The following is a 72,089-nucleotide window of genomic DNA, read 5'->3' on the forward strand; positions in this document are numbered from 1 at the left end:
CAAATTTTCCCTCTTTTCTTTGGCTTTGCAGTCAGCTTCAGATAGGTCCTGGTTTTACTGTTCTCACATGACCTGGGTTGAACCCTGCAGTTTTATGAAAGAACAAATTCTATTTTGCAAAAATCTGGAGAATGGCATGGCACTCTGAGTACAAAATGATTCGATTTTAAAATTGAGAGATGAGTTTTTGACCGGGTATTGAGCCTACAACTGACCACAGCCAAAACGACTCAAAAACAGAAAACAAAGGTAGAACAGTCTAAACTCAACTCATCAAAGGAAAAACAAGATAAAACAACCTAAACACATCTATTGACACTCAAATGACTCAAAACAAGAATTGAGACAAACGAAAACACACAAATACAACACTTAGCTGTGTTACAAAGGTAAGAGACCTCTCGGTGCACGAGGAGCCAGTTTCTCCGAGTATTGTTTCCCACCCTTTCTCATTTGTGATTCTCACATCACTCGGCCCTCAGGCTCTGTTTTTCTCACAAAACCCTTTTCCTCACTTTTTCTCTCAGCGCACATCTCTCTATTCTTTACTCTCTCATTTTTTATCCCTCCCCTGGGTGGTTGATGGATAAACAAGAAATTGCGGGCTCATGCCCCTAGCATTCTGCTAGATTCTTCCTTCTGCTTACAACAGTGAACTTTCCCACAGAGGGGTTACGCTACAACTGGGTGTGTAGCACATCTGCAGTTAACATCGGTTGACGATGCTCCGCGGGGGAGTTTGGATGTAATCAGATGTGTCCAAACAAAGGAGTGGAATATCTCGATCCATTCCCGTTTGTGCTTCGCACTTGGCTTGATACCTCATTGCTTGGAGGATGTGAGAGCTTTCTACCCTTTTTGCGGTTAGCTTCCGTTGTGCCCTTTTCTAGCAAGTATGGTGCCCTTTCTGGCAAATGCGTTGATAAAGGGGAAAAGACAGAACACCCGACTCAAACTGTGCCCCTAGTTCATCGTTTTGACCATTTTTTTTTGTTTTGGTTTTCTACTAAAACAATTTTAACCAAAATGAGAGTTAGATTAACACACTTGTTCGATTTTCTGATTCAAAATCATGCAAGTTAGGTTATGAGCACTGAAAATTTTCCTTTTTTTGGGTCCAAGAAAAAGGTCCAGCTTTGGAAAAATGGAATAGTTTTCAAGAAAAAATCAGTCAACCTTAGTAAAATTCTCAAAAACTGTTTTTGCAAACGGCCATTGCTTAACGAGCATAGAACCCACTCTCGAGATGCATAACCTCAGATTCGAAGGAAAATTGCCCCTTGCTTGAGGGGAGCTGCATGGCAACGGAAAGTTGCCCCTTGTTTGAACGGCATTGCAGCGCATTGAATGGCAATGGAAAGTTGCCCCTTGTTTGAACGGCACCGCAGTGCATTGTAGTCAGTCCTCAGAGTGACGAACACAACCAGATTCTTGGATACAGAGAAGGCAAAGATGATCAAAACCATTACATGGACACAATCGATTTGGAAGTGTTTATGGCTGGACTTCAGAATAAAGTTGCCTACGTATCCCAATGATGGAAATCAAGCCTTACGTAGTTCAGGGTGTAAGGTACACTCGGGTATTTTCGCTCTCCTTTTGCGCTCTAATTTTTGCCAAGGCCGCCCTTTCTGGGTTTTCAACCTTGCGAGCTATGCTTTTCTTTTCTTTTTCATTTCTTTTTTCATCTTTTTGTATTTTTTTCATTTTTCAGAATTTTTTCTTCTTTTCTTCTTTTTTTTTGCATTTTTTTTTTTTGCTCTAACTTTTGTTTGGGTCGCCCTTCCGGGTTTTCGACCCAGCGAGCCTCTCAAGGGTAAAAGTGTAGCTTTATCCATGCCAAATGGTTTTAGGATCCTAAAGTCATCTGAATCTAGGAGAATGGCTACTGTTCGCTAACGATGCAGGAGTCCATCCAACGGGGGGCTGATTTTGCCCCTAGTGTTGCGGATAGGAACTCAGTTGTTCTTCAGCAGAAACTGTCTTCTTTCCTTCCTTCTGGGATTTGGCATTTTTGCCGACCTTCTTTGATTTGTGGAGTGATCCATCTTCGGCTCTTTGAACACATTTGAAATTCTTTGCCCCTAGTTCCAGGGATGCTTCTGATCTAGCTTTGCAAACTTCTTTTGATGACAACTGATCTTCTTGATCTAACTTTGGTGCCTCTTGTTCGAGGGCTGCTTTAAATCTGGCCACACGGGCCTCACATTGTAGTTGGCCATTGAACATTCTGAATTTAGGTTCGAGGTTCGAAAGCAAGGGGTCGAGTCTCGAGGCTGAGAGCGATCGTAGGCTGCACAATCTCAAGAGCGATTCCACACAGGTCTTCGCAGGACGACGCAAAACATTTTTTTGAAAGTTTTTAAGAAAGCGACAAATCGCTCGCGCCGAAGACAGTGTAGAACCAATCTGGATCAAAGCCAGGGTCCTTCTTAGTACTCACATTAACAAGCATGATCTTAATCATTAAGGGCTTAGCACGCCTCTCTTTCTCTCAGTTGATCAAAATTTTTTACAAATCCCGAGGAATTCCTTCTTCTTTGTTTTCATCACAATGTTCAAAAAGATTTTGAAAAACTTAGGTCAATGCAATGAGTTCGAGGCACAGAAAAGTAGGTGAAAAGCATTGCCGTTTCATTCAATCTTTTGGCATAACTGGCGCAAGGCAGAAGCGAGTACAAGAGTGTGAAAAGACAACTATTGTTCCATTCAAATCTGATGGTGTAACTGGCTCCACTGCTGAAACAGACTCAAAAAGAAAGCAAAAAGACGAACACAAAACAAAATAGTGATATCTGAGACAACAACCCCGGAATCACCCGACCTCTGCACAACAGGACTTGACTCGATACAACAAGACAGACCTTAACAAAAAGACTGACTCAAAACAAAGAGAAAGACTTAAAACAAAACCACAGAACTGACTCGACACCTAAGTCAGAAACTACAAAACTAGCATTCGCAAATGCTCAAAACAGTGCGTGCCATTCCCATGTCTGGAGTAAATCGAGCGCCACCCGCAGCTGGTTCATCCCCCGATCACATGGTCACATTATCCCCCAAGTTCACCGATCCTGCGCCAATAGACTTTGCAGGACCTGACACGATGATGACCTTCTTATCAATCAGATCTTGTATTTCATGGTGATGGCGAAGACACATGTCAGTGTCATGGCCAGCTTGTTGATGAAAGACACAGTACTTCACCAGGTTGTGGGAGAGAGGAAGTTTATTCAGTAATGGCCGCAGCTCCAGGGGCTTCAGATGCCCCTTTTCGATCAGCACCCTTAGGGCCGTTGACAGAGACATGTCCAGTGGGGTGAACACCCTCTGGCCCCGAGGTGGGTATTTGGCAGGTTGTGAGCTGGTTGTGTTGGATGTACCGGCGAAAGGGTCGGTAGGTGCTGACTTTTGATGATCTCTTCCAAGTGTAGAATTGGAGTTGACAAGATCGTTTCTGGTACAACATCCCTTGTCTCGGCTTGCCCCTTGATTCAGACTGCCCCCAACTTGAGTGGCAAAAGTATCATCCACAGTTTTTGCAACCACTGCAAGCACTTGCTGTTTGTTTAGTCCTTCGGCCTTCAAAGCCTCAACAGCCCGTTGAAGGTGTTCATAGGGACCAATGCTTGCCCCTACCTTGTTCTTACCACCTGCTTCCCCTTTGCCAAGGGTTTGGCTTTCTTCAAATGCAGCCAGTCCCAAGATTAGGGAGCCTTTTGTCATGAAATTCTCGGTATGTGATATGGTTGATGATGGAGCCAAAACTCCAAAGGTTAAATCAACCACTGTTCCCTGAAGATCTTCAATCATGCTCCCCAGCTTAGAAGTAGTGGGTTCACGGGTTTGAGATGATTGGGATTCAAGTGCATCCATCGTGCTTAAGCCCATGTTTTCCGGGATAAACATCTCGGGCTTGAGTATATGGGTCGGGGTATATATATTGGGGTTGTAGGTGGGTGGCAGTGTATGGCTGAGGTTGAGATGTGGATGAGGTACTTGGTGCTTGGGGTTTTGAGGTAGAACTATTGTCCGGTTGTCAATAAGATTCTCATGACGAAAGCGGTAGCAACCATCGATGCCATGGCCGTGCTGCTGATGATATACACAGTATTTGCTGGGGTTATTTCTGGCAGGGAGTGGGTTTGGCAAAGGTTGAGGATTAAGGGGTTTGAGATGCCCTCTTTCCATCAGGACTTTTAATGCGCTGGTTAGGCTCATATGGAGGGGGGTGAAAAATCTACCCTGTGCTCGGGTTGGGCAGGCTATTTGTAGGCTGGCCTTGGCAAAAGGGTTGGCTATGGCAACTGTGTTGACTTTAGCGGGTTTGGAAACAGTGCTACCGCCAGCATTGGTACTCCCAACTGGGAGCCTTACGGCAACCTCGGTGGACCCATCCTCAATGTCATGAATGGAGTTAAGGTCCTGTGCCCTTTTGAATTGCTTCTCAAGGTTCGCAATTTTCACTGCAGTCGGATTAAATTCATTGACATCAGAGGGATGAAGCCTCTCAGTAGGCTGCACCAGGGGTGTGGAAACTCGAGCTTGAGTCAACCTTTCTCGAGGATCTGGACCCTGCAAATCTTCAGCTGGCAGAAGTGGGTCAAAGTTTGGCTGGGGTCCCGAAGCTGGATGCGAGGCAGATGCCCCAGATGGGCGCTGCGTTTTAGCACCGGTCTCGTCCTGCATTACAGTTCCCTGATTTAACGTTGCTATCATAGCCACAAATTCTTCCAAACCCTGTGCCATCACGGGTCTGCTGATGATGTGACTGGTGACTGTCGGATCAGATCAACAAATGAACGCTGTCTGGCCCTCCTTTGCCTTACCACTGGCGAAGGAAAACTGGTTGCCCTTGAACTAAATTTCTGACCTAGCAAAGTCTATCAGCACCAGTCCAATGTACCCGGGGCATATCGGAGCCTTCTGAAGCTATAGTTCCAGGACTACCCTAGCAAAAGAGAAAATAGAGAGCATCTCAGCCTTACTTCACTAGAACAGATACGAGCACAACTGAATGAGTGCACTCTTTGCTGAATTCTGCCCCAAAATGTTGCCTGTGAACTGATACCCTCAGGTAAAACTGATTCCCAAAATACTGAACTGGTGCCCGCAGGCCTGATACCCAAATTTCCAAACTGATGCATGCATTCCTGTAGAGGCATACTCTAAAAGCACATAGCAAGCAAATGAGAACCAAAACACCCCTATGGAGGGGTAGGGTTTCCCTGTCCTATTTTGTCAGGAGCTAGGGTTTCACTACGCACGCAGTGGTTTCAAACAACCTATGATCGGGTAAGCAACCTGTCCTAGCTTGGAATGGTCACTATGGATTCCGAATATGCACTAGGTCGAATGGTCAAAAAGGGTGCCCCAATAAAATCGGGGTTTATGTTCCCGTCGTGGCAGAGCCTGCAACCGGTTAGCCTTATGGCACGCTTCTCAAAGCGAGCCTCTGACAAACCGTTCAAGAATAGCATACGGCAAACACAGTGTCCTAGGCGCACCAATGCAAATGTAATGCAAAGAAACACATAAGTGTAATCAAAACAAGGTATCATGAGTTCGAGTCAAGTTCTCTAATTCCCCAGCGGAGTCGCCAGAAACTGTAGACGTCCTCGAACGTCCCGGGAGGAAATCCCCCCCGTTTTGTTCATTGGGCTCACTACAATTCAGGACTCAATGTCACGGTCCTGTATCTAATCTCACAAAGTGCAAATGCAAGACCGATGAAATCATCAAAGATTCTAAATTCGGTAAATTGTTTTTGAAAATAGATTTTTTGAAAGAAGTGCCAAACATGGACTGCTTTGCCAGATACAGAGTCGCCACCTAAATATTTTATTTTGGGAAATGTAGGAAACCCTGACTCGTTGCCTAAGGCCACGTGTCCGTCATCACCAAAGTTGCCTCGGCTCGGGAACTTGGGTACGATTGGGGAAGGTCACTTCGTGAGCACCCCCGCTCGCCCGATCAAAGATCGGCCTCTACTAACCATGATATCTAGTTTTGAAAACATTACGCGTTCTTATTCCGGTTATTAGCCTAGATTTACTATGTAATGCGCACAGCATACAAGTATAGACTGGATCGCTTGAATCGGAACGAAACATCTCATGTTTGTTTTTTAAAGCGGTTTGCTACTCGCAAGTAGGCTAAAATGTGGATTTGCCACCCTCAAGTGGGCTTAGAAAACATAATGATTTGCCACTATCTAGTGGGCCTAAAACTCACAATTGATGAATTGTTCCAATCCAAATAACCCAACCTTCACCCACAGGTATTCAGGCAGGTATATCACATAAGCAATTAGCCTCATGGTAAGTATGCTATCATGGCAGTCACTCACACGCATGCAAGAATGCTAAAGCATAAAACTTACCGAGTACTCCAAGCCAAAACAGAAGCTATGTTAGAAATCCATGCATGATCCTAACTATACAGAAATGCCTAATGCAACACATGCAAAAATGCAACTACAATAGGCTCGGCTATTCTAAAGATGGCATATGAAATGCTACAACTAACAAGTATTCGAATTGAAATACAAATGCAGTTAGTATGATGTGCCGAGCCTGGTGTATGCAAGACAGATGAATGATGCAAACACGCAAGCATAAGTATGCTAATTGAAATATGCCCTAACTAACCATCATAAGCAGGTAAATAAAAGGGAGAAAGACGTGGGGTTAGAAGACATACATCACACGCACGCACACTTATTACAACATTGCCCTCGCTCGGAGGGTCCAAAAGAATAATACCGTCCGAATGAATAATACAGTCCGAATAAGTAAAAAACCCTAATTAATTAACAAATTAATCTAGGAAAGCGAGTAAATTAGCATGCAAGCCTATGGACTGGCTCAGCTGTGTTCCAAATGATGGGAGATGCATGCTTGAGTTGCCTTGCATAGAAATCCATTACGATGCCCCGGTTTGCCTCTGTTTGCAATTGTTTTCGAAATATTGCGCAACGCTCTAGAAGGCCGCTGATTTTTTATTTACTGCAACAGAGAGCAACAAAGGGGCATGGCAAAGTATTTCACATATGTATGCATGACTACTCTTCAGAGAGTGTAGGTCTCGATCCTCGTGCCACCAATCACGCCTATCAATGCATGATGGCCGAGGAGCCGAATTGCACGACTTAATATGTGATGAATGCACATGAAAACACAACAAGACCTAAATTCCATCATGGGTAATCCAGAGTGTCAGCGATAGGGAATTAAGACACGTTCCGTCACTCGAAGTACGAAACGTCCCTCGTTTCCCGTGCTCGGGCTAACTCCTATCCCAAACACAATGCAAATGAGATGGCATACACAATGCGACTAACATACAACCTAGCATACGCAATGCTATGAAATGACATACACAATGCTCGATGTAACATGGCATACACAAAGCTCTAACAAGTAACCTAGCATACGTAATGCTATGAATTGAAAAGGGATGCACAATGCATAATGGACTTACACCAACATGAGTGGACCTCATCCATACTCACATCAGTGGCCATTAGATGAAAATAAGACAACCGAAATGCGTGCACACATGCACGCATACCGAGGACCGAACCTAAGGCATCAAATGCCACTCTACCAAAGCATGGCAAGGGATGAAAGATGGCCTATGAACATGTAATTTCCAGCACTAAAACATGATGCTAAATGATCCCGAAACATGGAAATATGGCACCCGATGCATGGAATAAGCCTCGAAACTCAAAACTAGGCGCATGTATTGAACCACAAGTATACAAAGCAAGCATTATTTGATCATGAAGTCTAAAGACAGACCCAAGGCAGTCCCAAAACATGCACATTTCTAGTTTAGAGCATGGCCAAAAGATGCTAACATGATGGACTAAAATAGCATGCAACATTGGCTAGCAAGCATGGTTTACATGGCATGTGAGAGGGGGATTTATGATCTGGAATTGGGCCGAGGTAACGGCCGAGCAGGTTGAGAGCCCAATGGTGCATGGGGCCAAGATGATCAATTATTCGCCCGGAGATGGGCTTCCAGAACTTGGGCCGGGCAGAAATTGGGCCAAGTGTGTGCCGCCCCAGACCGTAAAGAAGCTGATCGGCAGGAAGGCCGACCACAGAAGGTGCCCCGGGCTCGGCTTTGCCGAGATGCCGCCTAGCCTGGTCCTTCCTAGGCTTAGCCAGTGAAGTGCTTGGGTATGAAGCACAGCACGGCCGTGGATAGAGAAGCTCGGTTGCCGAGCTCCAACTGAGAGGGCAGGCAGTTGGGATTAGGTGATGTTCAGCAAGGTTTATGCTGACAGATGGGATAGCAGAGCCACGTGTCGGGAGATGACTGGGAGTGGATATGAGGCGCAGAGGGTATATAAGCATGTCTGCGCCCCCCCCCATAGGGGACAGACGAACACTTTGTAAGAAAACTCCTACACTCTAACATTCCTCTCTCTCTCTCTATCCTAAGGTATGTGCTAACTTGATCGTCGGAGGGTTTTTCCGGCCACACACCGCCGGGCAGCTCACCGTTATTTGCTCACAGGTGATCGGACATAAACGGAGCTTGGAAGAAAGGAGTACGGCCTTGCCAGAATATTTGCTCCCCGTACAATTGGCGCCGTCTGTGGGAACTTGACAGACAAAACCTTGTCTTCCAGGCTCATCTGATCACCGTCCATGGCGAACAACGACGAGTTTCCGTTGTCTGCCATAGATGGAGCCACCCCGGAGTTCACCCGAAGGAGAGAAGGTCCTCCCGCCATCCATCCAATGGCGGACTTGGGGACGCCCACCGGAGGACAGTCAGGAGACGCGCGGAAGAAGTCATGGTCATTCGCGGAGTCCAAACGGTCACCGGCGGAGGAGAGACTCACACGCCAGACGACTGGAAAGTAAGTTGAGGGACCAAGACGCTGTCATCCGGCGAATGGCGGCGGAGATGGAGGATCTGAAGCGGCATGTCAAAGGGAGAGGTGTAGCTGGAGTAGGAGACCACAGTGAGCACACCCCATCCCGTCGTTCAGGCGGTCAGAGTCAGTGACGTACCCAGTCCATATCTATTACCAGAAATTACCAGGTTGGTGAATCCGACGCGCATGCCGAAAAGTCTAGCGCGCAAGACAGCACCTACAAACCCTCACGTCCGGTGACGACGTCGAGGTACTCTTATTCCGCTCATTCAGAGGATTTACAGGCGGTCTTAAAGGAGCGGGCTCGCTGGCGCGAAGCTCAGAGAATACCGGCTTTCCAGCGGCTATCCTACGGGGTTCACACCAGCGAGGAGGTCGGAATGCCTCCACCCCGCCAAGCAGTGCCACTCTTTGAAGATACAGACTTGGCCAGGCTGAGCGCCACCCCTTTTTCTCTGGAAATAGAAACAACACCACTTCCGGCAGGCTTCCACCAGCCTAAGTTCACACTCTACGACGGAAAAATCGATCCTTACATGCATGTGAGCCACTTCCGACAGGTTATGGCTGGACATAGGCGAAATGACGGACTGATGTGCCTAATCTTCCCGTCAAGTTTAGGCGAGCTGGGCTTAAAGTGGTTCGAGAGGTTGCCAGAAGGGAGCATACAAAGGTGGCATCAGTTGGCCGAGGTGTTTGTTACACGCTTCAAAACCAACACAAAAACATCGAAGGAAGTCGATCACTTGCTGAGTGTCAAGATGGAACCGTGCGACACACTGAAGGCGGACAACTCAAGGTACTGGGAAACCTTCAACGAGATCTTGGATTGCCCGGTCAACCTCGCAATCACGCAATATAAGCGTGGTCTCCCAGTCGGCCATAGATTGCGGGACTCGCTGACCATGCACCAACCGACCTCCATGGGCCAACTCATGCAGCGCATCAATGAGCATATCCGAGTAGAGGATAATGCGTCAGCTTCTACCGTGAAGGCAATTCCGGTAGCAACAGACAAGAAGACAGCAGGCAAAGTGCATGCAGTTGGGCAAGAGTCCAACCGCACAAATGAACGAGCAGAGGAATCAGACCGTGGCTCGAATCGCAAAAACTGGGGTAGAGGACGTCGGAACGACCGGGATGACTACGCTCGAGATGATGTTGCGGATGCTAACAGAAGATTGAAGGCAAGGACTGGCATCACCACGGTCTTCAAGATTCCAATTTATCGCATACTTAGTGAAATCCGAGACGAGGAGTATGTCCGGTTTCCTGCTAAGTTGGGTGAAGGACAGAAGGGCTACAATCCGCGGTATCGTTGCACATTCCACCGGGAGAGGGGCCACCGAACAGAGGATTGTTTTCCTTTGCGGCAACACTTAGAAGAGCTGGTCGCGGCCAGGCATCTAGATCTTTACATTGATGGCGGCGTAAAGCCGAATCAGGCTCCGGTCGATCCCAGGGGACAGGATGACCGAGACGCACCACCACAGGGAGTTATTAATGTCATCCACGGCATCGTGGAACCAAAGCGTGTTTGCGAACTCCGGGGCATGATAAAAAAGGCAGAACATATGCGGGAAGTTTTGTCGGTACAGCCTGCCATCAAAAGGGAGAAGACTGAAGAAAGAGACGTGATTAGATTCACCTCAAAGGATCTAGAGCATATCCAGACGCCGCACAACGATGCCCTAGTAGTAACACTGCGCGTCAAGGAATTTGATGTTAAACGGATCTTGATCGATCAGGGAAGCTCGGTCGAGATCATGTATTGTGACGCGTTCAAGCAGCTCAAACTCTGGGAAACAGACTTGGCTCCGGCAACTTCGCCACTGGTTGGATTCAACTCACAACCGGAGTGGCCCTTGGGAAAGATTATTCTTCCGGTTAAAGCGGGATCCGTGGTCAAGCAAGTGGAGTTTTGGGTGCTACAAGTGCCTTCGACGTATAACCTTATCCTTGGAAGGGGATGGCTTCACGCTATGCAAGTTGTAGCGTCAACTTACCACCAGGTGATGAGATTCCCCTCGGCTATGGGGGCAATCGAGGAGATTTGGGGTGATCAAGTCATGTCCAAGCAGTGCTTTGTGGCAGTCAACGGAAGCCGGGCTGCCAAAGGATTCGTTCAAATGATTGAGGGACCGGAGGACCAGGGTGTCTTGGACGATGTGGGCACCAAGGCCGAAGACAAGGTTGTTGAGGAATTGTTTGAGGTGCGAATTGATACAGAACATCCGGACAAGTTCTTCTTGCTCGGCTCAAGTCTCACGGCCATAGAAAGGACCGAGATGGTTGAGTTTTTGATGGCCAACATCGAAGTCTTCGCGTGGTCGCCTTACGACATGCCTGGCCTCGATCCAAGTTTCATCTGCCATCACCTCAATGTCTTCCCTGGAGCAAAGCCAGTCATCCAGCGAACAAGGAGATCGGCACTGCATCACGCTGAGGTAGTTGCAGAGGAGGTGAAGAACCTGCTTGAGGCACGAGCAATTCAGGAAGTGCACTACCCTCGGTGGATTTCCAACACTGTAGTGGTGCCCAAGAAGAATGGAAAGTGGCGAGTTTGTGTCGACTATAAGACAGTCAACCAAGCTTGTCCCAAAGATAGCTTCCCCTTGCCGCGAATTGACCAGCTTGTGGACTTGACGGCTGGACATAATAGGCTCAGTTTCTTGGATGCCTATCGCGGCTACCATCAGATCGCCATGCATGGACCTGACCGAGAGATCACCTCTTTCACGACACCAAGGGGACACTTCTGCTACCGAGTCATGCCTTTTGGTTTGAAGAACGCCGAGGCAACCTTTCAGAGGATGGTGACCAAAATGTTTGATCCTTTGCTCGGCCGTACAATGGAGGCTTACATCGATGATATGGTGGTAAAGAGCCGACATGAGGCAAACCATTTGTCTGACTTAGCCGAGATGTTTTCCATTTTAAAGCAGCACCAGCTGCGCTTGAATGCATCAAAGTGTGCCTTTGGCGTGAGATCCGGAAAATTTTTGGGGTTCTTAGTCACGAACCGAGGCATCGAAGCAGACCCTACTCAGATCAGAGCCATGCAAGAATTGAAGCAGCCCAGCTCGGCTAAGGACGTGCAGCATCTGGCCGGGATGGCCGCCGCGCTTAATCGATTTATAAGCCGGTCATCGGATCGTTGCCGCCCTTTCTTTCAAGCGTTGAAGTCAAAGTTCTCGTGGGACGAAGAGTGTGACCGAGCTTTAGCCGAGCTCAAGGAATATCTGTCCTCTCCGCCACTGTTGGTTACACCAAAGCCGGGTGAGGAGCTCTACCTTTACCTCGCCGTCTCCCAGCACGCAGTCAGTGCGGTGCTAGTCCGCGCTGAAGGAATCAAGCACCTCCAAATTTTTTATGTCAGTAAGACCTTGCTGCCAGCTGAGACGAGGTACTTGCTGCTGGAAAAGCTTGCGTTGGCATTGATGATGGCTTCAAGGAAGTTGGCGCATTATTTTCACGCCCATACCATTGTCGTACTGACCGAGTTTCCCCTCAAGGCCTAGTTTGAACAGGCGGACTTTTCAGGCCGAATTCTCAAGTGGGCGGTCGAGTTGGGACATTTTGATGTGAAGTTCCAGCCGCGCACTGCAATCAAAGCCCAGACTTTGGCCGACTTCATCGCCGAGTTCTCACCTGGCACTCATCCGGTATGCCCGGTCGATATTACCGTGGCAGATGATGAGATGCACGCAAGCCCATCCGAGATACAACTAGTTGGTGGTGGTAGCGACGCGGAGTTTGCGCGCACCATCGAAGCGCCCTCAGTTTGCACGATTTTACCACCCGGTGATGCGACGACGGAGTTGAGTATCACCGACCCATCTGCTCTGTCTGGTCCTGCATCACCAAGGAGGGAAGAAATAGAGGATGAAATGGAACCCCATAGCTCAGAACCTACGGCCGGCATAGCATTGCAACCTGATGATTCGCCTACGGGCTTGAGCATTACAGACCGACTTACTGAGTCCAGTGCCAAATCACCAAGGGGGGCTGGAGTGGAACCAATCAATGCGGAACTTGAACCCAGACAGCCAAGAAACCATGATCCCATTGCCCTTCGCAACTCTCAAGACCCATCAGACTGTTGGAAGCTTTTTGTGGGGGAAATGTGGAAGCTTTTTGTTGATGGAGCGTCCAACCGTCATGGTGCCGGCCTAGGTATCGTTCTTATCTCCCCGGATGGCCTAACCATTGAACATTCTATCACGCTTGGCTTCCCCGCATCTAATAACGAGGCTGAGTACGAGGCCCTTCTCGCCGGGCTCAAGAGCGCTATTCAAATGAAGGCCTCCGAGCTACTTGTATACAATGACTCCCAGCTTGTGGTTAGCCAAGTCTCTGGGATTTACGAAGCAAAGGACGACAGGATGGCGAAGTACCAAGCTCTGGTGAGGGAACACATCAGGCAGTTTCAGGCAATCAGAGTCCAACAGATTGGCCGTGAAGAAAACAGCCGAGCTGATGAGCTGGCCGGCCTCGCTTCCATGGTAGATTGTACGTCTCCAAACCCCCTGTTAATTGACTTTCTTCCATGGCCAAGCATTGAAGACGCCGAGCAGTCGGATGTTCTCTGCGCCGCGCTAGGTCCTTCTTGGATGGACCCCTTAATATTGTTCCTCAGAGACCGGACTCTACCAACTGACAAGAAAGAAGCACACAAAGTCCGGGTGAAGTCAGAGCGGTTTTAGCTCTCTCCATCTGGTGCGTTGTATAAAAAGTCCTTCACCGGTCCTTATCTAAAGTGCGTGCACCCGAGTAGTGTGGAGGCCTTCTTGTACGAAATTCACGAAGGCATTTGTGGCAGCCACATAGGGGGCAGGTCCTTGGCCTACCGAGCTATTTCACAAGGGTACTGGTGGCCGTGCATGCAGGCCGACGCACAAAAGTACATCCGCAAGTGCGAAAAATGCCAGAAATTCGCCCATCAGATCCATCAGCCTGCTAGGGAACTTCTCCTCCTCACCAGTCCTTGGTCCTTCGCCATGTGGGGGCTAGATATAGTGGGGCCACTGCCAACAGCACCGGGCAACCGGAAATTCTTCATTGCGGCCACAGATTACTTTACGAAATGGGTTGAAGCTGAGCCCTTGGCAACAATCAAAGAGAAAGACGTGAAACGGTTTGTCTGGCAAAACGTGGTCACGCGGTTTGGCGTCCCAAAGATCTTGATCTCTGACAACGGCACCCAGTTTGATGGTCGCCTGTTCCGAGGATTTTGTGAAGATTTGAAGATTGAATTCTACAACTCCACTCCGGCTTACCCACAGTCCAATGGTCAAGCCGAGGCATCGAACAAGACTATTCTGGATGGGTTGAAGAAATGGCTAGAGAAGGCAAAGGGAAAATGGGCTGAGGAGTTACCCAGCGTCCTTTGGGCATACCGAACAACCCCGCGGCGATCTACCGGGGAAACTCCATTTGCTTTGGCTTATGGCATGGAGGCGGTCATACCTTTGGAAGTTGGCATGCCCACCCTAAGAAGCGAGAGTTTTGAGCCCGAACTAAACGCTGAGGCTATAGCCTTGGAGCTGGACCTAGTGGAAAAGCGTCGGGAGAGGGCCCTCATCCATGTGGCCGCCTACCAACAAGAGCTCTCAAAGAAATACAACAAGACGGTGCACCCAGACCGTTCAAAGTTGGTGATTGGGTTTTGAGGAAAGTTACGGGCAACACCCTGGTGCCAGGTGAAGGCAAACTAGGGGCAAATTGGGAAGGACCCTACAAGATCACCGGTCTGGCGGGCAAGGGGGCTTACCACTTGAAGGATCTAGAGGGAAGAGCAATACCCCGGCCATGGAATGCGGCCAACCTGAAACTGTATTACTTTTAAGTTTTTGCTTTCTTTTCTTGTGCAAAGGAATTTTTTGGCTTGCACTTCACAATGTAATTCTTTTTGTCAATCTATAGAAGTAATTTTGCTTTAGCACTTGGACTGTTGTTTTAATGCAAAAAACCGAGATGATTTACTCCGGTTGGACGAGTTGGTGTTTTGTCCAACTTAGGATTCCCAACCGAGATGATTCACTCCGGTTGGAAGAGTTGGTGTTTTGTCCAACTTAGGACTCCCAATCGAGATGATTCACTTCGGTTGGAAGAGTTGGTGTTTTGTCCAACTTAGGACTCCCAACTGAGATGATTCACTCCGGTTGGAAGAGTTGGTGTTTTGTCCAACTTAGGATTCCCAACCGAGATGATTTACTCCGGTTGGACGAGTTGGTGTTTTGTCCAACTTAGGATTCCCAACCGAGATGATTCACTCCGGTTGGAAGAGTTGGTGTTTTGTCCAACTTAGGACTCCCAATCGCGATGGTTTACTCCGGTTGGGTGAATTGGCGTTTTGCCCAACTTAGTGTTTCCAATTGAGATGGTTTATTCCGGTTGGAAGACTTGGTGATTACCAACCGAGATGATTATTTCGGTTTAGGAATTTGTAGTTTTGTTCTGCTTAAGTACTTCAATCGAGTTATGAATTCCGGTTGGCGAGGTGTTTTGCTGAAGATGGAATTGATGACAACAGTGCAAACACTTGGCAAAATTGAGTTTTTCATTAATAAGAAAATCAATACAAAAGGTGGGGACAGAGCCCGGTTACATCAAAAGCGCTGAAAGCAAAAATACAAAAAGAGAAGAAAACTAAACTAGGGGGGAGAGATTGGTAAACTCATCCTCGACGGCATCAAGGTTTATGGTTGGACTTTTGTCTTGGGCACCGGGCTCTTCATGACCGGGCTGCTCCTGCACCTCGGCATCTTCGGCCTCTGAATCTGTCTCGGCATCTCCTTCTTTAAGCCCTTCCTCGGCCTCAGCTTGCAAAGCGCTGAAGACGTCGTTCGCGTAAGGCACGAGGTAGACCGGTAGCGAAGCAAGAGGAGGATTGGCAAATACGTCGGTGTTAGAGCCCTGGCCGAGATGCTCGCAGGTGGACTTCCAGCCAGCCTTGAAGTAGATGTCTTGTGTTGCAAAGACTTGCTTTTTATAGCTCTGCTCAGCTTCGTTGAAGCCGGCGTTGTTAACAGCCCGGCAGTCTTTCTTCTTCGACTTTTTGAGTGCGTTTACCTCGGTCTGGAGCTCATCCCGTTTTTTCTCGGCCGCATCCAGCTGGCCGAGCAGTCTGTTGTTGTCTGCATTAGCCATCTCAAGCGACGACTTTGCCCGGCCGAGCTCGGCTTGGAGGCTTTTGACTTGGCTGGCGGTATCACTCGCCTTCTGCCGAAGTCTGTGGATGCGCTCCATGACCAAGTGCTGCTTTTGGATGGCCTGCAAAATGAGAATTTGATCAGAGAAGGGACCATGCAAACACTTGGCGAAAATCGAAGCAGAAGATTGAACTTCTTACCCTGGTCATTGACTTCACGGCCAATTTGACCAGCCGGGTGTCAGGAACGTGGTCGCTTCCAACCACGTCGCTGGGCAGTAGCAGAGCCTTTGAGAGGTCGAAGGCAAGCAAGTGCTCCTTGTCGCCTTTGACCGAAGCATTTGCCGGGATCTCTTTGCCCCGATGCTTTAGCTGCGGTCGCCATGCTGGGATGGAGCTGACCCTATTAGCAGGTTGCTCGGTTGTCAGTTCGGCGATGAGCTCGGCAGAGGGATCTGCCCGTGGTCTTTTGCCAGCCCGGCGTGTTTCTTGGCTAGACTGCCCGGCGACTGGAGAAGCTAAGGCGACCACGGCAACGCTTGATTGACCGGCAGCCGGGGAGTGGGCAACGACGCTCGGTATCTCGGCCGAGGTTGCAGTGAGAAGGTTTTTGATTCGGCTTCTTTTGGCCATTTCCTGTTCGTCTGTCAACCGGATTAAGGGGACGTCAGGAAAGGTAGGGTCTGGAGGTGGCGAAGAAGCACGGAGGAAGTCTGTTACTCTACTCTGGCGCGGAGCAGGGTATGTAGGTCGGGGTGTAACCAAGCAAATCGTTGCAATCTCGGTGGGAATATCGAAGCACGGTCTGAATTGCCTCTATGTTGGGAAACTGATAGTTGGCTTGCAAGGCTTGGATTGCTGTAAAAGAAACAGAAAAACCGGTTAATTACAGAGTAAAGTGGTAAGACGACCGAGCAAGTTTGAGCGGCTTACATGAGGAACCGAAGTCCTTGTTTATAAACCAGCCCGGCACCTCGGCTGTTTCGTAATTGCCCGACACCCAGAAAAAATCGTCGTCGTGCAGATCTTTATCCGGGGTGCCGGTTACAATTTTTTCCTTGCCCGGTCTGATTTTCAAGTAATAAGCTAGGCCGCCACCGGTGTGACCCATTGTGTATTGCCTCAATATCTCGGCTAGACCTAAGTTGGTGCCTGGCCGATTATTCAATTCATGAACGCCGTTGATAATTCTATAAGTGTTGGTGGACACTTGTGTGGGTGCCAGCCCAGTGCGGCGGAGGAACTCGGTGATAAGTGGGTTTAGTGGGAAACGGAGGCCTCCTTCGACAATTGACAGCACGGTGAAGGGGCATTGGTCTAGTCTGCCCCAGGGTGTTGTCTCCTCTTTAGCCAGTTCGAGATAGACGTCGGCCGGGATGCCGTACTCCTCTCTGAATGCAGCTAGCGCTGTCGGAGTATCCACTAGGAAGCGGAATTTCCCCATTTGTGGTTGGACTGAGGTAGCTCGGCTGAGGTGTTTGGCACAGTGGCAATTGGTAATTGCTCGGTCTTGAGAGCCTGAGGAATGGACAGTGGTCCCCTTGGACTCTGTAGGAAAAGGATGGCAAGTGTAAGTGTGAGCACGGTCGCGCGGAAGGAGCTGGACTTTAGCTCGGTCATTAAGGGTGCCAAACCACCTCGGTCTTCTAAGCTAACTAAAGAGCTCGGTTGCCCAGGCAGGCCAGTTGTTAGCCCGGTTGAGCGACCATTTCCTTTTGTTATCTCGATTTTTGCTAGGGTTGAGACAAACATGTTATTTGCTCGGTTAGATTGGTTTTTTTGGATCAAATGAAGACCAGGAGCCCGGTCCGCCCCAATTCTTCAATGTTCTTCAGGAAAATAAAGAACACCAAGAACAGTGGGAGGTTTGGGACTGTTTCTATGGCCTATGCCCTAAGAGCTACATTTTGGTGCCCTAATGTGTGTAATATTAAAGAAAATAGCAACAAAAGAAGGATCGAAGGTCTTACCAATGAGGGGCAACTACTTTTCCTTTGAGCACAAACGCAAAGAACGGAAAACGAGGCCTGGACAAGGATGCTAGAGCTCTGGAGTCGAATAACAGAATGGCAGTAGGAGGAAATTGAGTTTGGGGAGGTCTTGTATGTATAGACAAGGGAGAGACCGCCCAAATTCAAATTCTGGCAAAAACGGCGGGTTAGCTGCTCGAGAACCAATGGCAGCCCGCCACGTGTCCCCATTTATGGCGACGTCAGAACTGAAGAGATAGGTCGAAGAGTCGAAGAGCCAACCGGGCTACTTTCGAAGAAGAGGACGTCAGCCGAGGAGTATAACCGGGCAAGTTTGCAGACAGTTATGTTAACTAGCCCGGTCGCCCTTTGTCATCTTGAAGACCGAAGAAATGTTACCCCGGTCGAAGTATAGGTAATCCCAGTCACGCTCTCGCGGACGGAATTAAGGGGCAATTGAGAAGGGGATTTATGATCTGGAATTGGGCCGAGGTAACGGCCGAGCAGGTTGAGAGCCCAATGGTGTATGGGGCCGAGATGATCGACTATCCGCCTGGAGATGGGCTGCCAGAACTTGGGCCGGGCAGAAATTGGGCCAAGTGTGTGCCGCCCCAGACCGTAAAGAAGTTGCTCGACAAGGCAGTGCTCGGTTGGACCGAGCTGCTTGATTAGGGGATGGTGGAAGCCAGACAAGCTGAGTGACCGGCGCCCGGAAAGGCGTGGTCAGCCGAGGTAACCGTTTGATCGGCAGGAAGGCCGACCACAGAAGGTGCCCCGGGCTCGGCTTTGCCGAGATGCCGCCTAGCCTGGTCCTTCCTAGGCTTAGCCAGTGAAGTGCTTTGGTATGAAGCACAGCACGGCCGTGGATAGAGAAGCTCGGCTGCCGAGCTCCAACTGAGAGGGCAGGCAGTTGGGATTAGGTGATGTTCAGCAAGGTTTATGCTGACAGATGGGATAGCAGAGCCACGTGTCAGGAGATGACTGGGAGTGGATATGAGATGCAGAGGGTATATAAGCATGTCTGCGCCCCCCCCCCATAGGGGACAGACGAACACTTTGTAAGAAAACTCCTATACTCTAACATTCCTCTCTCTCTCTCTATCCTAAGGTGTGTGCTAACTTGATCGTCGGAGGGTTTTTCCGGCCACACACCGCCGGGCAGCTCACCGTTATTCGCTCGCAGGTGATCGGACATAAACGGAGCTTGGAAGAAAGGAGTACGGGCTTGCTGGAATATTTGCTCCCCGTACAGCATGTATATGAAGAAAATGAGAACTCATCAAACCAGCCAAAAACAGTGAATAAAACACGCCAAAATATGCCCAAATAATCACTAAAATGCAGCCAATGCATGCAAAAATGAGGGGCTTCTTTGGAAGGCCATTCAAGGGGTTGTTAAGCACATATAAGATAAACACTTAGCATGACCAAACCAACTCTGGAAATGAGTTATGACAGCCCTAAAACTCACAAAATTGGCCCTGAAATCCGTCAAGGAAGCATACGATGAAAGGCCCCCTCAAAAGGCCTTGAATGGAATTGTTCTACACATGCACTATAGACATAAAATATGATCAAAAGGGCCCCGGACAGACCTAAGGCAGACCTTAAAACCCACAAAATTGGGCCCAAAAAGTGACTTCAATGCATGCAAAATAAAGCTCCTTTGGAAAGCCAATGATGCTAGTAAAGAAAATGAGGGGTGAGAGGGTCACCCCTCTATGATTTCAAAGCTCAAAATCTCATCAAAGCCACTGAAAATCCCCTAGATTTCAGTGGCTAAGAGGCCAAAACAAGTTCAATGAAAATGCTCTAATGCATAGCCCTAAATATGAAGAAATGAAGCATGCAAGGAAGGAGATGACTCCAAAAGAAAAGTGACCTTAAGAAAACTTAAAGAGGAGGTCAAAACAAGGCTTTTTCCAGTTTATAAAAAATCTCAAAAGTGTTCACAAGTAAGGCTAAAGTATGATGCAAAAATAGCCCTAAAAGAGAGATAGAGGGTAAAGGGAGGTAGATGACCTCAAACAACAAAGTGCCCTTAAACAAAGATAAAGGTGAGCTCAAAATATGACACTTTCTAGTTTATGACAAAGCCCGGAAATACTTGCAAGTGAAGCTAAGTAATGAAGCAAAAAAATACAAGTTTAAGGGAAATATACACTTACCCTTGAAGAGCCGACCTCCAGCAGCTTTTGGACCAAGTTTGTGAGCTTTCAACCTCTGAAAATGACTTCCAAGGTGCTGGAATGGATGATGAAGGCGTGGTGCTAAGGGTTGTAGTGCAAATGGACCAAGAAAATTAGGGTTTTGGAGCTTGGAATAGTGACAATGGAGGAGGGAGGTTATATGCCTTAAGCAAAAATGTTCAACCCTTTGATATGAAGCCAAACCTCTCCTTTATAGAGGAGAAGCTGCAAAATATCCAAAAAGATTCCATGTATCCTTCATACACAGGATACACCAAGCTGGACTACATTCAGAAAAAGCAAAAAGCAAGAAGCAGGCCGGCCAGTTCAAGTGGCCGACCGGTCACCCTCCCTGGTCGGCCGACCAGGGGTCAAAAAGGTCAACAAAATTTTCTGGCCGGCCACCCCAGAAAGGTGGCCTCCCAGATGAGTGTAACACAGCTATGTAGAGAAAAACCAGAAAATGTGACCTAGGAGAGAGAAAAGCTAGCTTTCAAGCAAGGTTCAAAAGGGTCAAGAAGAGAAAACTGGTCGGCCTACCATATTGGTGGCCTCCCAGATGAGTAGATCACAATGGTGGTATGAAAAGCCAGAAAATGTGGCGAAAATGTGAGAAAAACCAGCTTTCTGTCAGAAAAATTGGCTTTTAGAGAGAGAAAATGAGAAAACTGGTTTTTCAGGGAAAAAGGTGGCCGGCCACCATCCTACCACCTTCCCAACAATGAAAACAGGGTCTCTACCAAAAATGGACCAAAACAGATGCAAAACGAAGGTTCGGGGGCCAAAACGCGCGGTTCGAGGCCCCGAAAGCAGGCTGTTAGGCACCGGAAGTGGCGTATGACCACGAAGGTGGTCTCCAGGGCCACAGTGTCTCTCTAAAGGGTGGAAATAAGGTGTGTGCTGAAAATCGAAGCAAACGGAGGTAGTTAAGCGGTCCCGAACCGAGGCACACGGCCGACGGCTCTGAAAATCGGAAACTAGGCTCCAAACGGGAAAAATGGCCTACGACCACGAAACGTAGGCTACGGCCACTGAGAGATGGTCTACGAGACCTCTCCCTCCCTTCGAGAAGAGAAAATAGAGAAAACAGGACCTGGTTCGCAAACCGAGGCAAAGCACAAAAGAGCCCCGAAGTCCGAAGGCAAGGCTCGCAGCCGAGACTCTGAAGCCTCAGATCGAGCACAAAATACATCACCGAGCGCTCAACTAGTGACGTCTGAGTCTAAAGGTCGATCAAAAATGGGGTGTCTACAATCGGCGACGGCGAGACAGGAAAGATCAGTGAGATCGGCGAGATCTGGGAGGACGGAGAGAACAGCGGAGGAACCGCCGCCACTACCATCAGCGAGATCGAAGATCGGTGCCATGAGAGGAAGGAGAGGACGTCGGAGAAGTTGCTGCCACCACCATCGGTGAGATCGGAGGGAGATCGACGAGATGAGAGGAGAGAGATGATAGCGGAGGAGCCACGGCCATCGCCGACGCTGTAGGAAGCACCTACACACACACACACACACAGAGAAAGAGATGCGAGAGAGCTTTGTATTTGTGTGTGAGTGAGTGAGTGGTCCCAAACCCTATACATACACATATATTATATATATAAATAGGGGCAAAATTGTAATTTCATGTCGGGGGAAGCGAGGCGGGGATTGGGGCCGGGGCCGGGGCCGGGCCGAGCTGGGTCCGGGACTGAAACTTGTATCCCCGTCCCCGGCCCAAATATCATTGAAGATTCAATTTTTAATACCATCCCCGGCCCGTCGGGAGTATTTTTCGCGGAATAACCGCTCAATTCGGGGTCGGGGGATCGGGTCTCCATCGGGCCGGGTTCCAATTGCCATCTCTAGACAGAAGCTTTATTATGTTAAATTGGTTTAGTATAATAGTATAAATTATGTAGTCAAAGAATAATACTATATATATCAAATGGAACAAAACCATCTCACTAAATGTTAGTTTAACATGTTTCACTCTCATATCTTTACTTGTGGTTGGCATTAAAGATGTGTCCTAATTGAGAGAAAGTGAATTAGGGAAAAATAAATTACTACTTCAAAATAAGTTGAGTAGTAGAGGTAGATATCAGCCTGTTAACCCGCTTAGTTTGTCTGACCTAGTAATATTTTGAAAAAATTACCAAGAAGTCTCCTTTGAAAAACGTGTAATTTATTTAGTCCCAAAACTTTTTGTTTGTACCCAAAAGTCCAATAACGTTATTCTTCTTCTCTGCCTTTCTTCTTCTTCTTCTCTTTATGATTTCCAGCGATCGTTGACGGGTAATCATATCTTACTTCTTCTCTTTCTCTTTCTCTTTCTGATATATAGTCATCGGCAACCAACGACTACAATCGATTGGGATTCACCGGCAACCACCGGCCGCCGACTCTTTACCTCACCAACGGTAAAGAAGATATGTTTCCGACGAAGAATATGAGTAGATCTACTTAGATCTGGAGTAAATCTACTCAGATCTGATGTAGTACATCAGATCTGAGTAGATCTACATCAAATCCAACTAGATCTAAACAAAAAATATTTGCCGGAATACAATCATCTCTCTATATTCGCCTCTCTCCTTCAATCTCTTATTTTTTTTACTTTTTCTCTGCTATACACTTACCTTTTTCTGTTCTGATGGAGAAAATTTTCAAATTCTAAATAAGTAGTTTTTGAGTTTTAGTTACAGGCGGTGAAAACTGTAAAATTTTACAGTTTCAAATTTTTTTTGGTGCTGGAATAAATCATGGTTTAAAACTGTAAAATTTTACAGTTTCATAACATTCTTTAGAACTATAAAATTTTACAGTTTCATAACATGTTTTTCAGTTTGATTAATAAGGATAAATGCTTAATAAATTTTTGCTTTGAAACTGTAACATTTTACAGTTTCAAAACTTATTTTTCTGTTTGATTAATATTAGAGATTATTTGTTTAAACTTTACAAAAATTAAAAATAACATATGTTTTTCCCATTGTTGCTGTTTTTTGTGGTTTCATTTTTTTCCCCTGTAGTTTATCAATATTTAGCACATTTTACTATGTTTTTCGCTCTAATTTCTCCATTTATTCTTTTTTTTCGGCAATATTCTAGACATTCTGGTGAGTCTCCAGTGATGTTCTTAACGTCCAGTGAACGTTCTGAATATTCAGGCGACTTCCATTAATGTTCTTAACACTCCGGTGAACTTCCGGCGATACTCCGGCGACTTCCCGGTGATGTTGAACATTCCGAGGAGTCTCCGGCGACTGTTTGATGGAAGTCCGACGGTAGTAAGATGTAACAGTGTCTGTAAATTTTTTTTAAAAAAATAAGATTTTTTGGGAACAATTAAAAATGTATAGGACTAATTGGTGCAAGTGTTTTGTTTGAGGATTAGTTGGGCCTTGAACTTTGTACATGGGACTTATCAGTAAGTTCCCCTAATATTTTTTTAGAATTTGGAAATATTATTTTAACCCAAAGCGTCATGTTAAGCCAAAATTTTCAGGCCCAAAATATTAATGACTTGTGTTTGAAATTTATACTTTCAACCCATCTCGGCCCATTATTAAATTAATTACTTATTTATAATACATTAAAATATATTTTTTGTTGATATCTAAAGATGTGTTTGGTAACGTTTACGTTTTCAGTTTACATTTACAAAAATTTTATAAACTGTTTTTGTTTATTTTTTGTTTATTTTTAGAAAAACATAAACTACAAACGCGTTTGGTAATTGACAAAATGTTTTAAAAAATTTTAAAATATAAAAAAGAGTGAGAAATGGCCAGTGGCGATGGAAGACGGTGGTGGAAAGTGGTGACGGTGGGTGGCGGGTAGCTAGTGGTGGTGGGTGGGTGAGTGACGGTAGCGGGTGGTAGCGAGTGGGTAGTGGTGGTGGGGGTGGTGGCGGTGGCGGGTGGTGGTGGCAGGTGGGTGGCAGGTGGCGGGTAGTGATAGGTGGGTGGTAGTGGCGGGTAGGTGGTGGGTGGGTGGGTGGGTGGGTGACGGTGGCGAGTGGTGGGTAGTGGTGGCAGGTGGGTGGCAGATGACGGGTGGGTGGTGGGTGGTGGGTGGTAATGGCGGGTGGGTGGGTGACGGTGGCGGGTTGTGGTGGTGGTGGCGGGTGGTGAATGGTGGTGGCAGGTGGGTGGCGGACGACAGATGGTGGTGGATGGTGGTAGGTGGGTGAGTGACGGTGGCGGGTGGTAGGTGGTAGCGAGTGGGTAGTGGTGGTAGGTGGGTGGTGGTGGTGGTGGTTGGTGGTGGGTGGTGGTGGCCGGTGGGTGGCAACTGGCTGGTGGTAGTGGGTGGTTGGTGGTGGCAGGTGGGTGGTGAGTAGTGGTGGCAAGTAAGTGGCAGGTGGTGGTGGCGGGCGATGGATGGTAGTGGCGGGTGGATGGCAGGTGGGTGGTGGGTGGTGGTGGTGGTGGTGGTGGCGGCGAGGGGTTGGTGGTGGTGGCAGGTGGGTGGTGAGTGGTGCTGGTAGGTGGTGGTGGCGGAAGACGGTGGTGGAAAATGGTGGCGGATGGTGGCTAGTATTAGGTGGTAAAAAAAAAAAAAAAAAAAAAAACCTCAAAACTCAAAACGGAAACAAATTTTTTGTGTTTTCATTTTTTAGCCAAATTTATAAACTGAGACCATTGATTTATAAATCAAAAATTTTACCAAACAAGTTTTTATTTGAGTTTTTTAAATTTTTATAAATATAAACTGAAAACGTAAGTGTTACCAAACAGCACCTAAACTTTATCTTTATTGATTTTATTAAAACTCACATTTTTGGTGATGTGTGATTGAATTTATTTAACAAATCCTTAAATTTATAAATAAAATCTTTTATTTTATAATGATATCAATATATTTATTTAAGCAATATAACGTGTGATTAAATTTAATTATGTAATGTTTAAATTTATTTTTTTTTAAACTTATAACCCGATGAATGAGTTGAGGATTTATAATTATTTTTTGGACCAAGCTTAAGTAGATATAAAGGCTCAATGTGTATACAGTACTTAAACCCGGTCCAACGCAACGTTTATCCACCCCTACTGCACTGTGCGCAGGCCAGTTTTTGTTTTTAATATTTTTTATTTTATTACAAGATGTTGGAGTTATTTGGGGTGTCCTAAATAAGTGTACTTTTTGTCTTTTTGAACTAAAAAATTGAGGAAAAATAAATAAATGTTTGGGTTAACTTTTCGACTTTTTATGAAAAAATGTATATAAAAAATTGTATAAAGAAGTGTGTAGAAGAAGATTAGAGATGTGTGTTGTACAATTTGCACAGCTGAATTGATGGTAAGAAATTATTGGCTACTTTTTGGGCATTGCACTGGACGGTTTTGTTCGGTCCGTGTGGGCCATCACTGGTCCCATTTTAATAATCTGAACCGTTCAATGTGTAGAACTCGTCGAGTACTACATGCTTACAAAAAATTATATTGATCGGATATCGATAGCTATCTGATCAAATTTGTTTTTTTTCAATCGTTAATTATGACACCATCTATTTTTTTATACAAAAATGATTTGATCATGTAGTTATCGATATCCGATCAATATGATTTTTTACAAACATATAATACTCAACAAATTCCATACATTGAACGGTTCAGATTATTAAAAAGAGACCCATGATGGGCCCCCACGGGCTAAACAGCAGTGTGTGAAAATTACACCCAAATTATGTAATTTTTCTTAATAAACGTTGCACAGCGCTGAACTTACATGATTGCTGAATTGTATGAATGTGTGAAAAATTAATTTTTTAATATTTTTTTATAAATAATAATAATTTTTTAATTTTTTATCTTTTTTGGGAGATGCTAAAGTTGGCCTTTGTATCCATTAACTAATAAATAAATCGAAATATGAGACGAAGCCGTGGGAGAAAAGCAATTGGGGCGACAGAAATAAGGGTTGTTTTGAGTATTTGGTTAAAAATTAATTTTTTAATTTTTTTTTTTTTACTTTTCTTAAAAAAATGTGTAATAAAAAAAATGATGTAATTTAAAAAAATTAAAAAATTAATTTTTAGTTTACTTATCAAAATAGACTTAAGTCTCGTCAAAATTAACTGCTTTAGGACTAGTTTGTCAAATATTTTTTTAATATTTTTTTATTGTTTTTATTTAAATAACTTTTCGATATTGCTACACTAAAAGATCTTTACAGAAAAAATTTAAAAAAAAAAAGTTACTGTAAAAAATATTTTTTTTTGCTCGTGATTGGGCACTTTGTCAAAGCCTTTACTACTGGTATATGTTATTTTTTTCAACCACACCACTGGCCTTCAAGTCACTGTTGCAATACTTTGTGTTTGGTTGGATACGTTGATGAGACAAATAAAAAAAGGAAAAAAACTGTAATCATATTTTTTATTTGATTATAATGAAAAAGAAAAGAGAGAGAGGGACACTACAGGAAAATAGGGATTTAACGGCGTTTAATTAACGGCGTTTTAGTAAACGTCACCTTTTTTTAATAATTAACGGCGTTTTTTAAACGCCGCATTTGTTATTAGTTAAAACGGCACCGTTTTGTGAATCAAGACGTTTGAAAACCGCCTCCAAATCCTGTCTCTCTCCACACCCTCTTCTGTCTCTCCAAACCTTTATTTTGAAAACCCTATTTTGAGCACAGCCGTCACTCACTCACTCTCTTGCTCACTCTCTCATCTCTTGCTCTCTCTTTCTATCAGAGGTTCGATTGTTCTTCAGTCTCTTACTCAGTTATTCTTCTTCGATTCTTCTTCAGTTCGGTGATTCTTCTTCGAATTCGAAGTTCGATTTTGAGCAGTGCTCCGTGATTTATCTCCATGGATTTGGAACTATTCGTCTTCTTCGATCAGAGGTTAGTTGTTCTGTTTGTGATTTATCTCTGTTTCGGATCAATGTTTTTCTTAGTGAATACTTTTGTTTAGGGCTCTAGGTCTTAAGCCCGGGCTCTCGATTCTTCTTCACTCTCTTACTCGGTGATTTTTCTTCGATTCTTCTTCTGGTTGGTGATTCATCTCGGGATTGCGATATCGAAGTTCGATTTTGAGCATAGCTCCGTGGTTGATCTCCGTGGATTTGGAACTCTTTGGCTTCTTCGATCAGAGGTTAGTTGTTTTGTTTGTTTGTGATTTATACAATATGATTTACAATATGATATACAATATGATTTACAATATGATTTGGATCAGTGTTTTGAAAAATTGGTCTAAGTGATTCCATCTCTATTTCAGTAATTGTTTTTCACTGATGTGTTGCTCTGCACTATGAGATCTAGATTGTGCTTTCAGTAATTGATCTCAGTGATTTCATCTATGTTTAAATTGTGTTCGATTTGTCATCGATGTGGTTATGAAGAACAGCCAACTATTGATGAAGGACTACATCACAACTGCTATTTGGTTTTCTAATTCTTTCGGAAGCAGTGTCATGATATTAATTGGATGTTGTGCCTTGTCTATTGTTTTTCTTTCTTGGAACTGTTATGTGGGTTGAATGTTTAGATAGGTTAAAATCTGCAAGATCATAAGATTGTGTTTAATTCATCTCATGGTGATGATGGCAAATTGAACAGTTAATTCACTTCTTTCATAAATTTTAGCAATTTATTCATTTTATAGCAATCATGCAACAAAAAAGGTATTAGTTAATATTATGTTTTATGGACTACTTGCCTTTAACAAAATCTTGTATTTTAAATTTTAATACCGTTCAGGTTTAGCACCTTTCAGTACCGTGCTATGTACTCTTGCAAAATCATCTCTTCATTGTTTGTGCTATTTTTTGTTTTTTTTTTTTATAAATAATTTTCATTTTAAATGAATGGGGTGGGACTACTGTAACCCATGCAGATTATGGGGGGTTTAAATCTATAATTGTTGGCATCTTTTGCTCAAGACCAGAGAGGAAGGTTATCATTCAGGGAGGAGAGTTGAGCTGTTATTTCTTCTTTTTCTTATTTATTTATTTGCCTTTGTGCAACACTTGTAAAATAATGAAAATTTGCAGGTAGCTGCAGTACCCGAGGATGTTGGCACAACTGTTGCTCTTCGGGCCATTGGTCACTACCTGACTGCACATGATATCTTGGTTGGAGTTCTCAACTTTTGTGCATTATGGTTCTGTTGGAATTTATGGCTATTAATTCTTTATGCTTCTGCAGGTTGTGAGTGGCGATCTTGTTTGTGATGTTCCCCCAGGGGCAGTGGCTGCTGCTCATAGGCGACATGATGCCGTACTGACCGCAATGCTTTGCTCTGCTCGTGTCAGTGGACCATCAGAGTCTGGTTCTGCTGGTGGAAAGGACAAAGGCAAGAAACCAGGACGCTATAATATTATAGGGCTGGATCCCACACAACAATTTCTTTTGTTCATAGCAGCTGGTTAGATCTCTATACATATTTATACATCCATATTGTGATCTTAATTAAAAAACAAACATTTATGTATCATGTACAGAGAATCCTAGGAGTTGAAGTTGAGAAAGATATTAGAGTTCAGAAGAGCATTCTCCGTGCAGTGGGGCAGGTCTGTAAATCTCCTTTGTTAGAAAAATATTCTTCAGTGCGTAGTGCAATGACTGAGATGAGTTTCTTCATTTATTTATTGGTTGTTGTCCCTTGTTATTTGTTTACTTTCTAAATTAATTCCTTGCTGTCTATGCCCATGGGCCCACCTTAATAAACAAATTCCTTGCCGTCTATGCTCATGGGGCCACCTTTTTTTTTTTGGGGGGGGGGGGGGAGGAAGGGGGGGCGCACTGCAGAGGAATGTTTGCAGTCAAAGATGTTACTGGTGACCTTCATATTAATCTTCTCTGGTTGTCTTTGTACCCAAGAAAAAGGAAAAAAAGAATTTAATTGTTGTCACATGCTGAGTGCATTCTTCTCTTTTCCCTAAATTTTCATGCCTCCTCATTTTCATCTCCTTCATTAAAACAGCTATTTCTTATCTTTCTCTGTTGGCATAGAAAATAATTTTATTCTGTACCAGAAAAGAATAAGGAAAGAAAAAAGAAAATCATTTGTCAGTTTGATCTATTGCTCTTGTGGGCCTGCGTAACTGATTAGAAATTTCAGTCACCAGTTTGATTTATTGCTCACGGGGAAGCACACATGATATCTAATAATGTGTAATAATTCTTTGTTCCTTGTTTTGTTGCCTTTTTTAAGACCATTTCGACTGGGTAGTTGGTTCTTATTGGGGGCTCTGTTTTATCATTAATGTACCTTTGTTTGGTTGTTTTTCTGTTGATACAGTTTCTGATTAGAAGTTTATTCACTTGAGCAGGAATGGTGATGATGATTCAGTAGCTAAAATGAAGGCCGCTGAAGATGCCCTGCAAGAAAAGGAGAAGGTAATATTTTTTTGGGTCTGCTACCTGCTATAAGTTGTAGCATTATTTGATTATTTGAATAATTTTTTCGTCCATAAGATAGGACATCTGCAGGGGCAAAGATTAGCCTTAAATTTTTTTTTATTTTTTTATTTCATTTCTCTGAGTTTTCAACTTTATCATATTGCATGTATTTGTTTGGATAGATTTGATGTTTCTGCATGCATTCTGTTGGCTTATAAGTTAACTGTGATTTGCAGCAAAAACCTTCATTCGAGCTCTCTGGGAAGCTTGCTTCGGAAACTAACAGAGTCAGAGGTGATAATCTAATTGCATTCATTTTAGGATAATGAATTTCATTTTGTTATTCACTTGGCTGAAGGGGGCACTCTTAAATAGAGCTGTGAACATGTTGATTTGTTGGTGTTAATAAATGTTATACTGCGTTTTGATGATTAAGGGGTGATCTCCTGCTTTCCATCATTTTGAATATGGCTACCTGAATATTGAGATATATCTTTTTGATTTTCTCAATCTGTTGCTTTGCTTGTATTACCACATGCTTTTCCTAGCTTATGACCTCAGTAAATTTCCATGGCAGTGACTGACACGTACTCACATATAGTCCTTCGAACATAGTTATTAATGTGCTGCATCGGAATGGGCTGGCCCTTTCTAAAAGTTTCCCACAAAATTTAGAAAGCTATTTTTGTAATATTTTTTTCAATATTGTCTTGGGAAGAAAATTTTCAAATATTGCTCTAAGTGAATATATTACATTTATGAAAGTTGCTGTTTAATTCTATCATCACTTTATAAGCAATGAATTTGTAACTTAATCATGTGATCTTATATGGTTTGGACTATGCTATGATTTGTTAAACATGTTAGTAATGTTTCAGAATAACTCCATTATTGGTTTTTGGTTGGGCAGCCCTTCTCCCCCCAACCTTTCTATTCTTGTAGATTCACATCGCACCTACAATGTCAATTGAAACAGATTGAATTGCTCAAATGGGGATTTGGAGCATCTGTTGTTAGAAGTGATGGTCACATGAGCTTCTACATATCCTTGTTATGTCTTTCGTTCTTTTCTTAATTAGATGTTACTTTGCATCAGGTGTGACACTGCTGTTCAATGAACCCCCAGATGCTAGAAAACCAAATATAAGATGGCGACTGTATGTTTTCAAGGCTGGTGAAGTGCTAAATGGTATTTATTTTAAGGGAAATATTCCTGCATTAATTTATTCTCGCGGATGTATATTTTATCTTTTCATCCATGTTTGAAGTATATATTTATTGTGAGAAATTTCTAATTGCTTGATCACCAATTATTTGAAAAGCTTAAGTTATTATGGACCCAATCATGTGTATTAAGCTATCTAACACCCCTCCTCCGCCTTATCACGTCTAACCCCGCCTTGCACATGGAGAGGTAAATAAACAAAGACACAAACTGAACTAAATAAAGTGCACAATAACAAACATAATGGGAAAAGAAATATAGGATGACACTTGAACACGAGCTCCCTGAAATACCATGTTAGATCACCAATTGTTCCAATCCAAGAGTTTAAATTCTTACGAAATGGTTCCAACAATATAAAGTTGATGTAGGCCCTTTTGGGGGTGAGTGGGTTTGGACTTGTAAGCCATAGTGTGGGTGTGTGTGAGTTCCTTATCAAGTGGTTAAATAAAAAAAAAAGAGTCACCTATATGACTTGTAAGCCATAGTGTGGGTGCATGTGTTCTTTATCAAGTAATTAAAAAAAATGTGTTCTTTATCAATGCTTTTTTCATTAATTATAGACAAACTTTCCAAATATATGGATCACCTTTAAAAATTTGCAATTCATGGGTTGAATTAGGTGCATGCATGATGGTCATTGGCTAATAAAAAATGTTGATTAAAGTTTAAAGGATATTTTGTGGGGCTTTTTTCACTCCTGTCCAAGCCATAGAAGAGACTACCGTGCTTTGTATTTACTTGGATTTTAGATTCCACTAATGCTTTTGATGTCTAATTTTTTTTTTTATTCACCTGATTTGAGGACTGTTTGCGCTTTTTCCCTCCAGAAATGTTCTCTGGAAGGTAAGTCATTGCTTCCATATTTTCTTTGGTTTACATTTCTGAAATTCTTTTCCAATATTTTTGATATCTTGGAGTTCTATCTGTTCTGTTAGATCTGGATCTTGGACTGGTGGCGAGGGGGTTTGGGTTGAATTATCTGGAAAAATGCATGTCTTAGCCCAGTTTCTCTCCCAGCTGTACCAGAGAACAGATGATCGAATTGTCTTGGTCTCAAACTACACACAGGTAGTTCTTAGATTGATTCTTGCCAACTGAAGTAACTGGTTAGTCTGAAGTACAAATCAAACAATGTATTGGTCCATTAATTGAATATGCAACTATGTGAGCTGACTTGATGAAACAAGTTCAATTTACATCTGTCAGGAAGAGTTTGTCTTTCTCTTGAGCGGCAAGGCTAGTGGTTGTGGCCTCAATTTGATAGGTGGGAATCGACTGGTCTTATTTGACCCTGATTGGAATCCTGCCAATGACAAACAAGTAATTACTTTCCCTAAATTTTCATACAGGACCTTGACGTGTTTCAAAAAAGAAATAACCCTATTGTTTTTCCATGGCTTCTGTGTTTTTGTCTTTTATTGTTATTATTATTATTTTTTGACTCATGCAGGCTGCTGCAAGAGTCTGGAGAGATGGACAAAAAAAGTGAGTGTATATCTATAGATTTTTGAGTACTAGAACCATTGAAGAAAAGGTTTTGACACATCAATAATTTAGTTAATGTTATTACCACTTTTGTTGCAGTTTGAGAACTTGATGCGTGATTTGTCTTTGTTGCTTTTAAGAACCGCTCTAATCTTCTGCAGGTGTACCAGCGTCAGATGTCAAAAGAAGGGCTTCAAAAAGTAATTCAGCAGGAACAAACAGATAAAGCTAAGGACCAGGTACTTGTTCTGATGCAGCCGTGGTGCTATTGGAAATGCCTTTAAATGTATAACAGCAACAGTGGTAATTACAGGGGAACTTTCTCTCAACAGAAGATCTATGGGATCTATCCACATTTCGTGAGAATGTGAGGTACGTGTCTCCTCACATTTCATGAGAACACAGGTAACCTGTCCATCAACTTAGTTTTTCTTTTTTTCATCCTTTTCTTTAAGAGTATGTCCAAATCACTAATTTAATGCAACCACCAATGAGTTAACTGAATAGTCTTTATGATGTTATTGACCATCCATATAAACAGCATTGTTTGGTGCTTTTTGCCTCTTATGTGCTATACAAATTCTTATACCAGTTTCACATTTTACCCTATGCACAAGTCTCCCTTGTGTCTTTATCTCGTTTTTTCATTCATTCCATTCCTATCCCTAATTATTGGGTGTTAGGAGGGGTAGATTGGGTCTGACCAGTCTTTCTTCTTTGTTGCTTTTATTGTTGCCCTTTGTAATAATCTAATCAACCTATTGCTTAGATTGGGTAGATTGTGCCATTTGATGCTTTCTTCAAAGCTATGGTCATATCATTTTGCTTTTCCTTAGCGTACTTCTTTAGATCTTCGCTCATTGCTTCAGTTAGATTCATTTCTCGGAACTTCATTTGCTTTTGAAGTAATCTGTTCAATTATGGTAATCATGTTTGATTGTTGATGCTAGTTAGATTACATACTTTGTTCTTTGTGGTATCATCATCATCATCAGGGTCCTTGTAAAGGATTTATTTATTTTTTATATATATTTATTTTATAAGAAGTTGTAGAGGATGTGATTGATTTCATCGTCAGTTATGGTAGTCTGTGCTTGTAATAATCATCCAATTTGGTTCACATTGTAGGAAATGACACCTGCTGTAATTGAGGGAAATGATCAAGTCACTGGTCACATTATTTCCACTACAATTGGTGGAAAAAATGGCGAGCCTAAACGGGTGAGGGCTACATTTATTTAATATTCCAGTTCTAGTGGCTATTATTGTTAAGTATGTAATAAGCCGCTTGTATTTTATTTCTTTTGGGTGTACATAAACTATCCACTGTTAATTCTTGTAAAAGGTTTAAATTTATTAATAATTTATCTACTTCCTAGGGAATTTGTTGTTTTTGCAGAGTTACATGTCCTCTTTAGACCTAAGCATTGAGACATTGAAATTTTTTTTATGTAGTCTGAAGGTTGAACTTCTGAGGAGATTCACAAGTGAATGTCTTTTATTTTATTTTATTTTATTTTTGGGTAATTCCTGCAACTTGGGAAGCTAAGCTGTTGATTTATAATGCCTTTTGCAGACCATTAGTTACATGGCTGAGCGTGTAGTGGGTACTGGATCATTTGGAATTGTTTTTCAGGTAATGTAATCTGAGTTTTATTTGAACTTCAGTAATTCCAGTATCGATGATGATTTAATATCACTTTCATTCAGGCAAAATGCTTGGAAACTGGAGAAACTATGGCCATAAAAAAGGTCTTGCAGGACAGGCGGTACAAAAATCGTGAGCTGCAGTTAATGCGTTTGATGGATCACCCAAATGTGGTTTCTTTGAAGCACTGTTTCTTTTCTACAACAAGTAAAGACGAGCTTTTCTTGAATTTGGTCATGGAATATGTCCCTGAGACTATGTACCGCGTTCTGAAGCATTACAGCAATGCAAATCAGAGGATGCCGCTCATCTATGTCAAACTTTATACATATCAGGTTTGAATATATATATATATATATATTCTTTGTTACTCTTTTATTTCCCCTTAGCCTGATAAAAGTTGAAAATACTTGTCAGATATTTAGGGGGCTGGCTTATATTCATACTGTTCCTGGGGTTTGCCATAGGGACGTGAAGCCTCAAAATCTTCTGGTATGTTATTCTATATCTGCTTTCTTGACTGAGTTGGAGTGTTTATCTTAACCTGCTGTCTGTTTATTCGCAGGTTGATCCTCTCACCCATCAGGTTAAGCTTTGTGACTTCGGAAGTGCAAAAGTTCTGGTATGCTTATTTGCCTTGTCAATTATGTTTTACATTTTTATTGTCTACAATGTCTAAATATTTAACTGTTAAGAGCAGACAGATCAGTTCTTTCTGAATTACATGTTGTTCTACACCATTTGAAGTTCCAATTTGAATTACATTATAAGTTATGAAGGTTGTATGATACAATCTGATGAGTGGCAGTACTCATGTGAGGATTTTATGTGGAACACATTTGGACTGTGATAATGTTGGAAGTGAAATTTTTTTGCAAAATTTATTGCATCTAACCAGATTTAGGAGCTATGTACTTGTGAACATGAGCTTCGACTAACTTGACAATGCCGTTCATTTGTAAATAATGCTCGACTTTCCTTTATATGGACACTACTCAAATCTAGGGTTCTTAGTGAGTGAAGCCAGCTTGGCATGCTATAGGCTGGCTGTTCCTTCTTTCTTTCTAACAAATTTAAGAGGGATAGTCGGTTGACTACTTGCACAAAATAATCCACAAAAAAATCACCTTGCTTGATCACGAGTTTCCATGCATGCTAATAAGAGAGATAAACCAAGAGAGAGGAGACAACTAGGCTCTGTGGTTTGTTCCTGCACTATTGTTTTTGTTTCTTTTTTGCCTTTCTTTCTTTCTTTTTTTGGGATAAATTCGCTGCATTTTGATATCCTTATTTCATCCAGATTTATTATTAATTTTATGTTTGATTTCCTTGTATTATTTTTTATCACAGAGTTGAAAATTTGTCTAAACATAGATTGTGATCCTATTCCTCTTAATTCATAAGTCTCTCTCTCTCTCTCTCTCTCTCTCTCTCTCTCTCTCTCTCAATTACTATGCAAATGCCTTTGACCTGCATTAGGGATTCTTTTTCTTGATTTTCCCATTTAAACTACTGGGCATCATGCTCAATTCTTCTTTGCTTTGGTTTACTAAATTTCATTTTATGATAAAGGTGAAGGATTATGATGCAGAAAATTACAAATTATATGAAGAAGTTGGAGGTGTCAGCGCCACTGTTCACCGGGCTCTCTGCATTCCTTTGTGTTGACTGGGATTTGGGAATGTATCCTGCTCAAAATTGTCTTTGTTGTACATGAACCTATTATGATTAATTGAATACGAATCCCTATTCTGCAGTGTAATGATGTGTAATATGCTTGACTATTCCATTGCATCTGCATGTGCAAGCAAATGACTTAACCTATTTTTTCTTTTTATTTTTTGATTGTGTTTGTTTGATTTTGGTTTAGACACAATCATGTAATTTTATTTAGTCAATATATTGAATTTTATTTAGTCAATATATTGAAGTAGCTGTAAAATTTTATTCATATTATTGTTATTTTTCAGCTTTATTACAGGTATGTTTTTTAGTTAAATATAACAGATTCAGAACAATTTTTTTTTTTAAAAAAAGAGCTATAACGGCGTTTTTTCAAAACGCCACTACAGTGCCAACGGACATTTTTTTAAAATAAAAAAATCTATCACGGCGTTTTAAAAACGTCGCTAAATATTGGATGACGTCATTTTATTATTATTTATCGCATTTAGCGGCGTTTTTAAAAACGCCGCCTATACTAATTTTACGACGTTTTAAAAGCGTCATAAACTTATAGCGACGGCCGCGTCCTCGACGTTTGGCGATAAGCGTCACTAAAGGAATTAGTGGCGTTTTTTATACATATAGCGGCGTTTTTAAAACGCCGCTAAAAGTCATTTTTCCAGCAGTGGGAGATTTTGACTTTTGAGTTCACTTGCTTTCTCTATTTTTCAAATCAACTAAATATAATTTAGAATTCGAATTTTATCAATTTTTTATCAATTTTTTATTATTTTATTTTTATTTATCAAATTCTTCAATCAAATACAAACCAAGTGTTTATTTTTTTAATTATTACTACTAAAAAAATATTTCTTGCAACCGCTACAAGCCGTCGCAAATTCAATCGCAAAAGACCTTTCGTGACGGCCCATGCGACGACAAATGAGGGTCGCGAATATAGAGGTGGCCAATACTTTTTGCGACCGCAAAATAACAGCCGCAAACTATTTATGGCTTCCTAATCTACTTATGGAAACTGATTTTTACCATTGCAAAAAAGTAAAAAAAAATTACCTACAATGAATTAGTAACTATTTTGTTACCGTCGCAAATAATTTTCAATGATATATTTTATAAATAGTACAATAATAGCTTTCTAACAATGAATATTTTGAGACAAATCTACCAAATAAAATCCCAGTGAAAACAATAGCACCAAATCATTTGTTTAAGACAAATTTGGCAAAACCATTTTTAGTCTTAGGCTCTAAAAAAATGATATTCGAGTTGCAATTCCTTGTAAAAATACATATTCAAACAAGCTAGCTAAAGCAAAGACAAGTGTCAATTCTTAACAAAGTACAAGTGGAATGCAAGAATCTCATGGTGGTGCAAAATTGGTACCATCGCTATCATAATCATCCCCATTTGAGACAACAGCAGAGTTGAGCGGAGGAGATTCATATCCGTTAGTAGAGGTGAATGACGATCTGACTCCTCTTAAACTTTGTGTCATAACTGGTGGCATATCAGATGTCTTCATACCAAAAATAACCCAAATTTTCTCAAATTGTTCTACCTCTGAAACTCTTTTGGTCCTTAAAACCCCTTTATTAAACTGATTTGAAACAAAAATAAAAAAACAAAAACAAAAAAAGAAAAAGAATGAATGTTCAACATCATAAGAGGCTGATAATACTGTCTTAATCAATGAAATAAAGAATGTATAAATGTTAAAATTATAAGTTTGGAGTGAAACTTTGAAATCAGAGGATCTAAAATAAGTGGTTAAAAGTGAAGGTGTAGAATGAAACTTCAATAAAAGTAAAAGTACAAATTGGGAAGTAGTGAAGCATAAAAGCTAATATATGCCTAAAAGAGCAAACAATTTCACCAAATGGCCTGATCAAATTAGAAGATAACTCTGCCAAAACCACATTAACTTATGACTTTATCATAGAAAATCTAATATCCAAAATGAGAGTTCTAATAATAATAATAAAAGAATGAGTTAATACCAAAGCTCATACTTCAAGAATCCTTCAAGAACATCCAAAAGCAAAGGGGCACTATCTCCATTCTTGTTAAGATCATATCCATTGTTACTCTTTCTTTTAACTTAGCTTTCTAGGAATCCTTTTGCTACAATTGAATTTAAAATTAATACAAATCCATTACAAGAAAAATTAGACGGTGACTAAAACACATATAAAAATTATTGTAATAAAATTAGCAACATTATTGGACAGTACATGATTACCAAATTACACTCTGGCTGATAAACTTTTTGTGTGTGGCCTAGTTGTGCCCAGTCCAAGTATTCACATATCAGTGCAGTTAGTAGCTTTCCTACATGTAGCACATAAAAGTGCAAGACAAGAAATGCACAACAGATATAGATTAGAAAGGTAAGATGTAATAAAAGACAAGGGCAAACAATGCATATTAAAATTTTAACATATTTGAAAAACACAAACAAAAGTATGCCAATAGGTAAATTTCTGAAAAGAGTTTTCCTTTAATCAAACATGTCACTCATGAATCAGTTAAATTAATTTGGAAGGAAATTAGTATGCAGCTGAGTGTTTGTATAGCGGTCCCGGTTGTCCCTTTACTATTCTGTTGTATTCCGGACTCAATTCCGTGGAGTTGGTAGTTGTATCTATCTTGTTGTCATCCTTTAATTCCATTTGTTCGGGTTTTAGGATGTATTGGGCAGAGTTGTTACAGGTTGGTTAGGCTTTGGTTTCAATTCTTTGTTGCCCAGTTTTTAGGAGGTCCGCTTGAGCGGGTCTTCTTGTGCTCGAGCGGAGATTGCACACACCCAGTATTTTGGTGCTCTGCAGAACTTCTGCAGGCATGTTTTTCACGCTCGAGCGGGTTTCTTTGTGCTCTAGCGGTGGCGCTCGAGCGGGTACTCTGGCGCTCGAGCGGGTAGTACTTTTTAGTGTAAGTTCTAGGAGGGGAAAATCTACGCTCGAGCAAACTGGTTTTCGCGCTCGAGCGGATGTGCTTTATTCTTGTGTCTTGGCGCTCGAGCGGGCCTTCTTGCGCTCGAGCTTACCTAGTTTTTGTTCTTGACGCTCGAGCGTTGTGTTCTCCGCTCGAGCGGGAATGTCGTATATCAGTTGGCAGCTGGGCATTTTAAAATCACTTTTTACATTCTCTTTCTCTCTCTTACTTTCTAAAAAGACATTTTGAGAGTTCCTCTCTCTAGAAACTCCCTTCTCTCTAGGGTTTGATCTAGTTAGAGTGTTTCCCTTCCCTTCGGCCTTTGTAAGAGTTGGGTTGATTGTCGAAGGCTACACATTGATCCGAGAATATTGAGTTTTGGAGCACGTTGAGTTTCTTCATCTTCTTTCCTTAAGCTTCGAATTTGAGGTAGGGATTCCTACTCACTCTTATGGTCTTTGACCTAGATTTTTGGTTGTTTTGATAAAGTGTTGAAGTTGGGTAAATTTTGGGACTTAGGGTTTCAAAATGTTAAAAGAGGATTTGTTATTTTGAGTCTAAAAGGTGTATTGTGGGTTCAAAATAATGATACCACTATTGGTTGTTGATATTTAGACCATTGGGTCAATATTTGGAAATCGGGTGGAAAACCCTAATTTTGGGAAAATTGTGACTTTGTGGAATTGAGTTGGAAATAATGAAATTGGTTCATTATATGGTTGAATAGTGGAGTTAGATTTATTAATCGCTCACTTTTGAAAACATTGATATTTTATCTATTGGAGCTTTTATTATCTGTTTAGAAATAATTGCTTGGGCTACCGGTGGAGGGTAGTTTTGATTGTTGTAGACAATGCATGATGATTAGGTAAACTAAAACTAATCAATTGGATATTTCATAGAGTATGACGGTTGATAGAATACATTAACGTTATGTATTGATTGATTGTGTATATGACCTTTGTGTATATACGTTGTGTGTGTGGGAGGAGATAGAGGATGTACTCCACGGTTTAGGGGAAGATAGTGGATGGACCTCTAAACCGGATGTTGTTTGGGAGGAGATAGGGGATGGACTCCACTGATACAGCTCATATGCTTGTCAGATAATGTGTTAATATAGCTCATATGCTTATCTTTGGAAGTGTTGATACAGCTCATATGCTTATCTTTGGAAGTGTTGATATAGCTAATATGCATATCTGTTGAAATGTGGATATAGCTTGTATGCTTATCTGTTGAGATGTTAATACAACTAGTATGTTTATCTATTGTAAAAACGGGAAATGTTTAATATGAGTCACTGTCTCATATAAGTGGTTGGCCAGGTTCTGAGCCGCTGATGTAAATTGTGAAATTGATAAGAAATGGAAATTGAATTGAATATGAACATAGTGGTCATGAAATGAAAATGGGTTATGAATTGGTTTATGGAAATTGAACATTTATCAATTGCTAATGTCTCAGTCATTGCTCATACTGTGTTTAGCATATCTCTACTGGGCGTTGGCTCACCCTTTATGTGACATTATTTTCAGGCACAGGTAGTATGCCACCTCCAAGGACATAGCTTGGATGATGATGAGAGTTGAAGACTCTTTTTTGTTTATTTTGTTTGTATTACATGTATATCAAGCCAAGGGCTTATTTTGTATAGAGTTAGTACTCTTCTTTTGTGTAACCAGGTGTTGACTTGGAAAGCTGTAAGCCCACAGGGCATTTGCTTTTGTTGTTAACATGTAATACAGTTGTAAGAATTACTCTGATGAATAGAAATGGTTGGTTTCTTTTATATCAATGCATGTCTAAAGTGATGGGTTTTGTGTATTATTTTGAGGGCGTTACAATTTGTACTTTATAGGGTTCTGAAGTAGTCGAAAGCCTTTTAATTTAAGGATGGTAGAGCAGGAAGACAAGCTCGTACATCCTCCGGTTCTATATACAACAGAATGATAAAATTTAAAAATGGAGTTAACTTGAGCCCCCCCTTACTCAATCTTTCCGAAGGTTCATATATTTTAACTGACTCAAATCCAGAACAGGTAAAAACGCAACCAGTACTACAGGAAAAAGCAGATTTGGTGATGTTTTTTTAACGACGTTTTTTTAAACGTCACTGTTATTAGTATTTAACGGCGTTTTATAAACGCCGCATATTCTATTAAACAAAACGACACTGTTTTATAATGGGAGGCGTTTAAAAATGCCTCCAAATGCAGTATGCACACGCGCCTCCTTTTGTGAAAGTGAAACCTTATTTTGAATTAGAGCCCTTTCTCTCTCTTTCAACCCTTAATACATACGCACAGATCTCTCTCTCTCTCTCTCAACCCTCTCTAAGCTCTATCGAAGATTCAAATCGAAGCGATTTCGAAGCTCCTGAAGGTTAAGATCTAAGCTTCATCAAAGATTTAGATCGAAGCTCCATCTCCATCGACGCGATTTCGAAGATTCAGATCGAAGCGATTTCGAAGCTCCATTGAAGTTTCAAATCTAAGCTTCATCGAAGATTCAGATTGAAGCTCCATCGACGCGATTTCGAAGCTCCATTAAAGCGATTTCGAAGATTCAGATCTGAACTCTGACCCCTCGATTACTCGCATTTCAAGTTCCAATGGTGGCGAATAGTCTACTTTGTTTCTGAACTGTAATCGGTACTCTCTCTCTCTCTCTCTGTCTCGCTCTATTTGTGGTCTTTGGGAAAAATAAAGAATTATTGTATTGGCATCAAGCACTAGTTATTTCATTACTTTTTTTAGAAGAAGAAACTATGGAGAATGAGATATTAATTCTATTTTTCTATTAGTCAATTCAATTTTGATGATATTACTCTCTGTTGGCAAATTTTCAGCTCACATTCTTTTGCATATGTTTAATGCTATATATCATATATATGAATCCCTTTTGTTTGTGATTGGAATCATCTATCAAACATTGATCGCATCATCTGACTTCAATGATATGAGATTCAAAGTTTTGTAACAATAACATATTGAATCACAAGAATAGTGACCGAGCTAGGCTGAGAACTAGTCCAATTATTGATGTCTCTCATTGTTGGGATGCTATTTGTTTCTTGCAGGAAGCTTTTCGTTCCGTGGAAGATATACATGGATTGATGTACATGGTTAAGAAAACCCCGAAGGCCTCCTTGATGGTTGTTTATTATGCGAAGTTAACAGAAATTTTCTGGGTTTCAGGCAGCCATCTTTATCATGCTTATGCATGGTTTAAGCTTTTCTCACTTCAGAAAAGCTTTAACAAGAATTTGAGTCAGAAAGATTTACAATTAATTGCATCATCTGTGGTCTTGGCTGCTCTGTCAGTTGCCCCATATGACAACACGCGTGGGGCATCTCATTTGGAGCTTGAACATGAGAAAGAGCGAAATTTGAGGATGGCTAACCTTATAGGGTTCATTATCGACCCTAAACTTGAGAGTGGAGAAGTGGTAATGTTCAATTGGGTATGCTTTCATGTTAATTTCTACATATATTTTTCTTATTATGAATGATTGCCTTTTTTTTTTCCACAGCTTTCACGGTCATCTCTTCTCACAGAACCGGTAAGCACAAAGATATCTGCTCTATCATAATCCTCTCTCTTCTTTGTATTAGTGAGGTTTTCTTCTTCTTCTTCTTCTTCTTTTTTTCTTTTTTTCTTTTTTTGTTTTCTATTATTTTTTTTGTGGTTTGGGTTGTAAGTTGAATTTTTTTTCTTATAGTGATTGCATGTATTTTTGAATGCGTGTGGGAAATACACATTTATTTCACTAATAGAATGTCTCTTGACATGCTTATTTTTATTAGAACAATATTTTGCTAGTGATATTATGATCCTGTCAACCACAACCCCTGGCCAAGGTGTTTGTGGTCTAGTGGCAAACTGTGGTTATGGCGGATAGGTTGTGGTTATGAAAATTCACTTAAAATGGTTCTTAATGTCTTAAAATGGGTCTGAAAAGTTCCATAGGTGAATGGGTCTTAAGGTCCATTTTCAGCATCTTAGAGTAATACTCATTCCATAGGTGAATGGGTCTGAAAATTCACTTAAAATGGTTCTCAATATCTTACTTGCAAATGATCGCCAAATTGAGAGTTTTAAGGCTGGAATCAACACACTTATTAGCCACTAACTCAACAAGAATCACTCTTCCTCGCATGAAAGCACTATGGGATTCTGAGATGAGCTGTGCAATTGCCTTCTTCAATCTCAATGCTAACACTAGCAATAATTTTATAGACACCGTCAATCAATTTAATAGGTCTTAATCTTGAATGTCCACTGCCCTTTATTTGACATGGGGTAATGGAGGAGGCATTTGTACTCATCTCAAACTCTTGTCCCAAAAAAGCATGCAGAACTGCTTGGCCGTGGAGCTTAGTCATCATTGAGGAGCGTCAATTACTTCTTCCTCTGAAAATGGTATTTTTAACTAGTTCATGTCCTTTTCCTATAGCATACTAACCCCCAATTTTCCAATTAGGGTCCCAACATTTGGCTCAAAATCAAGTCTGCTGTAGAACTCCACAGTAGTTTTAGAGATATCCTCCTCCCTAGTCAAAACTTTCCCATCAACACTCAACCTGCTGATGTGATTATCTTTTCTTTGTGCATTAGCCATTCTGTTAAAGAAACTGGTGTTTATATCAACCTCCTTTAGCCAAATAGATCTAGCTATCTACCGCCAACTAATATCTTTTAAATGTGTAAGCCTCCCTATCTTCTCTTCATGCCACTTCTAACCCCTCTAATTCGTGTTCCAAATATGAGCATCGTTGCATGTGTTGGATACAAAGTAGGTAGGTGTCTTCATCAGTGCCATAAAATAGGAGTTATTTTGATATGTGGAGCTTTGGTGGTGTTTGGCACTTTGTGTTGCAAAAAAATGCTTCAAGAGGAAAGTGTTTATGTTGATTTCTTTTCAGCATTGTCTGATCTTGACATTTTGGTAGGTTGCAAAAGGTGTAATGACCTGTGTGACTCAAGAAGTAAAAGATCTTTACCATCTTTTGGAGCATGAGTTTCTCCCTCTAGATCTTGCATCAAAAGTGCAGCCTTTGTTAACCAAAATTTCCAAACTTGGAGGTAAGCTTGCTTCAGCATCTTCTGTACCAGAGGTCCATCTATCTTAATACATTCCCATGCTGGAAAAGCTTGCCACTCTAAGATTGCTTCAGCAGGTACATGGGTGCTAGGTTTTATTTTCGTTACTTATTTTTTTTCCAAATTTATGCATTTTCTAAAAACTATTTTCATCGTGCTTGATATTTTTCATTTCTTGTTTTCCAGGTGTCTCAGGTGTATCAGTCAATGAAGATAGAGAATTTATCTAAAATGATCACCTTTTTTGAATTTTCTGCTGTGGAGAAAATCTTTGTCGATGCAGTCAAACATAATTTCCTTGCAATGAAAGTTGACCACATGAAGGGTGTTGTTGCATTTGGTAACTCGGTAAGTAGTTCTCGTACCTTTATGTCTATATTGCTGTCTACTTGCTTTGTTGAATGTAACTTTATCGTTTGCTGATGCTATACACAGAATAGTAGTAGCAATGAAGTTAACATTTGGTTGTTTCATTCTTATCCACATATGGAAATCATTTTGATGTTCTCTTTTCTGTCTGATTATCATCAAATTGTTGATTTCAATTTGGAACACATTGTACATTCCATAGTTCCATTTCCCCACAGTTATTGAGTTTTTCCTTCTCAAATGTTACTTCAGAGAAAAACTAAATTATCTGTGAACTGTTGGAGCAGTTGCCTGCTTTGCAGCAGCTGCTATGTCGTCTCATTAGATTGTTATTTCTATTGGGTAAATCTATAAAAAGAACAAAGAGAGAGTAAATGGTAATTTTTTTTGAGAATGTTACTTCTTAGTTGGATTCTCAATGTTGAATTAAATATAAACTATAAGGACCATAAGGTAATGGAAAGAAGAATAATAACATTCAATTTTATATGTATATGGACAAAACATTTGCTGCTTTAAGTTTTGGATTACTTTGTCCTTTTTGTTTCACTTTGTTGAGAAAAGACCATACTTTGAACATTTCACTTGTTTGAAATTTGAAACCATGTCTGTGTTGTTACCTTGTGAACATGAAAGGTGATGTCTTGAACTTGAATTGCTATATTTGTTGGGATTTCAGAAGTGACAAACCTGCACGATCACACCAACACAAATTAGTGTTATGTTCAGATCATGGATTTATCAAGTGGAAATCAAAAAAGAAAAAAAGAAAAAAAAAAAAAAAGTTCTTATTTCACTTCATTTTCTTCTTGACTTTTCCCACCACAAGTCAATGATCGAAATATAGGCCAAGGAAAAAGCTGTTAAAATTGATTGTAGGATCTTAGGCTTGTGGCAAGAAATTTCTAATGAACTTGTTCTCTAGGAATAAGAAGCTCTGTTTCATCAACTATTAGGACAATAGGATGATGAGTGTTTGTTTTTACCATGAATGCTTTTTCTTTTCAAAGCTATCTACTATGTAAATATACCAAATATCTACGGTTTTTCCCTTTCAAGTAGTGATGTGGCTATGAATTATTTTAATGGCAACCCACGTTTTTCTCTATCTGGAATCTAGATATGATGCATCACTCTAGAATTTCATAAAAGAAAAGCCCTTAAACAATACACTACTCTTGATCAACGAAAATGCATATTTTGTTTTCACATAGAATTCCAAAGCCATTATAAATTATTATTATTGTTGTGAAATTTTCAGATCAACTGATCAAGGTCCAGAAGTGGCTATTTGGATTTGGTTTGTCAAATCTTGTATCTCCTTTATTACAAATGCATTGAAACATAGATCATGCTGTTATTGAGATGATCATGCTGTTTGTGGTGTGTGAGTTTGTGTTAGGCTGAAATCATTCAGCTGCTAAGTCAAAAGAAGATATATGAATCCCAATAGAATGAATTAGTTATGGAACCCATAACAATTAGTGTTAGACTGAAATTATTTGTTTAAAGAACCAATATTGCTTATTTGCTTCATTTGTGTCATTCTTTAATTATCATGTGATTTTTTACTTCACCAGTCTCTTTTTTGTATGCGAAAAGGCAAAGCCTTTAAAGACATTGGTTAGTGGTTGCTTACCACTAACCAACCAGTTGCACGAGGCAGAGCTGCATGAGGTTAATTCATTTTTAGCATCTTAGCTGATCAACCTGTGACAACCCTCACTACTGATTAGTGCTAATCTATGATTAAGCATGTTAATTGCCTGACTGACTGAAATTTTGAATCGATTGATTGATTGTGCTAGTTTAAATGCAATTCTATCTGTTGACTGTTAAATTATCTGTTCATGTTTTATGCTTTAAACTGCAAATTGAAGGCCTTATCGGCGGCCGAATCTAAAATTGATTGATGTTTTGTGCTAATTAAGATTTATATGATTTTTTGGTATATTTAATTGAAATGTGATTTGGTATGATTAAATTAGATTAAATAAGCTAAATTACATAAGTTGGGCCTTTTTACTAATTTGCCATCTAGTGGACTTAGCTAGGCTATTGTTTAGTCTTCAATTACATATGTTGGCATCACTTTTCCTCAGCCATTTTCTTGAGACAAACCAACCAAGAGAGAAGAGAGGGAGAGAGTGAGAGAAATTGAGTTCCATCTTGTGAATTGCTTGGTGAATTAAAGAAATTTAAGGTTGATTTCATAGTTGAGCTTCCTACACTTGATATTCAAGGTCTCAGGTAGAAAATCCACCTTCTTAAACTTGTCTTTAAGTTAGTTCTTGCTTGATTCTTGTTATATTGAAAATTGGAGTCAAAATTAGCTTAATATGTTGAATTGAGTAGGAATTCATGCATGCATATTGCCATTCTTGAGTTTTGAGGATTTTTGTCCATGGAATTCCACATGCATGTTCATATTATAGTTCTAGTCCATGATTCCTCATGATTTTGAAAGGATTGGCTCATGTGTTCTTGTAATAAAAGTCTTGAGGTTGATTAAATCCATGTATGTTATGTTTTACATCATGTTCATGAGATTGGTTTGAAATTGTGTTTAATTGAACTACCTTTGGGCTTTGATTTCTCAAATTGTTCTTTGAAACATGTTATATTATGAGTTTTGAAGTGTTTTCCAGAAAATTAGCCCAAAAGGATCGAATTTGATACATTGAAACTTGTTTTTGAGCTTGAGGTTCAAATCTAGAAATTCTAGATTTTGGACTCATGCTCAAGCGGAGTGACTGGCGCTCGAGCGTGAAATTCGTGCATCCAGCACTTTACACTATTTTACAGTCCGCTCGAGCGAGGTATTGGACGCTCGATCGAGCGGTTATCGAGTGCCCAATCGAGCGTGATTTTCACACATCCAGTACTTTTGGCATGTTTTACAGTCCGCTCGAGCGGGGTAACTCGCGCTCGAGTGGAGTATTTTGTTTGCCTGTACGCTCAAGCAGGTAAATCCACGCTCGAGCGGGACCTCTATTTTCTAAAAATGTTTTTAAAGGGCATTTTTGCATCATCATTTCATCCTAGGCATTCTTAGGCCTAGTTTAAGGCATCTTAATGATGATATTGATGTAGAACCACACTGAGCCAAAGTAGGGACTAAGTCTTTGATTCCCGAATATATAACTTAGTGTGCGTTCATTCTATCACTGTATAGGGTTGGCTTTCGGAGACGCGCTCTAGTTGCTTATAGCCCAGAACTCTGTGAGTAACAATGTTGTAAAGATATGTTCGAAAATGAATATTTTCTGAATGATCAACTGAACTGTTTTCTGAACTGTTTACTGTTAACTGAATGAATGTTTGTCCTCTATTCTGAACTGTATTGTGGCATCCTTAGCAACTACTGTTACTGCTACTGTTACAGAGATCTCTGTCAGTTCCTATCTTGGAACTTCTGTTTACTGTTACGATGACCATCATTGACTGTTCGGTCTTTTAAGACCTACTATTTACTGTACTATTCTGCTAATGGATGTACCACATATGACTGTTATGGCTGAATAACTGATATACTGATTCAATGAACTGTTTTCGTTACTGTAAGGACATTCATTCTTAACCTCTTTACACATTATGTTATTCACTGGGTTTTAGCTCACTCTTTATATATATATATATATATGTAAGTGTTCAGGCACCAGACCGGAGCTAGGAGCGTGGGTTAGACTCCTTTTTGTCAAAGCCAACCACTGTGCCTCACTGCGAGGTTCCGAGCCTGTCAAGCTACGGCTTTTGGGGTGCTTTAATTTTCCCACATCTGTCTCTATACCGATTTTGTAATACTGTATAAACTGGTACTGCACTGTGATGATAGGGATTAGGTCCTTGTCCTGGATGATTGTACATGTATGTATAGACTGTTCTGTTATGAATCTGCATATGAATGAAAAGTCTTTTTGTATACAGACTGTCACAGCTCATTGGACATCTTTTCTTACTATTTTGGCTTCCGTCAACCCCTGTACTCTGTATTACTGTTATTACTGTTAAGCAGACCTTCGGTAATCACGGATTACTGGCCAGTTACGGTGCTAAACCCATAGGGGCGGGTTTGGGTCGTGACACAACCAGTTGCACATTAATTATTGCTATTTATAAAAAAAAATTAATTTAAAAAATATTAGGTTACATGTGGAGATAGTATTTTCTTATATTCTTTCTAATTCGTTGATGAAATTACATGTGTTGCCGACCTACTTCATTTGATGAGTTGTTCCTCTAGTTCTCAACATGAGGCTAACTACTTTATTTAAAATTCTTGCTACTATTACTGAAGCATGCCAGCCATTACCCTTGTTTCAATAGTGTCTTAGTCAATGGGCTTAGTGGCAGTTTGGCTTAGCTGATTGTATCCAGATCAAATATATATTCAATAATTATTAACCTCGAGGCTGTGGGTTCGAACTTGAGGGCAACTAATTTGTGCAAATTATAAGAAAGGTTAGGTTAGGACTCAATTTGTCCTTTCTAGACCCATATCCAATGGGGACTAAACTAGTCATACACACAATCATCTGGTGATACGGTGATCATTGCTCATAAATGAACATCTAGCACTGGATTTGATTTTGCCCTAGCCATCATTTTGTCAAACTGTTACATATGATGTCCACTGTTGTTTTGATGGTGTGAGTAAGCCCTGCTTTGGTAGCAATCAGTGGTTCAACAAGTATAATTAAAATATAAACCACTAATTTTGAGTTCTGTGTTGCTGGTAAATAGTACATATAGTCACTCTTTAATAGTTTGTGTTTTTCCATGTGCATGTGTTTGCGAGCATTTAAATTAGAGTTTTTGCCATTTGTTTTGCAGAATAAAACATAGTACATAATTTTGTTTTATTGAGCAATATATACATTTGATTCTGATATATTTTGCCTTGATAATTTTAGGTCACCAACAATTATTTCCATTCCAAAGTCATCTAACAGTGTCTCTTCTAGTTCATCACGGAGCAAGACTCGGGGGAGGTTAACTCGCAAGTTAGTATATGTTCTTGAAGTTGTTAAGTTATGTCATGGGTGGATGTATCTTAGTCATCATTTCTGATTTGATTGATTAAGTTGGCTAATTTAGTGGACTAAATACTTGATTTTTGTCTTTTTCTCAAGGGATCTGCGGTTGCACAAGTTGGTCTTATTTTGTTCGTGGGCAGGTTGTTAAGATGAGCACATACATATTATTATTTTGGTTTAAGGAAATGTTTATGTTGCTTTTTATAAAGATCAAATGTATTAAACAATTAACATATTTTTTTATTTTTGTGGAAGCAGCGCTTTCCCATTGAAGCACCTTGTTGTGATATGTATTTGTTTTCTAATTACTTGTTATCTATAGAAATGCGCAGAAGGTTATAAGAAGGGTTTTGGAATATTTTGCTTTTGCTGCCAAAGTGAGGTACTTTTTTTTTGCTGCTTGAGTTACATCTTTATTTGATTCTCATTGAGGTGTTTACTGTTTCAACATTTGTGAGTAGGTCAACCCTTCTCAGTTTGAAGCACATGCAGGTTGGGCTTCTCGTCGCAAGCCGTGAGTGTTCTTTTGATATTTTTGGGAGGTGTAGTGAACATGTGGTTTCTGTGACCATTCATACATCATTAGATAACTTTTTTTCCCCTAATGCAGTTACCTACACATCTATACATCAAATGGAGTGTCTCTCCATGAGTTGTCTTTGAAATTGTCACAACTGCGGAAGTTATCTGCCGAGGAAAATGATGATCTTTGCTCAATCTGTGCAGATGGAGGAGATCTTTTATTGTTGTGATAATTGCCCAAGAGCTTTTCACACAGGTGATTCAAGTTTCTTGAATGACTTCCTTTTAAGTCGTTTAATTTCTTTTCTAGTTTTGTAGCTCCAATTCCCTGGATACTTGCCTCTGTCTTTTCTTGTGCTAATGTCTTGTCTATAGGTTTTTTTTCTTTATACTCAAACCTTTTTGTTGTTTGTTCAATTTTCTGAATTGCGCTAGTGTAGAGTGGTTGAACAGTACCTTGTTTATCTTTATCCATTTCTTAAGTAATGCATTCAAACCACTCTCCACTAATTTCTTTTATGGTGTACTTATTCCCCGTTATTTCTTATATGTTAAAGTGGAGTCATTTTCTGAAACTACTATTGCACCATGTAAATCTGTTTTGCTTGTTGTCATCAATTTATGGATTTCGGCCAATGAGATTTTCACTTATAAACTGAGTGTTGGGGACAGTTGGTAGCTGCTGTTTTTCTAGGCCTCCCATGATTTTAGTTGATGTTTCACTGTCTTGAACATGAAACAAATATTGTCACAGGAGCACTAATAAGTTCTTTTATTTCATGGTTGGACTTTAGGATCGGTTTGACCTGATAGCAGATTCAAACACAATCCGTAATGACCTTATTCCTCACATGGTTTATGGGTGAGTATCAAAATTCTATTTCTGATCTTTTATGCTTTATCTTTGACTTTGTTCTTAGCCTTCTTTGTGGGTGTTGGTACAAGAATGTTTCTGCAGGAGGAACGTGAGGGATCAAGAGTTTGCATGTCACAATTATTTTTCTACTGCTTTATTTTGGAAATTATATTCTTCAGGAGAGAGAGTCAATTTGTGTTTTAAGACAAGTCTAATTGCCTTCTATATTAGATTGTTGTTGGATGATGTGAAACTGTGCATGAGATGGCTGCTTGGTTTGTTGGGATTGAACTTATTGGATTTTTTTTCTTGAAGGATGTTGTATTGGGTACTATTATAGATGTGAGGGAATAATAATCTCATAGAAATATGTCTATACAAAGTTTTATTTATTATTTTTATTTTACAGGTATATTTTTAAAGTTAAATCTCACAAAATTAGTAGTTTAAAAAAAAAATCTATTGCGGCGTTTTTCAAAACACAACTATAGTTATTTTTTTAAATAATAAAAAAGCTATTTCAACATTTTTGAAGCGTCGCTGAATGCCTGTGTGACGTCATGTGACCATTGGCTGCCATATTTAGCAGCGTTTAAACGTCGCCTATACTAATTTTATGACGTTTTTAAAGCGTCATAAACTTATAGCGACGGTCGCGTCCTCGGCGTTTGGTGGTAAGCGTCACTAAAGGAATTAGCGTCGTTTTTCCAGCAGTGTAAATTATTGAGCGAATTAATGATTTTTAATGATATGAGAAATATTTTTCAATAAACAATTTTGATAATTTTATTATTGTATAGGAGAGTAGTTAGATTTTTTTTTCCTGGGAACTTTAAGTGTTTTTAACATTAAAAGCTCACATTCTTACAGATGAGTAGATTAATTGCAAAAATATTTATTTTCTTTATATATTTTCATGAAACTCCGTTGGGGTTGTTAACAACTTTGCCAGTCCCAAGTTCGGGTTAAAGAGGAGGGTTGTATGTTAGGTAGCCGACAGCCAACATGTAAAAAAGCCGCTCGGATCCCTTATGACAATGAATCCTACTTTGAATCGTTTAAATGCTAGGTCGTTACCCTCAAGTGAGACGTTGCGCCTGCCTCCGGATATTTCAAAAAGTGAGCAAAAGGCGCCGTATCGACGCCTGGGTGCAGTGAAAAATGGGCAAAGCTTCTCGTGTTTTTCTGGATGAACGCGGGTTAAGAAGCTAGTCCAAGACTATAGGTTTAGGGTAGCCACTTGGAATATAGGAACCTTAACTGGTAAGACGATGGAGTTGGTAGATGTTATGATTAGGAGGAGAGTTAGTATAGCTTGCGTACAAGAAACTAAGTGGACGGGTGAGAAAATTAGGGAAATTGAGGATATTGGTTTTAAGCTATATTATAGTGGTAAGGATAAACGCAGGAATGTGGTAGGAATCTTAATTGCCAAGGGTCTTGTGGAGAATGTAGTGGCAATCATTAGGAAATGGGATAGGATTATGCTAGTTAAACTAATTATTGGAGGGAATATAGTGAACGTTATTAGTGCATACGCCCCTCATGTAAGATTAGATGATCAAACTAAGAGGGATTTTTGGGAGCAGATGGATAAGATCTTACAGGAGATACCCATAGGAGAAAACCTAGTTATAGATGGAGATTTTAATGGTCATGTAGGCATAGATAAACTAGGTTATGAAAGGGTGGATGGTGGATACGGTTTTCGTAACAGAAATGAGGCTGGAGAGAGTATCTTAGATTTTGCGTTGGCTTCTAACCTGGTGGTGGCCAATACTATGTATAAGAAGAGGGAGAAGCATTTGATAACCTTTAAGAGTGAGTCAGTTAAGAGCCAAATAGATTACTTCTTAGTGAGAAAAGTGGACTGCCTAAAATGCAATGATTGTAAGGTGATTCCTAGAGAGAGCCTAACCTCTCAACATAGGATTTTGGTACTAGATTTATGTTTTAGAGGGCAATACCAAGTTAGGAAGGATGGTGGGCGTCATACGACGAGATGATGGGACCTAAAATGGGATAAATTAGAAATATTTAAGAATAGAATGGATAAGGAAGGTACTTGAGACTTGAAAGATGATGCTAACACTATGTGGAATTTGATGGCCAATTGTATGAGGAGAATCTCAAGGGAAGTGCTTGGAGAGTCAAAAGGAATGGGACCCAACTCTTGGGAAACTTGGTGGTGGAGGGAAGATGTTCAAGCGGTAGTTAAGGGGAAAAAAAAGTGCTTTAAAAAATGGCAAAAGAATAGAACTGAGGAAAACCTTAAGAGCTATAGATTAGCTAATAAGGAGGTCAATAAAGTAGTAAGAGAGGTTAAGTTGAAAGCTTATGATGACCTATACACTAGACTAGATAGTAAGGAGGGAGAGAAGAGGATATACAAACTTGCTAAGATATGGGAGAGGAAAACAAGAGATTTTAATCAGGTTAAGTGCATCAAGAGTGAGGATTCCAAGGTATTGGTGAGGAATGAAAAGATTAAGGAAAGATGGAAGAACTATTTTGAGAAACTGTTAAATGAAGAACATGAAGGTACGACAATAGGTGAAAAAATAGCCAGTAATATGATAAACCAAGACTATAAGTTCTATCGCAGGATTAGGAACTTTGAAGTATAGATTACACTTAAGAAGATGAAATCAAATAAGGCTTTAGGAGCAGATGATATCCTTATTGAAGCTTGTAAATGTTTGGATAAAAAGGGGGTTGCTTGGTTTACTAGGTTGTTTAGCAAAATTTTATTGACTAGGAACATGCCAGATGAGTGGAGGAAGAGCGTTTTAGTGCCAATCTATAAGAATAAAGGAGATGTCCAGAATTACAACAACTATAGAGAAATTAAGCTAATGTGTAATATAATGAAAGTGTGGGAGAGAGTGATAGAACGCCAATTGCGAGATGTAATAGAGGTGTCAGAGAATCAATTTGGGTTTATGCCTAGCAGGTCAACAATGAAAGCGATCTATCTTTTGAGGAGAGTAATTGAAAAGTATAAAGAAAAGAAAAAAGACATTTATATGGTGTTTATCGACCTTGAGAAAGAATATGATAGAGTGCCCCGTGATATAATATAGTGGGTGTTAGCAAAGAAATGGGTAACAAAATGTTACATTGATGTGATTAGGGACATGTATGAAGGGGTGGTGACCACTATTAGATCGCCTGCTGGAGAGACAAATGAATTTCCTATCACTGTAGGGTTACACCAAGGATCTACCTTAAGTCCTTATCTTTTTGCTTTAGTTATGGACGAGTTGACGAGAAATATCCAGGATGACGTGCCATGGTGTATGCTTTTTACAAAAGATATAGTGCTAGTGGATGAGACTAGAGAATGAGTTAATACAAAGTTGGAGATTTGGAGAAAAGCTCTTGAATCTAATGAATTCCAGATAAGTAAAACTAAGACAGAGCACATGGAGTGTAAATTTAGTAACAGTAACAATGAAAGCAGAGGAGAAGTGAAGATTCAAAATCAAGAACTACCTAAGAGTGAGCATTTTCGTTATTTAGGGTCGATTATCACAACAACAGGGGAGATTGATGCGGATGTGGCCCATAGGATTAAGGCGGGATGGTGTAAGTGGAGAAGTGCGTCTGGGGTACTGTGCGATAAACGAATACCCACCAACCTAAAAGGTAAGTTCTATAGAACGGCTATTAGACTAGCGATGTTGTATGGGACGGAGTGTTGGACAACCAAGAAACAACATGTAGATAAGATAAGTGTGGCTAAGATGAGGATGCTCAGGTGGATGTATAGCAAGACTAGACAAGACAGAATTAGGAATGAGTGTATTTGGGAATGGGTAGGAGTAGCACCGATAGAAGATAAGTTGAGAGAGAATCGATTGAGATGGTTTAGTCATACTCAACGGAGACCAACAGAGGCAATAGTGAAGAGATGCGATGCTGTAACGGTAGATGAAAGTGTTAGGGGACGGGGTAGGCCTAGATTAACGTTGGTTAGCTTTGTAAATAGAGATATGGATCTACTTAATTTGACTAACGAAATGGCCTTTGATAGGGCCGCGTGGAGAAGAAAGATTCATGTAGCCGACCCCATTTGATGGGACTTAAGGCTTGGTTTAGTTTGGTTTGATTGGGTTTGTTTGGTTTGGTATATATTTTCATGATTTTTCTTGATTTGAATCTAACAAAATTTCTCTCCCTCATTGTTCATGAGAAGGTAGTGGATGAGACAAATATTAAACAGGTGATGGTAGTGAAATTATTAAAAAAATAATTATATTATGATATGTGAAGGAGTTTGATATTTGAATACTCACTGATCATGAAAAGATACACTACGGGAAATATATGATTTTACGATGTTTATTTAACGGCATTTTTTTAGATGTCACTATTTCTAACATTTAACGACGTTTTATAAACGTCACATTTTATTTTAATTAAAACGATACCGTTTAAGTAATCCAAGTCGTTTGAAAAGCGCCTCCAAATGTGTTTCTCTCCCTCTCTTCAAACCCTCAAATCTCTCACCAACGTATTTGAATCTGAGAAACCCTAGAGTCTCAGAGAAACCGATCCCTCAAATCTCTCACTCGCTCTCTCTCTCTCTCTCTAAACCCTTCAGCTCTTTCAACTCAATTCAACCTTCTTCGCTCGGTGATTCATCATTCGGTCGATCCAATCTCAGAATGATTTTGATTTCGAAACTCCACAACCACCGCCACTGCCACTACCATTTGCATCTGCATCTGCATCTGCATCGTCTACTAACCATCTGCATGATTTTGATTTCAATCCAATCTCAGTTTCGTCGATTCTTCTCTCGATCTCTCAATCTCTCTCTCTCGATCTCGTTCTCTCTCGCACAATCTTGTTCTCTGTGTACACATTATCTGTACTTTTTTTTGAATAATTTTTTTGTCCTAAAAATCTCTCTATACAAGTATATATATGAATTTTTATATGTATCTCTATGTATTAATTGAATAATCATCCTTATTTTGTTTTCAGGCTCTCGAATGATCCAATCGTTGATCGGCAGTGACAGAAAAAATCAACTCCTGTGAGAAAAGAAACCCTAACTTTCTCATTGGAGGTAAGTTCTAATATATTTGTTTACATGTTTGTTCTATTTTTTATCTTGTTTAGATTTGTATTGAACAACTCTGTTTAGATTTGTTTACTCAATATACTGATGAGAATCTACTTGAATTTGGTTTCTCTTACTTTTCTGGAGCTATATTCTTTTGTCTATAATGCTTCTAAATATGAGGATACATTCACCATTATGTCAATTTCTATGTATCAAAATATATTTTGGTTTATTTAGATGATAAACATTAATTGGAGAACTCAGTAGTGATTAGCAGTCTGTCTATTGGTTAATTTGGGTATTGACTTAAATTTGAATTTTTTTTTTTTTCTATCACTCATCTATCTTTCGGTATATTTTTTCACAATATTGTATTGAAGGTCATCAGCCAAAGCTGGGTTTGGCTGGAACAGGTTTGTCATTGATTTATTGATTGAAAAGGAATTACATAATAAAATAACTTCATTCAATTGTGTAAATTTGTATACTTAACCTACCTGGCATATGATTTGTTGAGTAAATTTGTATACTTAACCTACCTGGCATATGATGGTGCATACAATTGTGTTTATACAGTTGTTTTAGACTAATAGTCATCAATAGATCACTCATTTGGTTTATTATTCTGTAGCCAACTTCACCTACCACCCTTGGAAAGGAAATTGCAATTTTTGCCGTCAGATTAAGCAGGGAAAGACGGGATATTTCTCAAGTTGAGATAATGGGGAAGTTTGCCGGTGCAGTTAGAAATTACAATGCACATCTTGTTGCATACCCTGATATTAAATGGCCTCAAATTGTAGAGGAGTTCATGAAATCCCTTGGATTAAGTTTCAATCCCTGTGTGACTCAGGTGTGTTCTATGCACAAGATTTCTTCTTACTTAAGTTTTTATTAGGTTTCTCCGTAATTCTTCACAGACCAGAGTAATTTTTAGAAGTTTTATCAACAAGTTCTAATTTAACAATCAGTAACCACATTTTGATGGATCCTTTTGATATGCTCCATGTTGGCTCGTAGAAACCTACCATCCACTGCACGGCTGCTCTATGTACAAAGCTAGAGAAGTCGGCAATCTTTATTACCTATTAGTTACTCATTAGTGAACTCTCTTCCTAACTTTTATCCCTGTCCTTGCTCTTTATTGTTTTTATGTAACAATTAATTCATCCATATTAAACTGTGATAGAGGACATCACTTATGTGTTCCTTGGAAATTCTGAATACGGGTCATTATCTTCTAGCTAATGCTTTCATAGTTTAACCATGTTCTGCAAGTTAGTTGTTGCTCCAGATTATCAAGAGGTGTGCTCGATCCTTGTGAGGATGAAAATGATGACATTCAAGATGATGATGTGAGCTTGGGGGCTGATTTTGTACAAAGGAGTGTTCTAAATCTGATAGTGCAGTGATGATTTAACGTTACATTTGTTTTTGGTTCTCAATAAGCTAAAATACATGTTATAAACTTCATTTACCATACAGCAAAAATGCTTAATAAACCAATTGTCAAAATTTGCAACTCATTTACCATATAGCTTATTGTTGCCTTCTTTCCCTACATGTACCATAAGAACAGCACTGACTCGATATGCGGATCTTTTGAGCTTTCCGAAGAAGGTAGGGCCATTGTTTGTTTAGTTATGTGTTGCTCATAATATTATATATGCGAACTCTCATTAACTAATTTGTTAAATGTATGTGTTTTCTAGTCTGCATTACTTGCCCTGGCAGCTCATGCTTCTGATCCAAGTGAAGCCGAGCGACTGAGGCATCTTGCATCTCATGCTGGAAAGGTTTGCAATTTTTTGGTTCAGAGTTTTCATAATAAAGTGGTTCATCCATCAAAGTTTTTAATGCTATCTTTCCTATCTACAGGATGAATGCACAATGGGTAGTTGCAAGTCAGCGAAGCCTTCTTGAGATTATGGCAGAATTTTCATCAGCCAAGCCTTCACTTGGTGTTTTCTTCGCATCAGTTGCCCCACGCTTGCAGCCTAGATATTACTCAATTTCATCCTCCTCAAGGTGAATAATACCACAGCCTAGATATTACTTAATTCCAATCTGCTAAGCTTTCTTGAGATTTTGGATCAGTTGCTAGTAGTCCTAATTCAAATAAAGTGAGAGAGAGTGAGGGAATCCTTGATTTGGAACATGAAAGAGAGACTGAGTCTTTTAGAGAAGTTCACTTGGGGAAGAAGTTGAATGAAGAGATGAAAAACTCAGGAGGGCACTTCCTCCAGTGAAGTGCTATCACAGAAACAGAGCAGTGAGGGCAGTTCAAGGTCAGTGCCATTACAAAACAATGAGGGGACTTCAAGAGAAGTACCAAAAGAACAACATTATGAGGCAACACATTCTGTTGATGTGAAAAAGGATAAAGGAAGTTTCGATACAATCTCACGTGAATTGGCATGACCAAAAATAAAAAAACGGTACACCCAGCTTACATATTTTTTCCTTTTATTTTTTGGTTGCATTTGTTGTTTGATTTTGGTTTAGAAATAGTCATGTAATGTTTGCTTAAATTTAGCCAATATATTAAAATAGCAGTAAAGTTTTATCCATATTATTGTTATTTTTCAGCTTTATTACAATTATGTTTTTAGATAAATCTAACAAAATTAGCACAATTTAAAAATAAAAAAAAAAATTTTAAAAAAAAGAAGCTATAACGGCGTTTTTCCAAAACGCCACTACAGTGTCAACGGTCATTTTTAAAATAGGAAAAAATCTATCACGGCGTTTTTTAAACGTCGCTAAATGTTTTACCATAACTACCACATTTGGCGGCGTTCTAAAAAACGCCGCCTATACTAATTCTAGCGACATTTTTAAAGCGTCATAATGCTATAGTGACGGCTGCATCTTCGACGTTTGGTACAAAACGTCGCAAAAAGAATTAGCGGCGTTTTTTACACCTATAGCGGTGTTTTTTAAATGCCACTAAATGTAAAATTTCCAGCAGTGCAGGCAAAAAAAATTCTGTTAAAGTTGGGTCAAAACCTTGCAATGTAACCTATGAAAATAATTATTATTTGGAGCTTAAACACAAGCTGCATAATTTGGAAAGTTATCAAAAGATTATGCTAGCTCTGTCTGTAAATAATCACTAACCACTCCAAATCAATTGCTATGTTCTTCACTACACAAAATGCATTTAAAAATTAACTCCACCTTCAAAAAAATTTGTGGGTCAATCGATCCTTTCTTTTAAATGCTTCCAGCTTCCCTAAACGTTTTAATCTATCAACAATGCCATTATGAAATTGGTTTATGGCATATTAAGCTTAAGATTTAAATATTCCTTTAAGCTTTTCTTGTTAATAATTAAAAAGAAAGTAATACTACTATATCATAAACTAGAAATTTAAGTAGCATGTTGGAGCTAACTGCCAATCACAATAAAGAAAATCTTGAAAAATGTTATTTCCCTTAAACTAATTCAGAAAGAAACTTTATAACATCATATCACTTATAATTTGCTGTTGTGACCCTAAATTCTAATATTGTTAAATAGTATTTACCCATATAAAGCAGTAGCATCCTTCAATTCCAAAGTCATGAGAATAAGAAGGGGGGGAAAATAGAAGAGGAACCTTTAGGAGAAGCATGAAGTTGTTTTGCACGGTCATTGCAACTACCCAATGAGAAAATAACTCCCACCTTTTTATAGTAGTTTCCAAACACAAATGTAATTATATTCTAAAGTCATCAATAACTAGCTTAAATACTACTCTCATATCAATTTCAAGCCCTCCTAATTTCAAAATTACTTCTTCAACTGTGTTCAATTTCATACAAAAACAAAGGCCAAACTTTATTTTTTATCTTACAAAATTGGAGAAATGCCTTTAGAACTAGTTTAGGTTTAATAGAATTCTGAAAATCATCATTTGTATATAACTGTGATAGAGCACGAGCAGCACCCTAAGCAATACTTAAAGTAAAATAGACTACAAGCAAGAACACTACCAATGGAAATATCCAATATCTAACTATATAGTAGTTAGGAACCTAAACTTGAATTTATACTATATCACTAACACATCATCAATGTGAACTAAGCATCTACCAGAAGCCATTTCAATTTGGCTAAGAATTTCTTGTTTCATTAAAATGGGAAAAAATTAAATTGAAGTAGATGAGTAGCAATCTATGACATATTAGTGTAGAAAACACAGAACCATACATAAATCACCAATGGATCAAACTCCATTACACATAAAAAATTAATAATTTCAATTTCAAATTCAATAAATATATATGCATAAATTACTACAAAATACAAAGAATATTTATAGAGAGAGGGAAAAAAATGCTGAAATACCGGAAAATATTGATTTTGTGTTGTTCCAGAGATATCAATCCAAGGGGCGATCTAAGTGACAATGAATGAAAAATAGAGATTTCAAAAGAACCATAAAGAGAGAGAGCACGAGAATGAGAAACAGAGAGAGAAAATGAGATTAAGAGGGACCGAGAGAGATGGAGAACGAGATTGAGAGGTCGAGAGAGTTCATACCGTCATTTCCTTGTTTAATCCTAAAAGTGAGTTGTAGATTACCTTTTCTTTTTCTACTTTTCTGATTAGGCGACTGTTCCTGTGTCCTGTGGACTTGTTTAGATTTGAATTTTGACTACTCGAAGTCTCACACAGATCATGTCCTGCCAAATGTTGGTTCAAATTGAAGTTTTTTAACTCTTTGAAATTGACGAATTTCAAATTCTAGGACTGAAAATCAAATTCATCGCCTTAAACAGTAGATCAGTTTCTATCATTTCTGAAATAATAACAATCTCAGCATAGTCGGCAAAAGTGAATACCAATCCAAAAATGCATGCATGTTATGAAATTAATCTTATTACTTGATTTCCAGTACAATATGTAACTCGAACAATAAATCAATCAAAAATCAAACTCGCAATCCTTTTTTTTTTTTTTTGGAAGATAAAACTGAAATGAAAAAAAAAAAGAACCTGAGTGAGTTGGGAGACGAAAGAGTCGTGATCATAAACATCGGAAGTGAAGAAGCAACGATCGATGCTACCAAAAGTGGAAAAGAAGAGGCTGAAGTTGGACTCGACGATGAAAATGACAAAATCAAGGCTGGCATCTCGAGGCCCGAATGCAAATGATCTCTACTGGTTTTGATCATCAAACCCTAGTAGCTCCGGCATTGTTGTTTACTGCTTCTCATCATAATCTTAGAGAGAGAGAGAGAGAGAGAGCGACCATGGCGAGTAAGACAGAGATCTCTATTTTTGAATTGTCATGAAAGTGAAAATCAAAAGAGTTAGGGCATTGCAGACGTCCCCAAACGTCTCGGGAGGGAATCCCGTTTTGTTCAATGGGGCTTACTACAGTTCGGACTCAATGTCACGGTCCTATATCTAATCTCGCAGAGTGCAATGCAAGACCGATGAATCACCAAAGAGTCCAAATCCGGCAAATCGTTTTGAAAAATTGATTTTTAGAAAGAAGTGCCAAACATGGACTGCTTTGCCAGATACAAAGTCGCCACCTAAATATTTTATTTTGGGGGAATTTAGGAAACCCTGACTCGTGCCTAAGGCCATGTGTTCGTCATCACCAAAGTTGCCTCGGCTCAGGAACTTGGGTACGATTGGGGAAGGTCAACTATGAGCACCCCCGCTCGCCCGATCAAAGATCGACCACTACTAAACATGATATCTTGTTTTTGAAAACACATGTGTTCTTATTCTGGTTAATTAGCTAGAATTACTGTGTGATGCACACAGTAAAACAAGTATAGACTAGATCGCCTAATTTGGAACAAAGCATTGTATATCCGTTTGTTCAGAAATATGGTTTGAGTTTCACTACTCGCAAGTAGGCTAAAATACGGATTTTAATGAATTGTCCCAATTCAAGCAATTCAAGCAATCCAACCTTCACCTACAGGCATTCAGGCAGTTACATCACATACGCAAATAGCATCATGGTAAGCATACTGTCATGGCAACACTCACACACATGCAAGGATGCTAAAGCGTAAATGCTTACCTAGTACTCCAAGCCAAAACAGAAACTAGTTAGTAATAAAATACATGATCCTAGTTCATGTTAAGATGGCTAATGCAACACATGCAAAATGCAACTAGAAATAGGCTCGGCTATTCTAAGATGTCATGTGAAATGCAACTTGATACATGTATTCAAATTGGAATTGAAATACAATGTAGTTAGCATGATGCGCCGAGCCTAGTGCATGCAATACGAATGAATGTGTGCAAACATGCTATCATAAGTATGCTAATTGAAACGTGCCCTAAAACTAACCATTGTGAGCGGTTAAATAAAAGGGAGAAAGACGTGGGGTTGGAAGACATACATCACACACACGCACACTTATTACAATTGTGCCCTCGCTCGGAGGGTCCGAATGAATAGTACAAACAATCTAGCTAATCTAAGCTAAATAACAAATTACAGCTAATTATTACACAACATTAATTAATCAACAAATTAACTAAGTAAGCAATAAACTAGCATGCAAACTAAATAAAATGGACTGCCTCAGCTCTATTTCGAATGATGAAGGGTGTATGCATGCTCGAGTCGCCTTGTCGGTAAATTCCATCGCGATGCCTCGCTTCACCCTTGTTTGCAATTCACCTCAGAAACTTGCACAAAGCTCCAGAAGGCTGAAACTCCACCTTGGGAAGGCCACTGACCAGTTATTAGCATGGGAGACCACCTGCCGACCACCCTTTGTGGTGGAGACCAAAGAGGGTGGTCGGCCTGCCAGAAAATCTGGTTGGCCGACCAGTTTCCACCTCTGGTTTCTGGTTTTTCTGCAACAAAGGCAAGAGAGAAAAAAGGCAATGTATTCTCAACAAATGTGTGCATGACCACTCTCTCCGTCCTTGTACAAGATCAAGGGAATGTAGTCCTCGATCCTCGTGCCATTAATTACGCATCTTGATGCATGATGGCCGAGAAGTCGAATTGCACGACTCGATGTAAAATGAATGCACATATAAGCAAGTAAAGCCAACAACTCTATCATGGACAGTCAAGAGTGTCGGCGACCGAGAATCGAGGCACGTTTCGTCACTTGGAGTACGAAACGTCCCTCATTTCCCATGTTCGGACTAAACCCTACTCCAAACACAAAGCAATGAGATGGCATACACAATGCGACTAACATGCAACCTAGCATACGCAATGCTATGGGCTAAAATGGCATACACAATGCACGTGACATAGCATGGCATACACAATGCACACGTACGAAGATGGACATACACGAAGGCATAATCAAAGCATACACAATGCGATGGTCAAACATGCAACAACATAAACCAAATGGCATACACAATGCAAGATGGACTTAAACCAACATGAGTGGACCTCAGCCACACTCAAATCAGAGACCAATATGATAAAAATGAGACAACCGAAATACATGCAAACCTGCACAAATGCAAAGGACCGATCCTAAGGCACAACATGCAACTCTAACAAAGCATGGCAAAGGATGAAATATGGCATAGAATGGCACATGATCCAGCTCTGAAATATGATACACAATGGTCCCGAATCATGCAAACACTTCACACGATGCATGCTAAATGGCCCGAATACCGAAACTAGTGAAGTGTGTTACACTAGAGGTACACAAAGCAATTCACAAATGGCAAAGCCAACCCTAAACAGACCCTAGGCAGGTCCAAGACAGTGGGAAATTGGTCTAAAATGATGGCTCGGAATGCATTCAAATGAAGCCCATGTAATGGTCGATAAATGGGGCATACAAGCCCGACTCTCTAATACACTTAAAGAGTGGAAATCATGGGAATATGGCATGCATATAAGCTCTGAAATATGATGTGCAACGGCCCCAAAACATGAAAACATCTCAGTATATGCATGCAATAGACCTCAAATCTCAAAGCTAAGCATGGATATTGAACTACAAGCATGCAAAACAGGCATCATTCAACCATGAGACCCAAAAATAGAGTTAAGGCAGTCCAAAACATGCCCAAAAATTAGTTTAAGGCATGGCCAAAAAGTGCTAACATGAAGGGCCAAAACAACATGCAACATAGGCTAGTAAGCATGGTTTACACTACATGGATATGAAGCACATGAGGGGCCACCAAACCAACCAAAAACAGAAACATGGCATGCCAAAATATGACCAAAAATCCACCGAAACTCAGTCAACACATGTTAGAATGAAGTGTTCCTTTGAAAGGCCAATGAGAGGGTTGTTCTACACATGTATGATGGACACACAAAATGGAAAAACTACCTCTGGACGGAGGTTATGAGGGCCCTAAAACTCACTAAAAAGGGCCTGAAATGAGTCTAGGAAGCATGCAAGTAAAGGCCCCTTTGAAAGGCCTTAAAGAGGATTACTCTACACATGCAAAATAAACATTCAACATGGCAAAAAAGGCTCTGGACAGAGCCTATGCATGTCACAAAACTCACAAAAAGTGGCCTGAAACATGGCTTTGAAACATGCAAATAGGGGCTCCTTTGTAAGGCCAACAAAGCTAGTAAACAAAACAAGGGGTGAGAGGGTCACCCCTCTCTAATTTTGAGGCTCAAAAACACATGTTAGCCACTAAAAATCTGCTGGATTTCAGTGGCTAAAAGGCCAAACCAAGGCCAACACAAATGCTCTAATGCATAGCTCAAAACAAGAGGAAATGAAGCATGCAAGGAGGTAGATGACCCCCAACAGAAAAATGGACTTAAACAAACATGTTTAGAAGCTCAAAACATGACTTTTTTCAGTTTATGACAAAGCTTAAATATGCTTGCAAACTAGGCTAAGAGATGAAGCAAAATGAAGACGAAAAGAGGGAAAGAAGTGTTACCCTTGTAGAGAAGAGAACCAGCAGCTTCTGGACCAATTTAGCAAACCTTCAACCTCTGAGAAACAACTCCAAGGTGCTTAGAGTGATGGTGGAGGTGTTAGGATAGGAGGTGGTGTGTGATGGTGCAAGAACAATGGAGTTTTGAAGGCCAAATGGGAGAGATACAAAGGGAGAGTGTATGGTTTTTGCTCTAGCAATTTCAGAACCCTTGCAATGGAGAGGGAAGGCTTCCTTTATAGAGAGGAGAGGCTAAAGCTTCTCCAAGAAGCTTCAAGGCTAGGTCAAACATCCTCCATACACGTGTATGGAGGATGCACCAAATGTCTCCCAGCTGGCATAGCTGGAACACACTTAGAGAGACAAAAAAACAAATGGCTGGCCGACCAGTTCAGGTGGTCAGCCGACCACTTCCCCTGGTCGGCCGACCAGGTTCAAAAGGGTCAAGCTTGAAAGGTGGTCGGCCAGCCCATATTGGTGGTCTCCCAGGTGAATGCAACTCAGTGGTGGTATGGGAGAACAGTAATTGTGGCCTAAAAGTGAGGGAGACCAGCTACCTGACAAGAAAATCGGTCGACGGGAGAAAAGTGGTCTCCAAGGAGAAAAGGTGGTCTCCCACCCTTGTACCACCTTCCTAACAATGAAACTAGGGTCCATGCCAAAAATGAACCAAGACGGATGCAAAACGAGGATTCGGGGACCAAAACGCGCAGCCGGGTGCCCCGAAAACTGACTGTTAAGCACCGGAAGTGGCGTGCGACCACAAAGGTGGCCTCCCGGGCCACAGTGTCCCTCTAAAGAGAGGAAACAAGGTGTGTGCCAAAAATCAGAGCAAACGGAGTTAGTTAAACGGTCCCGAACTGAGGCGCACGGTCGACGGCTCAGAAAACCGGAAACTGGTCTCCGAACGGGAAAAGTGGCCTGCGACCACGAAACGTATCCTACGACCACTGAGAGATGGTTTACGAGACCTCTCCCTTCCTTCAGAAAGAGAAAATAGAGAAAACAAGACTTGGTTCGTAAACCGAGGCAAAACACAAAAAGTCCCGAAGTCCGGAGGCAAGGCTCTCAACTGAGACTTCGTGACCTCAGAATGAGCACAACATGAGCGATCACCAAGCGCTCAATCGATGACGTCTGAGTCTTAAGGTCGGTCAAAAATGGGGTGCCTACAGTTGCCCCTCTTTGACAAAACTCGAAAGTCATGGGTGACGGGAGTGAATGTCAAAGTCCAGAGACGACCCATTTTTGACAAGGCCGAAGACTTAGACAAACAGGCGAGATAAACAAAGAAATGTGCCCGCAGGCAGGGGCAAAATCCAAGGGACATGCATAAAGCCGAACATATCTTATGATCATGCAAAGAAAGCTGTAATGAAGCACATATACACAATAAATGCAACAATTTAGGCAAGCGAATAAAAACCAAACTACAATACATGCAGAAAGGATATAAAAAGATTATGCAATCTTAACGAGCATGTGCGATAGATACACAAAAGTGAACGAGGTGTGATAGATACACAGAGTGAGTAAGCATGTGCGATAGACACACAAAGCAAGTGTAGTGATAGACACACTAAAGTGGACATGTGATGGATACACAAAAGGTGAACACAAATGTAATAGATGCACTAAGTGAACCAGTGTGATGGATACACAAAAGGTGAACACGAAGTGTGATAGATGCACTAAGTGAACAAGTGCGATGGATACACAAAAGGTGAACACGAAGTGTGATAGATGCACTAAGTGAACAAGTGTGATGGATACACAAAAGGTGAACACGAAGTGTGATAGATGCACTAAGTGAACAAGTGTGATGGATACACTAAAGGTGAACACAAAGTGTGATAGATGCACTATGTGAGCAGAGTATGATAGATACACTAAAGGTGAACACAAAGTGTGATAGATGCACTATGTGAACCAGTGTGATGGATACATTAAAAATGAACACAAACTGTGAAAGATGCACTATGTGAACAGAGTATGATAGATACACTAAAGGTGAACACAAAGTGTGATAGATGCACTATGTGAACAGAGTATGATAGATACACTAAAAATGAACACAAAGTGTGATAGATTCGCTATGTGAACAGAGTATAATAGATACACTAAAAGTGAACACAAAGTGTGATAGATGGCACTAAGTGAACAGAGTATGATAGATATACTAAAGGTGAACACAAAGTGTGATAGATGCACTATGTGAACAGAGTATGATAGATACACTAAAAATGAACACAAAGTGTGCTAGATGTACTATGTGAACAGAGTATGATAGATACACTAAAAGTGAACACAAAGTGTGATAGATTCGCTATGTGAACAGAGTATGATAGATACACTAAAAGTGAACACAAAGTGTGATAAATGGCACTAAGTGAACAGAGTATGATAGATACACTAAAGGTGAACACAAAGTGTGATAGATGCACTAAGTGAACAGGAGTATGATAGATACACTAAAAGTGAACACAAAGTGTGATAGATGCACTAAGGGAACAAGTATGATAGATACACTAAAGGTGAACACAAAGTGTGATAGATGCACCATGTGAACAGAGTATGATAGATACACTAAAAATGGACACAAAGTGTGATAGATGTACTATGTGAACAAAGTATGATGGATACACTAAAAATGAACACAAAGTGTGATAGATGCACTATGTGAACAGAATATGATAGATATACTAAAAATGAACACAAAGTGTGATAGATGCACTATGTGAACAGGAGTATGATAGATACACTAAAAGTGAACACAAAGTGTGATAGATGCACTAAGTGAACGAGTATGATAGATACACTAAAGGTGAACACAAAGTGTGATAGATGCACTATGTGAACAGAGTATGATAGATACACTAAAAATGGACACAAAGTGTGATAGATGTACTATGTGAACAGAGTATGATAGATACACTAAAAATGAACACAAAGTGTGATGGATGCACTATGTGAACAGAGTATGATAGATATACAAAAAATGAACACAAAGCGTAATAGATGCACTATGTGAACAGAATATGATAGATATACTAAATGAATGAAGTGTGGTTACTAAATGAATGAAGTGTGGTTGATACACTAAATGAAAGGAGAGAGTGAAGTGAGATTGATACACTAAATGAATGAAGTGTGATTGATCACTAGAGCAAATGAAGAGAGTGACGTGTGATTGATACACTAAATAAATGAAGTGTGATGGATACACTAAAGTAAATAAAGAGAGTGAAGTGTGATTGATACACTAAATGAATAAAGTGTGATAGATACACTAAAGTAAATAAAGGGTGATTGATACACTGAGTGAATGATCTTAAACAGAACTTCTTTGAATGAACCGTACATACAATATCACCTGGTTGTGCCAGTTTCAAATGAACTGTACATACAGTATCGAGCATGAATGAGAAAGAAACTTGATAGGTACAATGCAATACATGCATGATGTTTAAGGAATGCAATAAACAAACCTAGCGGCGCTTTAGGAAGCACCTCATGAGATAAGTGGCGGTGAACCGCTCTACTCTGATGGGGATCTCCCCTCGTGCTCTTCGAACACTTACCTTCAACTCACAGTACAAAGGCTCTAAAATACTGACAGGGGTTCTTCACGTAGAACACTTTGGATGCTGCCTTTTTTCCTGATCATATTCACGACTTTCCCTATTCTCCAATGGGATGACAGACTAGGTTGGTTCAGTATCCAGAATTGAGGTGCATATACGCTATCTCAACCTATGGGGCTTCCATACAGATTTCAAGCCGAGGACACGCCTCTGGGTATTTAAACCAGACTTTAGTCTCGAAAATCCCAAACCTTTGTGTTCTAGGCAACAGCCATTCGAACTCTAGTTTCCACCGTCGCAGTTGGTCTCATAGGAACTCATTGCGAACACAACCAAGATGCCTCTAGCAGGGAATGGTACTCAGGGAGAGCACTTTTGATCGCCATTCTGGCTTGAAGCAGACTTGATCTTGAGCTTGAGGTAGAGGCACACTCATACTTCGGAGCATTGGCAAGACCTAAAGAGGTACACACGGAATGCAATCTCAGAACTTACTGAAGTTAAAACAAACTCAGATGCTCAATATTTCCTCTTTTCTCTTGCTTTGCAGTCTGGAACCTATATAGCTTCAGATAGGTCCTGGCTTTACTGTTCTGACATGACCTAGATTGAACCCTGCGGTTTTATGAAAGAACGAATCTTATTTTGCACAAATGTAGAGAATGGCACAACACTCTGAGCACAAAACAAATCATTTTGAAATTGAGAAATGAGTTCTCAACCGGGTATTAAGCCTACGATTGAACACAGTGCACCACGACTCAACAAAGGAAAACAAAGGCAAAACAACCTAAACACAAACACAGACACTCAAAAATGACTCAAGACAAGAATCGAGGTAAAACAAAAAGACACGACACTCAGACGTGCACAGAGAGCCTGTTTCTTTGGATATTGTTTCCCACCCTCTCTCATTTTTTATTCTCACATCACTCGGCCCTCAGGCTCTCTTTTTTTCTGAAAAAGCCTTTTTCCTCACGTTTTCTCTCAGCGTACATCTCTCTATTCTTCAACCTCTCATTTTTTATCCCTCCCCTGGGTGGTTGATGGATAAATAAGAAGTTGCGGGCTCTTGCCCCTAGCATTCTGCTAGATTCTCTTTCTTGTTCACAACAGTGAGTTTCTCCCACAGAGGGGTTGCAATGTGACCAGACGCGCAGCAGATCTACAATTGACATCGGTTGACGATGCTCCGCTAGGGAGTTTGGACGTGATCAGATCTGTCCGGATGAGGGAGTGGAATATCATTCCAGTTCGTGCTTCGCACTTGGCTTGATACCTCGCTGCTCGGAGGATATGAGAGCTTTCAGCCCTTTTCTGTTAGCTTCCGTTGTGCCCTTCTTGGCGAATAGGGTGCCCTTTCTGGAAAATGCATTGATAACGGGGGAAAGACAGGAAACCTGACTCAACTGTGCCCCTAGTTCATTATTTTGACCATTTTTTGTTTTTGACATTCTACTAAAACAATTTTGACCAACATGAGAATTAGATTAACATGCTTGTTCGATTTTCTGATTTAAAATCATGCAAGTTAGGTTATGAGCACTGAAAATTTTCCTTTTGGGGTCCAAGAAATGATCCAGTTTTAGAAAAGTGGAATAATTTTCAAGAGAATTAGTCAACCTTAGTAAAAATTCTCAAAAACTATTTTTGCAAACGGCCACTGCTGGACGAGCACGAAACCTACTCTCGAGATGCACAACCTCAGATCCAAAACAATGGAAAACTACCCCTTGTCTGAAGGACACTGCATGGCAACGGAAAGTTGCCCCTTGTTTGAATAGCACCGCGGCACACTATATGGCAATGGAAAGTTGCCCCTTATCTGAATGGTACCGCAGCACATTGTAGTCAGTCCTCAGAGTGACGAACACAACCAAACTCTCGAATACAGAGAAGGCAAAGACAATCAAAACCATTACATGGACATAATCGAGTTGGAAGTATTTGTGGCCGGACTTCAAAATGAAGTTGCCTACATATCCCAAACATGGGAATCAAGCCTTACGTAGTTCTGGTGGTTAAGGTACACTCGGGTATTTAACCTCTCCTTTTATGCTCTAACTTTTGCCAAGGCCGCCCTTCTGGGTTTTCAACCTTGCAAGCTTTGTTCTTCTTTTCTTTTCAATTCTTTTCATTTCTTTTCTTCTCTTCCTTTTTTTTCTCTTTTCTTTTTTTTTTCTTGCTCTAACTTTTGCCTGGGTCGCCCTTCCGGGTTTTCGGCCCAGCGAGCTTCTCAAGGGTAAAAGTGTAGCTTTGTCCATGTTAAATGGTTTTGAGATCCTGAACTCATCTGAATCTAGGAGAATGGCTGCTGTTCACTGATGATACAGGAGTCCATCCAATGGGGGGCTGAATTTGCCCCTAGTGTTGTGGATAGGAACTCAGTTGTCCTTCAGCAAAATTTTCTTATTTCCTCCCTTCTGGGATTTGGCATTCTTGCCAATCTTTGTTAACTTGAGAAACATCCCAATTTTTTACTCTTCGAGCACATCTGACATTTTTGCCCCTAGTTCGAGGGGTGCTTCTAATCTAGCTTCGCAAGCTTTCTTTTGACGATGTCTGACCTTCTTGATCTGACTTTCCTTGCCCCTAGGTCAAGGGCTGCTTCGAATCTGGCCACACAGGCCTCACATTGTGGTTGACCTTTGCACATTCTGAATTAAGGTTCAAGGTTTGAAATCAAGAGGGGTCGAGTCTCGAGGACGAGAGCGATCCTAAGCTACACAATCTCAAGAGCGATTCCGCACAGGTCTTCGCAGGACGGCGCAAAACATTTTTTTGAAATTTTTTAAGAAAACGACTAGTCGCTCGCACTGAAGACAATACGAAACCAAACTAGATCAAGCCAGGATCCTTCTCAGTACTCACGTTAACAAGCATGATTTCATTCATTAAGGTATTAACATGCCTCTCTTTCTCTCATTTGATCAAATTTTTTGCAAATCCTAAGGAATTCCTTCCTCTTTGTTTTCATCACAATGTTCAAAAAGTTTTGAAAAAAAAATCAAGTCAATGCAATGATTTCAAAGCACAGAAAACACACAGTTCTGGTCAAATACTGCCATCTTATTCAGAACTTCTGGCACAACTAGCACAAGGCAGAAGCAAACACAAGATTGTGAAAATCATTGCTGTTTCATTCAAAATCTGTTGGCACAATTGGCTCCAAGGCAGAAACAGACTCAAAAGAAAACGAAAAAACAAACACATAACAAGCAAGTGATGTTCGAGGTAATACCCCCGAAATCACTTGACTCTAACAAAACAGGACTGACTCGATACACCAAGACAGGCCCAACTGACTCAGTACAAAAAGACTGACTATGCACAAAACAACAAAACTGACCCAATACCCAAGTCAGAAAGTACAAAAACTAGCATTCACAAATGCTCAAAACAGTGCATGCCATACGCCACATCTGGAGTAAATTGAGCGTCGTCCGCAGGTGGTTCACCCCCTGATCACATCACATTATCCCCCACAAGTTCACTGATCAAGTGCCGATAGCCTTGGCTGAGCTGGTGCGGTGATGACCTTGTTGTCAAACAGATCTTGTACATCATGGCGAAAACGAAAGCAACTATCAGTGTTATAACCGGTTTGTTGATGGTAGGCACAGTATTTAATTTGGTCATGCTTTGGAGGGATAGGATCAGGTAAAGGCCGTTGTTCTAATGGTTTCAGATATCCTTTCTGGAGTAAGGCCTCTAGAGCCTTTAACAAAGGCATATAAAGTGGGGTAAAAACCCTCTTGACTCGAGGTAGATATTTGGTTTTTTGTGAGCTACTTCCGGACGCACCGGTGAATAGGGTAGCTGTTTTTTATGTGGTGGTAGTAACCATGCCCACTTCAGAAGATCTTGCAGCTGCATCACCACTGGTGGTCGCATTCAAACTGCAGGAAAACGCCCTCTTGGGCTATTCCTTCTCCTGGTCAATGAGGCCCTGTTTCATAGCATCCTCAATTTGTACCCCCATCTCATGTAAATTTGAAAAGGTGGGGAATGGGAGAACAATCATTTTCTGCATAAGCTTAGGCTGGAGATTGCTGCACAATCATCTGAATCTGATCTTTGTCAGTGGGCCTAGTGGTCATCATTGAGGCCTTGGCCCTCCACCGGGTTACAAAGTCAGAAAAACTCT

The 72,089-nt window shown here is 40.5% G+C and overlaps 2 protein-coding genes and 2 long non-coding RNA genes across 7 annotated transcripts; all 4 read left to right on the forward strand.

The window, feature by feature from the left end:
* The first annotated feature begins 26,784 nt into the window (after positions 1-26,784).
* Positions 26,785-28,201, forward strand: LOC145807380 (uncharacterized). The gene is made up of 3 exons (XR_014350416.1): positions 26,785-27,056; positions 27,127-27,306; positions 28,051-28,201. It is a non-coding gene; the product is annotated as an uncharacterized LOC145807380 (long non-coding RNA).
* A 168-nt stretch (positions 28,202-28,369) lies between these two features.
* On the forward strand, positions 28,370-32,510 carry LOC145807379 (protein CHROMATIN REMODELING 25-like). Its single transcript, XM_082905402.1, has 10 exons — positions 28,370-28,509; positions 28,658-28,726; positions 29,489-29,555; positions 29,795-29,852; positions 30,655-30,747; positions 31,614-31,629; positions 31,722-31,854; positions 31,993-32,106; positions 32,237-32,320; positions 32,433-32,510. Exons 3-9 carry the CDS (start codon positions 29,517-29,519, stop codon positions 32,273-32,275), a joined length of 492 nt encoding a protein of 163 aa, XP_082761528.1. The 5' UTR covers positions 28,370-28,509; positions 28,658-28,726; positions 29,489-29,516; the 3' UTR covers positions 32,276-32,320; positions 32,433-32,510.
* Positions 32,511-32,578: 68 nt separating this feature from the next.
* On the forward strand, positions 32,579-35,840 carry LOC145807378 (shaggy-related protein kinase iota-like). 4 transcript variants are annotated; one of them, XM_082905401.1, is made up of 7 exons: positions 32,579-32,676; positions 33,400-33,492; positions 33,848-33,907; positions 33,982-34,254; positions 34,337-34,411; positions 34,485-34,541; positions 35,492-35,840. In XM_082905401.1, the coding sequence occupies exons 1-7, from the start codon at positions 32,665-32,667 to the stop codon at positions 35,585-35,587; spliced, it is 666 nt and encodes a 221-aa protein (XP_082761527.1). In that variant the 5' UTR covers positions 32,579-32,664; the 3' UTR covers positions 35,588-35,840. The 4 variants fall into 4 exon arrangements, with proteins under 4 accessions (XP_082761527.1, XP_082761524.1, XP_082761526.1 ...); XM_082905398.1 differs by having other exon boundaries at positions 35,511-35,840; XM_082905400.1 differs by having other exon boundaries at positions 32,612-32,643; positions 35,511-35,840.
* Positions 35,841-42,049: 6,209 nt separating this feature from the next.
* LOC145807381 (uncharacterized) lies at positions 42,050-44,217 on the forward strand. The gene is made up of 3 exons (XR_014350417.1): positions 42,050-42,157; positions 43,492-43,719; positions 43,829-44,217. It is a non-coding gene; the product is annotated as an uncharacterized LOC145807381 (long non-coding RNA).
* The last annotated feature ends 27,872 nt before the right edge of the window (positions 44,218-72,089 follow it).

The sequence above is a fragment of the Camellia sinensis genome, chromosome 14 (genome assembly GCF_055761805.1).
Source record: "Camellia sinensis isolate YWXY chromosome 14, ASM5576180v1, whole genome shotgun sequence".
Lineage (NCBI taxonomy): Eukaryota > Viridiplantae > Streptophyta > Magnoliopsida > Ericales > Theaceae > Camellia > Camellia sinensis.

Excerpts from the sequence above, each read along its gene's own strand:
- LOC145807379 (XM_082905402.1), top strand. The coding sequence starts at position 29,517 with ATGAAGGCCGCTGAAGATGCCCTGCAAGAAAAGGAGAAG. Across the intron at positions 29,853-30,654 it reads GGAAACTAACAGAGTCAGAG|GTGTGACACTGCTGTTCAAT; the intron begins GTGATAATCTAA and ends ACTTTGCATCAG. Across the intron at positions 31,855-31,992 it reads TGGTCTCAAACTACACACAG|GAAGAGTTTGTCTTTCTCTT; the intron begins GTAGTTCTTAGA and ends TACATCTGTCAG.
- LOC145807378 (XM_082905398.1), top strand. Across the intron at positions 34,255-34,336 it reads TCAAACTTTATACATATCAG|ATATTTAGGGGGCTGGCTTA; the intron begins GTTTGAATATAT and ends AATACTTGTCAG. Across the intron at positions 34,412-34,484 it reads TGAAGCCTCAAAATCTTCTG|GTTGATCCTCTCACCCATCA; the intron begins GTATGTTATTCT and ends GTTTATTCGCAG.